The sequence below is a fragment of the Gadus chalcogrammus genome, chromosome 16 (assembly GCF_026213295.1).
Source record: "Gadus chalcogrammus isolate NIFS_2021 chromosome 16, NIFS_Gcha_1.0, whole genome shotgun sequence".
NCBI lineage: Eukaryota > Metazoa > Chordata > Actinopteri > Gadiformes > Gadidae > Gadus > Gadus chalcogrammus.
In genome coordinates, this window is record NC_079427.1 from 25,911,922 (window position 1) to 25,984,010 (window position 72,089).

A 72,089-nucleotide genomic window follows, 5' to 3' on the forward strand; every position below is an offset into this window, starting at 1 on the left:
ACAATAAGGAGAGTCCAGGCATCCAGTCGCAGTCACCGCAACACAGAATAACCATACTGGAATGTAGACTGCTGCCAATTTAGTAACACCCGAACAAGGACGAACAACCACGCATCGTTACAATCAGAAACGTTATCATGATCAGACAGACATCATCCACATCAAAACCGGTGTGTCATTGCGGTGCTTCTGTCAAACTGTGCGCCTATGGTTGGGTTTTTTAAAGTGTTTTTTGAGACAAGTCCAACTTTATTATTTATATTTCAAGGCTATCCTATTAAAGTCTACTGGTAACGTAATTAGAAATTACAAATTTATTATCATGATTTGTATGCCAGTCAGCAAAATCTCTGGTTTGCATCAAGACAATTCTTGGATTATTATAACAAAAAAAACCTTGCTAAACCCAATTCGCAAAGCAAGCATTTTGTAATCAACCGCTGGGTGACGAAGCGGAGGCTGGGTCATGGAGGAGGCTGGTTGATGGAGGAGGCTGGATAATGGAGGTGGTGGTGGTGGTGACCGCAAGGTATAAGCGCGCCTCTGTCTGAAGGCTCTTCTCGTGTGGTGGTGGAAAAACGACATAAGTTTCTGTATTAGATGAAGTCATTTGTTACGGCTCCCGGTTGTCATGGTTACAACCCAGAGAGGGCGCTGCGGAGGCGCGTTCCACGTACGATGACGCAGGGCGGGGGCGTGCCCGCGATCGGCGCTGCGCAAGGCGGCTGGTTGTTGTTCCCGCAGCAGAGAGGCGAGAAGATGGCGGCCGTGTCAAGCGGAGCAGTCGGGTCCGCTGCGGCCGGGATCACGCATTCTACCCGTCCGGCCAACGCGAATATGGGCTCCCAGAACCGAGCACAGCCGTCCTCTGGGATCAACAACGCCAATCGAGGAGCCACTCCAGCGGCCGGGTGCGTCACCAATCCCGGCCACCCTTCGGCCACCAGGCCACCCCCGGCCCGGGTGGGCTACTACGAGATAGAGCGGACCATCGGCAAGGGGAATTTCGCGGTTGTTAAACTAGCCACACACATCATTACCAAAGCGAAGGTAAGACGGAAATGGCAAACGATTAATATCAAGCTGTCATGGTTTTGACTCCAGCCTCTCGACTGGTGCAGCGGTCCTATGGCTGTCTACCCGGGGATGACGCTGGGCCTTCGGCTCTAGAAGAGACACACAACGGGGTAGCCTGCTCTTGATTACACCGCTCCTCAGTGCGGGGGAGTCAAGTCGAGTCAGGGTGTCGGTGCCTTACCAGCTATTCCTCTCCAATACACATTTCTTAACATGAGGGCTAGGATGGCTGAATGGTCATCTATATGCAAGGAAAACACATTAAGGCCTGCGGTTGATGTGTGGCAAAGCGCGGCAGAGGACGGGGAGAAGGGTACTGACGGAAATGAAAAAGAGCAGAGGAGAGGGGGATCCGATTGGGAGACTAGGCTAATAGAAGCTAGCATAGCTTATTTGCTAACAAGTTGCATAGCTGGCTAGTTTTAGTTATAATTTAACAGTTAAGTGTGGAGGTAAACACCAGGTTTGGAGTTTGAGGGTTAACTGAGGAATCAAGTCAACGGTGCCAAACCGAGTTTAAGGGGAGCACCGATGAGGACACCCAGCAGGACTGTTCATGAGTTGGGAATGGGAATGCATGAAAACAAGGGTCGACTGGGAATAGGACACATTCCAGGTTATACTTGCATTTAGGAAAATTACATTGTTTACTGTGGGAAATATGTTTTTTTCTTAACTGTATGTCCTGACATGGGTACCATTTTATACTCATTTTCTGCTGTGCCAAGGTAAATACATTTTTCATGACGTATTAATGACAATATTGGTGGTATTTTTCGAGCAGATTTTTCTTCATGCAAACAATACTTCTATAGATGAACATCTATTGATGGTTGTCACTGTGCAATCTGATTTTGCCACAACTAATTCAACCGGGGCAACCAATGTGTTATTTGTCAACTCAGGTCTTTATTTATTGTTCAGAGATTAGACCCATTTGGTGTTGGAGGTCTATATTACACAATATCAATAGCCAACATGAAGATTTTCCCATAAAATTAGGTGATGTTTTGGTAGCCTGATTGTTATTCATGGTATATAAATTGTCCCTCCGCCAACAGTGGGTTAGATAACATGTCTTACTGTATGATGGCCCTTTCAAAGCCACCATGAGTTTGATAGCTGCACCACTACTGGCATGTTTTTGAATACAAGTCTACTTGCTGTTTCAAGATCACTGCTGTGATATCATGCAGCTATTACAATAATGAGCCCTCTGTTGACAACTTCTCTGGTCACTGTGGACATCACTTGTGATAGTTGTTGAGCTAAAACATGCATAATTAACAGCCGTACATCGAGCCCACAGACACACTGCCCGTGCAAAACATTACATTTTGTCCTCACAAAGACTCACAACCAGCACAGATTATGGTGTGTCATCGCAGCGGAGCACTTGGGCTCTGTGTGTCTTCCCTTGTTGACATATACACAGAGGAATTGTTTTTCACAGCCTAGACCCCCGAGCAAACCTTTCATTTTACTTCTGTGGTAGTTTATGAAGCTGAAACAAATTTGGGCCAACCATAGGGCTGCTTGATTATGGGAAAAATCATAATCACGATTATTTTGGTAAACATTGAAATCACGATTATTCAAACGATTATTTTTGAGTTTGAAAACATGTATTTATTCAACATGTCTCTCCCAAAAAAGAAAATGGTCAAAAAGAAAATGTTCCAATCTAAAAGGATCTAAAGATGTGTGTCCAGCTGTTCTGCCCTTTCTATAAATCATTAAAAAAAATTGTTTAATTGTTTTTTGAAAAACTAATTTAATTTTGTGATCGTTTGATGCTAAAATCGAAATTGCTAGCCAGCCATCGCCACCAAGTCACCGTTCACCTGGGCTGGAACAGTTAATATCATTATGCTTATGTTTGTGAGGATGTTGTGGTGTTGCCTAAGCTGTTTTGACCTATGCAAATACAGCCCACGAGTGCAACGTTTCGCCAAAGTATAATGTCAATGGAAACTTGGTGACATTGGGAATGTGTTTGCTATTAAAGCTTCACTAATTCCCGTTTCCCTTCTCCGATGAATTTAATTGTCTTGAAGTGTCTTGAATATTTCCTTCTTCTTGTCAGAGCTATCCAATGTATGAATGTGTAAACAAAAGCACATTCAGGCATTTAGGCAGTCCATTGACAGTCAATCGCTGGAGCCACCCAGTGACGTTTAAACTCTGGCTGCTAAAGGCGGCGTGATGGCAAAAGGGCAGAAAAGAAAAGCGGGAGAAGAGAGGCAGGCAGGGAGAATGAAAGACAGCCCTTGTCGTCTGTCGGCGGTCACCAGCAGCACACCAGTCAGCTCATGATTCAGCTCATGATTGCCCGTGAATCTCAGAAAGAAAAGGAGTCTGCTTTCACATGAAGCAGGCGTGGATGTTTATTAAGGCTTCTCCAAATCAACCTTGTTTGCCTGGCTCTTAACGGCATATCATTCATAATGACATGATGTAGGTGTTGACCAATGAACAAAACCAAAAATTGCCAAGCGCATCTCCCTTCTCTCCCTTGTGGGATTGAAGATCGTGACCTCCTGTCTTTCAGCAACACATGGCATCTACATGTCTATCAAGACATAGAGATCCCTGAAACTAAAAAGCAACGTTCTACATTTGCTCCTCATTGACTCCCTTTGCTACTCAACAGATAATTTCATTTTATGTGATCTATTCAAAGGACAAGGCTGGCGTAATCCTACATTTTTATTCTAATTATCCTGTGTTGATGTCCCTTGATTCTCACCAACGCTCATTCTCTCAGACATCCAGTGGCAGACTTGGCTGGCATGTGGGCCATTATTGATGTCGCAATAGTGAAAGTCTGTCTTCTTAAGACAAAGGTCAACTAGTGTAGGTCACAGTGTCGGTATAGAGGCACGAAGTGTAAGCCTATTTAAGGGCTTACTGGCTGCCTGGGTAATGCATATTACAGTCTCCTTGGATCTTAACACACACACGCACGCACGCACGCACGCACGCGTCATGATTAGGATAAAGCCCATTGCTTGATGTGTCAGGAGTTAATACAAGGCTGGCAATGGCATATCGTCATCTGGGAATATCACCAATGCAAATGTGAAGCCATACAACCCACATGTCGGATATGTGTCACGTCAAAGGGACAAAAAGGGTCTGTGTATTCTAATAACCTGAGAGTGAGATAACCTGCACGGGGAACATAATGGATTTGATCATCCTATTTATGAACTTGTATCAGGGGTTGTATGAAAACCAAATCTACTACCAGATACTAGTACTGACATTGTCATGCCAGTGCCTGCCTGGTAGATGGCTTGTAAATCTGTGAACATTGAGCGTCTTAAGATACCAAAAAAGCAAATTCCGAAAGGGCACCATGATAAGTTAATTGTTCTCATCAGTGTACACTAAAAACCAACTCTGACTTATGTGTACAACTTGGTCAATGGCCCAAATTTGACTACAATATTAAAACAGCAGTTTAAATTGCTCCGGTTTAATGGGTGATCTCATTCTGTCTTGATAAACATATCTTTTATACGTTTGTAAATGTCATATGAAATTCATTATCCTGAGTCGTGTTTTTTTTGGTCCAACCTCTACTACCATCCCTAGACGACGTGATTTGCAGTCAAACCTTTAACAGATAAACGTTGATGCAAAGCAATACATTGGGCTTTTGCGTTTGCTATTCTTGTAGTTTTATCAAAGTGGTTTGTGGCTGTTAACGCTCACCCGTCAACTCCATTCACCTAAGTATTGGTTAATAAACACTGTATGGATCGTGAGAGGATTCGGCTGCATCTGTGGGGCCATATTTAAATGGTCCAAAACATGGTCATTTGAATAGGGCTGCACGGTATTCGGAATGCATGAGTATTTAATGCAGTTGTCGGGTGATGTGGTGAGATCACCAGAGCAGACAATCTGCTAGCATTTTACTGCCAGTATTTCCTTTTTTAGTTTTTGCCTATTCCTTTTCCTTATGAGTCATCCTGCCAATTGGCCAGATGAGGTTTTCTGATGCATGTGATTCAAGGTAGTGGCAATGTAGATTTCTATATTCTGACTAGCAAAAATTGTGACTCAATCCTGACTAATATACATTTGTCAGAAAAATCGACGTGTCAGAAATAAGGATAACTCATAGAAAAAAACGGTGTTTGTGTGTGTGTGTGTGTGTGGACTATAACTCTTATGTATATATATGTATGTATGTGTATACATTTTTATATGCATATATTTACGTATGTGTATACATCAGTGGCGATTTTGGTTTGGAAACTCTGGTGGGGCCCATGCAGGAAAATATTATAACGCAATCCAGAAATACCACATATTACTACCATCACAAAAAAAACAGTAGCAAGTGACAGAGGGGACCAAAATTGCAGCTGAATAATGCCATCACTCAAACGCGAATCTGACGACATATATTAGGCTATTATAGCAATAGCACCACCAAATGGCAGCGTTCAAGATCTCACAATATCAAAACTCAAGAAAACAACAACGTGGCAACAATAAAAACACAACGGCGCACACCCTTTACACAGCAATCAATATACAAAGCCACCACTCACAATATACCAAAAAAAGAAGAAGTATGGTTTAAGTTGCATTAAGTTTGCAGGCCACCATACTGTACAATTAACAATGAATCTAGCCTGATAGAGTGGTTGCCTATTCAGACCTGGATAATCCTGGGTGAAAATTTAAGTAAGTTTGGGCTAAAATTACCTGTGCTTTAAGGACAGTGCTGTCTGGTCTCCTTTGTGTGGCTGAGGTGAAACACAAGCATTTTTTTCCGCTTGAACTACTCCTGGTTGAACGATCTATTCTTGTCCTTTCCCTCTTGAATAATGATTAAATCCGTCGGGCGATGTGGTCCCAAACGTTTTATCTCCAACTTCTGTTCAAGTGCTAAATCTCACATGAGACAGATACTCAACACGATTCATAATTTAATGAATGAAACGTCCATTTGTTGTTATTTACTGTAACAGTAACTGTAACAGTAACTACGTTAGCCAGCTAGCAAGATCTGATCGGCTCCCGCCGTAAACCCCGCCCTTTCTACAAATCAGCCAATGAGAAGAGCTTTGGGGCACTAAACTTCTGGCCCCACCGCCGAAACAGAAGCGGGCGCTGCGCACGCGCTTGCTCGCGCAACAGCACCAATTTTCTACACTGCAGCAGACGGGGCCATCTCGGCTGTGCCCCACCGAGCGGAACTGACGAGACGGAGCAACGAACTATTTCACACACAACTACTACACTACAACAATTGCGTTCATCAAATTAAAACTGCGGACATGTAATTTATTATTAACAATTAATGTATTATTAACTTATGCTCAATGACATTTTTGAAAAAAAAAAGAAAAGTATAATCGTGCCCTGCACGGCAGCGTTCTCTGGTGGGGCCGTGCCCCACTGGCCCCTAATGCAAAGACGCCACTGGTATACATTTATATATATATATATATATATGTGTGTATAAATATATGTATGAATATATATATAAATATTAGAGCTGTCAGTTAAACGCGTTATTAACGGCGTTAACGCAAACCAATTTTAACGGCGTTAATTTTTTTAACGCGCGATTAACGCAAATTATTATTTAAAAAAAAATAACTTTTTTTTTTTTTGGGCTCAAAACAAAGAAGCAGTAGCCTGACTGCTATGTTCAAGGCGTATCTTTGTATGTTCATTGTTTAATTGCATTATAGGCTTTTTTTTTGTACCGTCCTGTTTTGATCAGTATATGCCAATGTTGTTATCAATCAAAAAACATTTGCACAAGGCAAGCCGATGCACTTCTCCATGTTGATAAGAGCATTAAAATTAGAAAAATTAATGGGACAAAGAAATCAAGGGATATTTAGCATAGAAAAATAATTTGCGATTAAGCGCGATTAATCGTGAGTTAACTATGACATGAATGCGATTAATCATGATTAAATATTTTAATCGCTTGACGGCTCTAATAAATATATGTATGTATAAATATATATATGTATGTGTATACATTTATATACATATATCCTTAATGTAATGTATTATATAATTTGCAATCTATAATGTTATAAAACACTTCTCTATGGACTTCACAGTCCATAGAGAAGAATGAAACATATTTTTAGAAATACGCCAGACAGATAAGGTTGGTTTATAGCTCGTCACGTTTGACATTGTGTGTGCTGATCAAACAACAATGTCTGACTATGGGTTTGAAACAAAAGGCGCCAAAATCATATTTTCACTAGAGTGCTTTCCACAGGAGTAACTGACTTTATAATCGTAATTTGTAGAATTATTTGTTTGCTTACCTTCGGCCATTAAAAGTAGATCCTACGAGTGAACATTGCATAAATGTTAACAGTTAAGCGATTAAATCCAATTGCTCATTCTAGGATGTGTGCTCTTTAATGGCTGGAGGAAGACTGTGGGCTCGTTCAGTTGAATTATCTAGCAAACAGACATTAGAACCAGCCAGGTTTAGGTGTATTAGGCTTTTATTGAGTCAGGTTCTACAATTGGGCTGTCACCAGCTGTGTTATTGAAACTTCAATCATGACTAATGTAATGGCAATACTGCAATATGTGACGATTCATATTTAAGTATGTTATTATTTTTCTGATTTTTGTGTTCAATAAATTTAGCCATTCAAATATTCTAACGGTGTCCTTCTCATAACCACATTACTAGTCATCACATTATTAGTAATCACATTTAGATTTGACTTAGTTTTCCCATTATCGTTCTCAACATGAATATACAATGTAAGATTTATGATAATGATAGTGTAGAGTAAGTTTGCAGCAATAAAGTTGTCCTGGAAAGCAAATACCCTAGTTTTAACACGGTAGTGTTCAAATGTAATGGCCGAATTGGTTGGTTCTGGTGATGGTGTGAACAGTTTGAATGAGCAGGTTTGCTCCTTTAGATTGCCTTTTTCTGATACACATTGCCACAACAGTAGATGATTAGCAAGAAGCTACATGCTTTTCAAAATAACATCAGGCACTGAACTACTTCACTCAATATTGCTTTACTCAGCAGTAGATTGGCAAGATTAATTATTTTAAATGGTTTTCAACACATTTTCTCCGCAGGGAAAAAACAACAAATGAAATTACCTTTGTGAACTAATGTATTAATAATCTAATGACCCGTTCCAACTATATATATTTTGAATATTCTATACATTATGACACACACACACACACACACAAACACACACACACACACACACACACACACACACACACACACACACACACACACACACACACACACACACACACACACACACACACACACACACACACACACAACCCTCCATAATGCCATGCCCACAGGGGGGTGAGCATATTTGGTGAAACATGGCGCAGGGTGGCATGCGCTGACCTGTCTGAGCGGAAGCAGGACTCTCTTGTCTGTCTGTGTCAATGTCTCTTATTTCTCCAATGCTGTAGGCAAGAGATGGAGGAGGAGGGCTGGCAGGTTGACTGGGGTTAGATTAACAGACGTATTGTATTTGTGTGTGTAGAATTGTGCAGCTCTGTGCCTGCCTATGCCTACAGTAGACTTGCACACAAACGCGCGCACACACAAGCGCGTGGTGATTTCTTGTAGGGAATATATTATGACTCAAGCTTTGTGTGTGTGTGTGTGTGTGTGTGTGTGTGTGTGTGTGTGTGTGATCGTCACCAGGCCAGCTCAGCTGCTGTGCTGGGGCTCTTGTGAAGGGAAAACACCAAGCACTGATTACTGCCCAGTAGGCTGTCCCCAGCGATTTGATACGTTTAAGATTCAGAGCCCAGATTATATTCAGAATGGAGTGTAAAGTAGGAGTAGTGACGGATCATCTGCAGGTCTGTAGAAAAACAGACTACGGTCCCAAACTACTGGGAGCAATGCAGCATAGCCAATTTCTGTATTTTGTCTGTAGCCTTGCCTATCTGTGCATGTGCTCTCAGTTTGTGTGTTCTGCCCCTATAACCCCTTTTTAATGTCCTTAGGCAATTCCAGTTGCGTCATTCGCACACATGCACACACACGCATGTATATGTTTATCATCAGGACAAAGCCAGCGGCTGCATGTTTCTTCTTGGGTGCGTGTGTGACGTCAATATCAACGGCACTGGCTGTTGTTAGCAGCAACGGTGTGTGTTGTCAAGGAAAAGCCGCTTCATTGAAATCACACTCATTTCCATGGTGATAGTGGGGGGGGGGGGGGGGGGTTTAGACCCTCTCCTCCTCGGTCCCTGTGTTGGATGGTGCTGGTTCATCATTGTCAGTTGTTTATGGAACCAAATGATCCAAAATGGCTTGCCTTAACACGTCAGTAAAACTATTTTGCATAGCTGTAAGGGTAATATTTTCAACACTCACTATTTAACTAATCATCACACATTTCCACTTTTCCCGACAATCTTCAGATGTTTTGCATAAGGCACACCTTATTATTTTTATGGGTTCTCATATTTTAAGTAGATTAGACACCATCACCAGTTTTCACATTGTGGACTCTCCTTCATGGGCAAGTCAGAACCTCATCCCACTTGTAAAAGCCACAATAAGGTGTGAATAATTGGAAAAGTGTTTGGATGCATGGTTGGTTTCACAGGTTAAAATATGTTCATATGCCCTCTGTTACAACAATAATTTACCACACTGTAGGGCGAACTCCTCATAGTCTACTTGATTAGTCGGGGGACTCTTGGCCGACCAAGGTTTGTTTGTAAGTCGAGTCGTCCCGTTTGCTGTTAAAAGCACGTGCTGTCATCGTTATCATAGTTTCAAGGGTTCATTGTTGTTGAAAGTGAAACGGGTTTGTTGGCCAACCTTTACCGGCTGACTAATAGGTGGAGTTCCCCTGCATGTGTAAAGGTTTTACAATAACGCCCACCCGCCAGGGAAGCCCCGACATCACAGTGTATTTACTGTACTTACTGTACTGCTGTGTATTTAAAGAATCACACATCTCAATAGGAGTTTGAAAGTATTTTTTAAAGAAAGATATTGGCAATTCAACAGATAATCACGCTCTGAATGACAGCGATCTGACGGTCTTGTCTGTCTAGCCGTGTAAACCTGCTAATAGAGCCATCGTTGGGTCAATTTCTTGACAATATCGGCGAATTGCAAAGTACCCTGCCATAGACTGCAGCCTAACCAAAATACAATATTTAATTTGATACAAAATTTCCTCAGAGAATATAATATAAATATTACAGGGTGGAAATGTATCCTGCGATAACTGCAACAGTAAGAAGCAGATATTAAAAAACAACACTTGTGTGTGTGTGAGGCAGATAGACTTCCTACAGTACACTGCCTTTCGTTACATTGATTCGCCCATAAAAAAAACTTGCATACTTGTAGGGCTGCTCGATTATTGAAAAAATCATAATCACGATTATTATGGTCAATATTGAAATCACGATTATTTTTGAGTTTGAAAGCATGCTGTTTAGTCAGCTTATCTCTCTGATTGCTCATTTAACAATATAAAAATAATAAAAATAATTGTGTCAAATTTTAGCAGAGTGAGACGAGGGGGGGGGATTTCGCGATTGCTCATTTAACAATATAAAAATAATAATATAAATAATAATAGTCCTTCAAACTATCAGACCAACGATTGCAGCTATCGCTTCCCTGTCGTCATTGTTAAACCAGCCATTAGCGCGCATGGGGGGAAAGGTGATTGGTGACTGGCTCCAGTAAAAGGGGATCGGAAACAGAAAGAAACGTATTGCTCCTCTCCAGCCCCTGCTGCAGAGCAATTTCAAATTGCCGGCAGAACGGGCTGGGGGTACCCAGTCTAATACCGTAATCTATCTAAACTATAACCGCATTTAATCAAATCTTTTGCTGCGTTACTAACGTTGTCTATGCTGATTTAGGGTGCGGGATGTTCAATATCAATAAGGTTGAGTTCATAAGACTAACATTATCTTTTCTGAGTCAACAATAATTTTGGGCAGGTGTGTTTGAGCACAGTATATCGTACTAAACATTGGTAAACTCCAGATGTCGCTGACCGTCTTCACTGTGCCAAATATCCTGCTGCTTCGGGTTTTCCTTTGTATGCACATTGAGAGGAGGAGCGGGCGAATCCGCTGTCAGTGCGTGTGCATGTATCAGTGATACGCGGGTTGATCCAAAAAGTGGTAGTGTACCCGCGCACCATCGGCATGTATGCGCACTTGTCTCTGCGTGTGCGAGCGAGAGAGAATGACGGGGAGAAAGAGTGCTATGCAGAGTTGAATGAACGGAACAATGTGTTATTGCAAATAAAATAAAAGTCAATTTGTGGCGCCACACATTGGTCTATGTATGGGAAACACTGTACAGATATGTATCAAGCTTTTCTGTAAAAAAAATTGTTTAAAGCAATGAAATCAGATTCAGGATTCTTTGCTATCAAAAAACGTGGACTGCAAATCATCTTTCGTTCTTAATTATTGGATTACCACACCACACATAACACTCAACGCCTTTATTTGCATAAATGCTGAGGCCATAGGGTGGGGACATTTGAAGAAGTGCATGTTTACCATCTCCCACGTTTTTTGGAAATTGCCTGTGAAGTTGAGAATGTTGAGTCTTTGTTGATATTGATATGATTCTTTCAATAGCGGATTGAATTGGGTTACTTTTTTGAGGTGGTGTTGGTGTTATAAATGCTTTCCAGCATTGATTCCACTGCAGCAGGAGACTGCTCCACAGGTGACGCTACAAAACCACTGTCCTCATGGAGGGAAGCCGCGAAGACACACATACACACACACACTCTCACTCGCACACTCATTCCTGAGTCATCAACACAACGCGCACAAACAGAAAATGGGTCCAGCGGCATGCTGACTCACGCTGGTGGTTGGGTATTCATGTGCGCTCCTGTATGTGTCTTGTTTTACATTTAGGCGTATGTACGGTACACATGGCGTCTCACAATCGCTCTGCTTGTGCTGCCCTGCGCCTTATCTTTTGGATGATGCCCTGTGATGTCTTTAATGACTTAGTGTCTGAAGCAGACCTAGCACACCCCAGCACTGCCTTTTGAAAAGGCCTGTAAAGTTTGCTTGGACGCCATTTTGGATTTTTATAGAAAGAGGTTAAAGTCAGCTCTTGTGTGTCATATTATTTAATATTATTATGGTCATTTGGATCCTTCATTCTAAAAATTAATCAGTCATCTACTGTATATGTTTCCGCTCCACAGAATGATTCTCTTGGAGAGCGTTCTGCCTATGCTCACGATGCCTTCCTCCGGTCCTCATTGAGTCTACTCATTCATTAGTTCATATTTCATTTTCTGGCTTCTTCAATTGCTCAGTGTGCTAAATTAAGTTCCCCGGCTCAAGCTCTTGGAGTACTATGTCCAGCAACGGTCGGTACATTTGTCTGCAAGGCTCGGGTACCCCTGGCAAATTCCCAATTTAACAAGAATGGCATCTGTTTTAATTGCCAGCAGGTTTTTTTCGACGTATAAAATGCCAAACTTTAAGCCATCTACATTCTTTATTCAAGAGTTGAATATTTCCGTGCCTCTCCCAGTATGCACGCCACTGTGACAAACACTTGATTGTCAAGTGTCAAACCTAGCATCGTGTGAATGGCGCTGCGGAAATTCCACTTGGCTCAGCTGGTCGGGGCTCTTCAATGACCAGACGGGCGGTTTGCTTGGTGACTTCCTATAAGCCAAGGGAGCAAATGAGAACCACGGCTCAGGGTTCCCCCCAGAAAAGCCTTTGGGCCCGGTGTCTTGATGTGTGTTTGGCGTGGGCCAGTGACAGACTGATGACAGCAAAGGCTGGGTCCTATGGTTTCTGAGATAACAGAATTGCAGACGGAATTGTGAATGTATAGAGGCTGACACCGATGCCATAGTGGACTACTTCATTAAAGGTTGGGTACTGGATTTGCGAAACGCCAGCAGATTTTGAAAATACACAACTCAAATGGTCCTACCCACTCTCCTTCAACGCTGACTCTGACTCCACCCATTCCAAGTACATGGACGCGCAATCATGCACGAGCGAACACAGATGCACGAGAGCGAGCCATTAGCTAGTTAGCTAGCTCCAGTAGCTACCGCAGGATAACAAGAAACAGAAGCTTGCTCTGAGTCACAAGCTTTGAGTATGTGCATGAAGGGGTCACGCGCGGGGAGCGGGGGAGGGGGAGTGCAGTACGACCGTTTGATTGACGTATTTACTGTCAAATGCCACTCGGTTGTTCTGGAAATCATTGGCTGGAGTTTTTCGAGCCCCGCCCGTTCCACAGATGATTGACTTGTTTAATTTTCATGTCAGTACTACTAACTCAGTGGCTGTAAGTGGGTTATGATAAGGATTTCATTTTGCAAAGATGGCCAAAAAAGAGAATTCCATATCCAACCTTTAAGTCAGTGTTGAGAGCTAACGGGAGTTGTAAAAAAGTGTGACTACGTCATATTGTTGTGCATGAGTAATTAATAAAAAAGAACTTTAGAAGTCTTACAAATAATCAGAATTCTTTTTTTTCAAAAACAACTAAATAAATACAATTAATTGATATCCGATTGAACAGAATAACAATAATATTATTTCACTCCACAAAAATATACACATTTACAGTTATTTAATCTTTGAAATATTCCATAATACGAATTTAAATCGCCTTGCCTACCCGCATGTGAAATCAAAATGCCGCTGTCAACCTTAGAGGTTGTTTCCCTGCTCAATAACTGTAATAAGGTTTCGTAGAGAGTTTGGATTCCAAAATTAAACTCTTGCAATGTGACTGCACACCGTCATCAAAAAGCACCTATAATCCCTCAGCGAGGTGAAATTAAACATCCCCTTCTCACGCCGACTGCTATCGAGATGAATGATCAGCACATAACGGATAATTATAGGTCTACGATGGTGGGTTACCACTATGGATGATCAATACATATAACCGATAGAGATAGTTATTGGTCTATGTAGTATTTCACTATGGATGCAGTAACACAGTGTTGAGGAACGTCTATAGGCTGTGACCTCCGACATGTCCTAGAACTTGTACAGTGTCCATGTGACGTTGTCAAAGATGTGCATTTGATTGGTTTAACAGATCTATTCGCTGGCTAGAGCGGTAAAAAATCGATCTTGATGCGAGTAAAATTAATGCTTTTTTCGCAGAACAGAAATTGTGTTGTATGTGTCCCCCATTCAACCCAATGATTTATTATAATTATATTGTCGTGTGAAAACATGGCAACGAACCATTGCGTTCAATGTAATAGTGGTGCTTAACAAGATAAGTCACGTGTCATTGCTCTCCATCACTATGGACAACGTGATAGGAGGCGGCGTTAAGATGATATCATGTTGGCCTCGGCTTAAGGCCTAAGGCTGACAGTCCACTTGGGGTGTTACCCTGCAGGGAGAGAAGGGAGCGTTTCCTGTTGAAGCCAGTGGATCTGGCAGCCCATAGCATTTTTGCATGTGGACGGCCCTAACCCTGGCCTTTAAGCTCCTAATAGGCTCCCGATAGGCCGCTCACCTCCATGTCACTGGGCTAATCAGGGTGGCCAAGACGCTCACCTCAGACCCCACTTTGACCTAGGCTCAGAGCAGGCCTGGTTTTAATTAATGAGTCAATTACCCTCTCACCGTTTGCTTTTCACTTGCCCCTAAAGAGGGAGAAATTCTTTCAGAGAAATATCTTCCAATAATCGTCAACGGACACAGGGTATATTAATATGCACCTTAAGGTCATAGCTGGAATGACGGGCGTAGCGCTGTGTGTTTGTTCAGTGCTGTGTTCGCCAGCTGCCTCCCGTCCACTGTGGGAAACCATCATCTGATCGGGCATGGTACATTGCTGCGGTTACCATCTTGTGATCGGAAGAGGTGTGTGTGTGTGTGTGTGTGTGTGTGTGTGTGTGTGTGTGTGTGTGTGTGTGTGTGTGTGTGTGTGTGTGTGTGTGTGTGTGTGTGTGTGTGTGTGTGTGTGTGTGTGTGTGTGTGTGTGTGTGTGTGTGTGTGTGTGTGTGTGTGTGTGTGTGTGTGTGCGTGCGTGCGTGCGTGCGTGCGTGCGTGCGTGCGTGCGTGCGTGCGTGCGTGCGTGCGTGCGTGCGTGCGTGCGTGCGTGCGTGCGTGCGTGCGTGCGTGCGTGCGTGCGTGCGTGCGTGCGTGCGTGCGTGCGTGCGTGCGTGCGTGCGTGCGTGCGTGCGTGCGTGCGTGCGTGCGTGCGTGCGTGCGTGCGTGCGTGCGTGCGTGCGTGCGTGCGTGCGTGCGTGCGTGCGTGCGTGCGTGCGTGCGTGCGTGCGTGCGTGCGTGCGTGCGTGCGTGCGTGCGTGCGTGCGTGCGTGCGTGCGTGCGTGCGTGCGCGCGCGCGCGCGCGCGCGCAACCCAGATCCCTCCCTGGAACATTTTAGGGTCATTGAAGCCAGCTTAGGACAGGACAGTTGTGCCACATATACTGTTGCATAGCAAACGACAAAGAGCCCACCCCTGGGCGGCCACTGGCATAAGTTGACACTGATAAGTTCCACTTCGAGCCTGTTCAAAGTCGTTATTCTGATATCGGTATCGGTGTATTACATCGGCCTTCATGGCGTTGTATGGACGGGGCTCTTTGGGACCAACCAGTTCGCTGTTTTTTTAAGTAAAGATTTGAAAGAATAATTCTATGTAATACTATTGTATTGAATAGTATTTGGCCTACAGTAAGAACCCGAAAATACCCCGTCATGATATTTTTTGACTGAAATCGTAATAATCTATTTATCGGCTCGTATGAAAAAGTATATCGTAGTATAGATTTTTCTGCAACTGCTGCCCGGCGCCGCGTGTCCTCGTCAGTGCCGATCGACTCCCTCACCTCACCATGATGCCCATCGCTCCCCATTGTGCCATATGGAGAAGTATCTGTCGAAACAAACCCATGTTTGTTCACCAGGAACCCAATCAGGAAGCAGGCTCAATGCTCCTTTCATGTGGGCCTCCTGTGGGTCCTGACCAATGACGCTCCTCTCACCCAGCGAGGAGACCGGAGCGCATCACCACGTTCCCACCATGTAGTCTGTTTGCTTTTTACATCATGGCATTTGTCATATAGCTTTTATTTAATTCAACAATGTGCAATATAATGTATGCGTGTGTGTGTGTGCATCATTTTTGAAAGGGAATAGTGTTGAACCTCTTCTTAAAAGAACAAATGGAGACTCAATGCCACTCTGTTTTGTAGTTTTGCACACGCCAGGCCTCGGTGCCTCTGCCATTTCCTATAAATGTCCCTGATTTGAAGTTGTATGTTTAGAAGCAAGACTCAAGAGTAGATTTCCCTAATGTGTGTGTTTGTGTGTTGTCCCCTGATACCTGCCGAGTTTAACAGATGTAACCCAACAAAGGGCAGTGATTGGGAAATAATAACAAATCACTCCCCGATAAGTGCCAGTACCGGAAATAGATTTCAGGAGCTTAAAATACAGGTATGAATGATGGGAACAAATATGTGTGCGTTCATTGTTGTCTGTACTAAACAAGCCGGCAACCAACTCATGCACACATCTATGCAGATTGCAGACTGTATCCACACACTCCCCCTTATAAGCCAGTAGAGGTAAGAAAACATATGCAAAGAACACACCATTGCTAAGCCAGGTATGTGTGGCGGTCCCGGCCTCTGTGGCCCAATCTTCCCTGTTCCCCTTCACTTTTCACTTCCTGTCTGCAACAGGAAGCCACATCCACCCTCCCTTGACCTCGGTGTGTGTGTGTGTGTGTGTGTGTGTGTGTGTGTGTGTGTGTGTGTGTGTGTGTGTGTGTGTGTGTGTGTGTGTGTGTGTGTGTGTGTGTGTGTGTGTGTGTGTGTGTGTGTGTGTGTGTGTGTGTGTGTGTGCGCGGCGTGCGCGCATGAGTTCAACACACACGCACACAAACAGTAGGACAACTGTGTGTATGTGTGTGTGTGTTGAGCGAGGCACTGTCCCATGACTGCGTCTCCCGGGTTCCTCCCTCTCATACCCTTGCTGGCGGTCTTACTCGGCGCCCTGCCAGAGCAGACCATTAGCGTCACTTGATTGAGTCAATAACGACGTCAGCGGCTCGCTAAGTGGCCGAGCAGAGGCGTCCTGTCACACATCATCAACGTCCGCCACTCCGGCCCTGTTGTCCGGGCTCCCGCAGAGTTACGTAAGGGTCACCGGGGGGTGAGGGCGTTCGGGCCGCATGGTCAGCCAAGGACGAAAAATGATGGGATGCCGTTCAGCAAATCAACACGTCGCTTTTAGTACTCGCTCTCTGACCGTAGAAACAAGACAGTGTGTGCATCATTGTGAATGGATGTTTGTCGATTTGAACGTTCACATGCTTGACGCTCAATCTGTGTGCGAAATTCAGTTGTGTGGTTAGGGCTGGGCGATTTGGCCTAAAAATAAAATCTCGATTTTTTCTAACTAATGGACGATTTTCGATTTAAACCTCGATTTTTTTTTTCTGTTTTTCTCTAAACAAATTCCATTGAAACCCATGTACGTGTGCTTATGGGGTGTCGCACTTCACTCACCAACGCAGGGGTCTACAACCCGCTGATTTAAGAGTATAACGATTATCAACAATCATGGAAAGCTGAGTAGGTTTATCAGTTTTAATAACAGTATGAACAAATAGAACACAAAAATGACAAGTTGTCCTTTGTATATCTATAGTAGCAATAGCAAATGCTAAACAAGGACAAAATCTACTCAGAATAATTGAATGAACTGTTTACATCCATGGCTAACCAGTGCATGAGAAGGAGATGACAGGAGACTAATGTTTCACTCTTTCAATTGCTCTAATTTGAGCTCTTACTGTTGTTATCTAACATACCAGTAATTTAATTGTGTAAAAGTGTGAAATTACTGCACCTTAAAAATGACCATGAATTAGCTATACTCTCATTTGCATAGTGATTAACATTATGAATTTCAATTGTGTATACCAACTGTATGTTGGCTGACATTTACCTATAACTTTTTTTCCCTCCACTCTAACCAAGGATGCCTGTTTTTAAATTCCCTAGCCTGACACCCAGTCTGAAAGGCTGGCCAGGGGTTCTCATCTAAAAGTAACAAGGAGATATAAAGTGGGATTAAAACATTGTCTTCTGTTGACTACTTATTATGTGGTTTACACATTAATATGGGAGGACTGGACACACACACACACACGCACGCACGCACGCACGCACACACACGCGAGAAGGAGGGGCTCGGCCCGCCAACTAACGTGCAGAGATGCAGGGGCAGCTTCGCGCTTCATAACAGAGACAGGGCAGAGCGCGAGTGCGCAGCGGGAATTTTATGAATGGTGAATGTAGGAGATAACTTCCCCTGCTTAAAGTATTTTATTGCAGTTATACCCAACCGATATTTCCCAAAAATAAACACAGAAGTGAAAGATCTGTCACAAGACGATTGATTCAACCACACTGGTGCACATTTTTAAGTGGGTATACGCAAATCCTGGTGCGTTCCTAGTGGGTATACGGCGTATACCTGCGTATCACGTAGACTACACCACTGCTTGTAACTAAGAGAACACACATGTGAGTTGTTGATCACAAATTATTTGTATACATAACGTCATCTTTGCAAAAGACGTTTAACTGAAAAGTGTTTCAATCGACCCGGCTCTCCCCCAAGTCTGTCGGGGGCGAGGTGAATGTGATTGCAGTAGGCTGAGTTTTGCGCGCGTTCTGGAAAGTGAGAGAGGAGGCTACTACGGAGTCTATTCAGCAAAACAAATCGGAAGAGTCTAGAACTGTTATCGCGATTTTTCGGTTCAGCCATTTCACAAACCGTAGGAAAGAAAAAATGCAAATTAATCGATTAAACCGAAAAAATCGCCCAGCCCTACGTGTGGTGTATGACAAGGCCCTGATGTGTGTTATTCTTTTTGTCTTCCTTTCCCCTCATCTCTTTCTACCCTTTTTCACATCCACCATTCTTTTGCTCTTGTGTATTTTTCATCCCTCTGTTTCCTTCCCGCATGTCACTCCGTCTCTCAACATCTCTCTTTCTCACTCTGTCTCTCCCTCTGTCTCTGCCTGCAGGTGGCTATAAAGATAGTGGATAAGACTCAGCTGGACGATGAGAACCTCAAGAAGATTTTCAGGGAGGTGCAGATCATGAAGATGTTGAGGCATCCCCACATCATTCGCCTCTACCAGGTTTGTACCCCCAGTGCACGCACACCCACAGTGCTCTCCCTCCGTGCCCCTGAGCCCGGTGGTCCGGGATGGGGTACGGGTACACCTGTGTTGCCTGAGACTTTTTGTTGAGGCATTTTGTTCCTGGGCTGGTTGTTTGTGTTCTGCCTGTAAGGCTGGTTTCGAGTGGCTGTGTGGTATGTGGACGATAAGTTTAAAAGGTGGAAAGACCTTGGCCTCTTTTGCTGCTGGCCGTGTACAGTGTTTACTGTTAAATGAACCCCTTCACGTCATTAATCACAGCTCATTCTCAAATGAGGTAATTTCTCAAAGGAGCAGTAAGCAATTTGTATCCGTAAACGGCACAATAAGTGGTGGACTAGTTTCATAAAAATGTAACTACGTAGGAAAAAGCTATGATCTCTGTTGTTATAAGGCTAACCCAGTTTAAGGTTTACCCCAATAACCCATTAACAAATTGAATCAGGTCTGCGTGACACGGTCTAAAGGCAAACAGCTTGTCAATCTCAGGACCTTAGTTCATAAGCTTCCCTGTGTGCCATACCGGTAAACGTCAGGTCCACACCAGTTCATAAGCCACTTATGCTCCTTATTCCCGGTTCAAAGCTGTTTCCGCCCAAGGTGTGTCAGGGGGGGATCACTCATCTGATATGTGGAAACTCTTTATTGTCCCTGGACCACTGTACTCTCCCCTGTTTGGGATGTTACATGAAAAAGAAGGTTTCTTCAGTCGGTGTTCATACTCCGGAACACCTATTTAACTTGTGTCTTGTTTTGTCAAATGTTTTTTGATAAAACTGAACCCAAATAGAACGGCCTGATTAATGTCTCTACAATGCGTTTGTATGAGGATAGTGTGTGAGTCAATGCACAATGCATGCTCTCACTTTGGAGTTGGCTCCTCGCTGACCTCCCCGCCGAGCGGAGGGGACCTGAGGTGAGGTGGGAGCCGTTGCGACACACGTCCAGTGTAACAGGAGCCCTCTGTCTGAAACCCTGGCTTTACCGCTGAGCACGGGGCTGGACATGGGGAGGCTTTGGACCACGATGGGGACCCCGTTAGGACAAGCCTTTTCTGTTTAGCTCAGGCGTGTCAATAGTCTCTCGGGAAAATGCACCTACTATTTACTGTTTAAAATATTTGTCAATATAAAGCATAATTTAGCCTGGATCCCTGCTGGTTATTTGGCCTTGCTTGATAGCCCTGCGATGTTTCATGCCCATCCAAACAACAAACATCAACCACTGTATATCCAAGCCACTTCTGTGTAAAATGTTTGATTGGGACTTTGATTGTTCACTGGGACTATTGAAGTTGCTATGAAACTATGGCTGGACGAAATGTACAAAATCTATATTACAATATACTTTTTTTATATCAGCCGATACGATGATTATTACGATATCGGTGGATCAATGACTTGACAGGGTATGTTTTGGTTCTTATGCCGCTTTTCCATCGCACATGTAGCTCGACTCGACACGACACGACTCGACACGACTCCACACGGTAGCAGCGCGGGTGCTTTTCCACCGCAAATAGTACCTCCGGGACGTGGGCGGGGTCGTCTGCGCGAAAGGGCCGTGACGTATATTTGTACGCGACGCAAACAACACCTACGTAACCCACACATGGACAGAACCCACATAACAACAATGGAGAACATCGATGCGATGGTATTCGTGTTCGTATTATTAGCTGGCATGTTGAAGAAGTGGAATATGTTGGCTGCGGCGCTACTATGGCTGTTCTATCGTTACCAGCATGGTTGCCATGTCGCTCTCGTGACTTCGTCACACTCTCTGGCCAATCAGTGGCCGGCCGTCTGCCGACGTCACCTTTTAGCATCGGCTCAGCCGCTTAGAACCTAGAGCGAGGCGGTACTAGAAAAAGCAGCCACTTGAGGTACTAGATCGCGGTGGAAACGCAAAAAAGGCGAGCTGAGTCGAGTCGAGTCGTGTCGAGCTGGTACCATGCAGTGGAAAAGCGGCATTACTGTAACCCGAATACAATGCAATTACATCAATTGTCAATAATCATTCTTTCAAACTTTTCTACCAGAGAAAAATACAAACCTGTTTTATCGAAAAAAAATAATGGTTCATGCCTTGCTTCATTACTTGCGCCCCCCTGACAAACTTTAGTCCCCCCCCCCCCCCTTCCCTCTCTGAGTCTTTAAAAATAAGCATGACGTCATCGGCAAACAAACAACACAGCCGTGTCTCTGGGCAGGGACATATATGAGGGGTGATTACACCCTATGACTCCCGAAACATGAACTTCACATCTCTGTTGGTATCCATCTCTTTCAAAACAAGGCTGATCTTATGTACACAGAGTTGAACAGTGCTGCAGGACACAGAAAATGAACAGTGCTCAGAGCTGCCTAGGATACAAAAAGAGGGAGGAGTGAGGCCAATTAGCGATGTAAACCATTGGCATTGAGCTCATCTTCATCCACAGACAAACACAGACATACACATACATCCTTCCGTTATACTGTAAGTGTGCGAGAAGCTTAACACTCTCTCGGACACGGGCATCAACATCAACCGCTGCGCAGTCGGTAAAATAATGTAGCGAATAGCAATTCGCACACGAAGGGGATCATGTGGGTGTGCATTCTTTCAGACATCCATGATTTGGAAACGTTAGTATTTACGGTAGTTTACCTGTGATATCACTAAAAGTTCGTATCCAGACTTTAACAGTAACGATACAACTGCTCACACACCATCATGTTATCCCGGAAATTAAATAACCATTGATGACCATGAATAAAGACTGAAATCCACAGTTAACTTTTTCAGTCATTTTGTATTCATCGTTAGACATATCGTGATGTATCGTTATACGAATGTCTAACAATATATATATTATTGCAGAATCGCTGTGTCGCGATATCATCTGTATTGCGTATCGTATCGTAAGGTACCCTGTGATTCCCACCCCTGTTCTTCAGTCAAAGTTGCGTTGCAGTCAGGGGCACTCGTTTAGCTGAACGGCAATAGGAGTACTGGGATTTCCATCCATGTACGGCACTCTGCGTATTGTGTTCTGCTCGACCGCACTGCTCTGACTCAGAGCGCTGGGCAGTCAGTTATTGATGCTGCATAATGTATCTTAAATATCGGAAATGTATTTAAAAAAACATCAACGTGGCAGATTTGAATGTGTTTAGTATTAATGTAAATATAAAATGATGGCTTTGCATAATACTATTGAATTACATAATTTTTCCAGTTATATGGCTTATTCGTTTTGTATCTTTTAAGCTGGAGATTTTCATTGCTTCAGACCACAAAAACATAACGATATTTGAATTGGGATTAACACCATTATCCCTGTAGTTGCTGGCATATCATTATGTACCTTCGAGATACACAGGCCCCCTGTGCATGCCCTTGTTTTGGTAGCATAGGCGCTCCCAGACAGATTCTTGCTTAGCATGCAGAAAGCGTTGATAGTACCCTGGGATTGCCAATGGGTGGCGGTAATTTGGCAAATCCTCCCGATATCTTTTATAGCACCTTTTGGACTGTGCCACGGCAATTCTATTTTTCTTATCGTCTCTCTGGCCGTAGGTGATGGAGACAGAGAGAATGATCTACCTAGTCACAGAGTACGCCAGTGGAGGGGAGATCTTCGGTAAGGCAACACTTTATCCCTTTGTGTATTTTTTTTCTTCATAATTGTCCACATCAGGGCTCCCCCCAAATCATGTCATAGTTTCACTCCGCTACCATGCCCCACCCTCCCCAGCGCCATGATCTAATATTTCCAAATAGCTCTGTCAGGATGCAGAAAAGTAAAAAGTACACCTTTGGTGTAACTTGGAAAAGTATTCAATGTCCATGTCACTGATGTGTCTCAAGCATGGCACACCAGTGTGGTTGAATCTGTCAAGGTTTTTTTTCTGAGCAAGGTTTTTTTTTTTTTTTTTTTTCGCTGTAGACCACCTGGTGGCCCACGGACGCATGGCGGAGAAGGACGCCAGGAAGAAGTTCAAGCAGATCGTTGCGGCGGTGCACTTCTGCCACTGCCGCAACATCGTCCACCGAGACCTGAAGGCCGAGAACCTCCTGCTGGACCACAACCTTGACATCAAGATAGCAGGTGTGTGCGTGTGCGTGAACCCAATCCCAGATCCCTCCCTGGAGCATTCTAGGGTCCTTGAAGCCAGCTTAGGACAGGACAGTTGTGCGTGTCGAATGCGGCATATGTATGTTTCTTAAGATGCATGCTTAACTTGGCGTTGGCGGTGCAGCGTGAGGACGTTCAGCAGTGTTGCCAGATTGGGTGGTTTTTTTCAGCCGGATTTGGCTACTTTTGGAGGACGTTCAGGCAGTGTTACCAGATTAGCCGGTTTTTCCTTCTCTATTGGGCTACTTTTAATCAGGCACTAACTCTTGACTTTATTTGTTTCCAACCATTTTAACATTTTTAAATGATGTGCAAGTTTACATTGTTTACTCAATTTAGATTCTCCCATTTAAAAATCGCTTTATCATGCTCTGGATCAAACCCGCTGCACAATGACTAACAGCCTGATTGTTGGTGACGATGCATAGATGTATGCCTACAATGGGCATAAATAGACTTAACCTGATCAAATAAATCTGAATACAAATTAAATACAATTTGAAGCGTGGCCAGCCATACCTTTCAACACTCTTTTGTTTGTTATGGAAACGTTCACCCTGGTTTTGCAACTTGAAGTCCCCTTAAAAAGGGGAAGCCGCCGAAAAATACATTCAAGATACAAATCAAAATTTATTTGAACATTCGTGGTCTACTGTGCCTAATAGATGCGTCTCTCTCTCTCCCTCTCAGACTTTGGATTCAGTAACCTGTTCTCTCGCGGCCAGCTGCTGAAGACCTGGTGTGGCAGCCCCCCCTATGCTGCTCCAGAACTCTTCGAGGGCAAAGAGTACGACGGGCCCAAAGTGGACATCTGGGTGTGTTGACGTTCTGCAGATAAATGCTAATGGACGGCATTTAGACAGCGCTTTTCTAACCAGTGGCCACTCAAAGCGCTTTACCGTATTGCTCAACATTCACCAATTCATGCACGCATTCACACACTGACGGCGGTGTCCCACCATGCAAGGCGACCGCCAGCTCGTCGGGAGGGTCTTGCTCAGGGACACCTCGACACTCCGCTAGGAGGAGCCGGGGATCGAACTAGCAACTCTCCTGTTGCCAGCCAACCCGCTCTACCTCCTGAGCCACATGCAGCCCCAAAAGATGGCAACTTTGCCTGTGTGTTCCCCGTCTCTACTGTTTTGTGTGATTTGACCGTCAGTTGGTCAGCTTATAGGTCGGAATGAAGCGGCCACCGATTATTGACAGGTTGGGTACTTTATTCTACCGGAATCGTCGCTTCTTTACTAGACACACACGCTACCGCTCGCTCTCCTCGCTCGTCCACTCACTCGCTGATGTCACTCACACACAAACACACAATCGCTACTCGTAACACTAAGCCTCGTTATTGCGATGTTCATGTTAGATGTTCATGTTTTTTCCCATCTATTGAAAGTTAGGCTATTAAACATGTTGCATTCTATACGGCCTGATTATGTCATTATTTAAGCTACATAGCCTAATAAGAAGCGCTAATAGGATATTTGACTAAACCACGAAACTAGTTGAGGGTTCTTGCCTACCTGCAAGCATCCTCCAACTGCAATCTTTCGTTATTTATTTATTAATTTAGCTTTACTTTAATAGTATTCTTTCTGTTCAAATCTGTTCAGTGTTCCAAATTATTTGTTATTAAATGTTACATTAAGTTAATTGTTATACAAGTGTTGTTTAAATAAAATGCTTTTTCAATTTAAAAAGATCGTGGGATGTATTGAACCGTGGGTCAAAAATCGTGATACAAACCGAATCGTGAGTTGGTGTGTCGTTACAGCCCTACTTTTAACAAGTGTGTGCTAAGCCTCGGTAGGACAATTGGAATGGAAGTATGGGAGTTGGCTGGGGTTGGCTTTGGGATGCTTGGCTTGACGTTTCCTTGTGTGTCTGTGTCCCAGAGCCTGGGAGTGGTGCTGTACGTTCTGGTCTGCGGCGCGCTGCCCTTCGACGGCAGCACCCTGCAGAACCTGAGGGCCCGCGTGCTCAGTGGCAAGTTCCGCATCCCCTTCTTCATGTCCACAGGTGGGTAACATCCCCTTCTTCATGTCCACAGGTGGGTACCATCCCCTTCTTCATGTCCACAGGTGTGCTTCAGTCAGGCTCCTCAGGACCAGAGTATTAAAAAGGGGGTTCATACAATTGGAAAAAAAGCAATTGAAGACATTCTAACACGATTACACAATTTTAAATGTTAGTGGAAGTTTGTTTTTAGACGCTTGGCTAATTTTAACTTGGGTTCCGTAGCAATGACCTCTATGGTTATCGAGCTATTGTCTAAAGGTGTTTGCTCACGGTCGGTGAAGGTTGTTGTTCAACGTGTCTAATCTTTGTTGGCTTAGGCCAACATTCTGAAGTTGGGTGTTGGTATTTGCCTGGGAATAGTGCAAGCACCTTTAGTCACAGTTTATTCAAGTTCAATTTGGGATTCAGCACAGAATGCATCATGCTACTGCTTTTATTAGACGCTAATAAGATGCCAGCCAAAAGGTATATTCACTGTTACAAAGTACCAATACCAACTATTACAGAACGGCCTATATCTGTGTCTTAAGATAAATCTAACTTGGCCATGCGTTTCGCAACATCGTCAAAATAAAATGTTGAACTCGAAAATTGTGCCTGTCAAGTCTCCAACATGCGTCCATGTGTTGTTTGTGCCAGACTGTGAGTACCTGATCAGACACATGCTGGTGCTGGAGCCCAGCCGGCGCCTGTCCATGGAGCAGATCAACAAGAACAAGTGGATGAGGCAGGGAGACCCCGACCCCGAGTTTGACAGGGTGGGTGTGTGTGTGTGTGTGTGTGTCTTCCGTACCCTCCCCCACACAACCAGACAGGGGCATTCTGGACTCTTCACCTTGTCCCGTCTAAATCATTCCCTGTGCCCCCACCCCCGTCCCGCCCCAGCTCATAGCGGAGTGCGAGCAGGTGAAGACGGAGAGGGAGACGGAGCTGATCAACGAGCAGGTGCTGATCGAGATGTCTGAGATGGGGCTGGACCGAGAGCGCACCCTGCAGGTGGGTGGCGAAACATACACACGTCTCAAAGGTCGCTGGCAAGAACGTCCTGTCCGCTTTGGTTTCCTTATTCGACTTACATTTAAGACACACGGCATGTTGCATGCCGTGTGTCTTAAATGCAGTTACTTTGCGTGGCAAATCGATTTTTGCACAGAAACAGACATTAAAAGTCAGAACAAACCGTCCCATTATGCCTCACGGACGGCACTGAGGTTGTGCTTCTGTGTTTGTGATCACAGTTTGCAGACGGATGAGCCTCCAGTTGTTATTACCCTGTTGAACCAGAGGAAAAACAAAGCTGGTTTTTGAACATGGCCAGCCCCTGTGGCCTTTCCTTAGCAATGACCCATTGAGGGCAAAATCTCTTTATTTGTGGACTCCCAAAGAGAAATATCCATCAGAAGTGTGTCAATAAACGCTGAGTGTCTGAGGAGTGGCCTGCCACCGAACCTTCTTCCGTGGTCTTTCTCCACTATGGAGGTTGCTGCTATTGCGGCATACCAAGCTGTTGTTGGAGATTCATCATGTTTACAACTTCTCAACCAATCGCGAGTGAGCATGCTGACCAATCACGGCAGAGTGGGCTACTCGGGAGGGGGTCCTCCTGAGAAGCAACGTTTTTAAAGACACTTAAATTGCTTTTGCAGAAATGAACAGTGTGTGTATAATAAGGGGTATCTCTAACATATATGCATGTCACACTATTTTAGTAGTACCCCCAAATGAAATTATTAACTCTAAAAAAGCATGATATGGGTTCTTTAACGCGTGCCCTGTCCTCTCTCTCTAGTCCCTGCAAACGGATGCGTACGATCACTACAGCGCCATCTACAGCCTGCTGGCCGACCGACTCAAGAAGAACAAGACCCTCCGGGTGACCCCGACCACGCCCCGTCCCATCGGCTACCCCCTCGGCGGCGTGCAGGTAGGCGCCTCGCTGCCATGGAGGTCTGGAGACGTGTTTGTGTTGTTTTGTATCAAGCAAACTACTGTAGGCTTGCATAGGGGTATGCATACAGTTGATGAGAAAACGATGGGGGACTTGGGTTTAGATATCTCACCACCACCATATTGACATTGGAATGGTATTTTATAAACATTGTGATTAAGAATACAGCCAACTAAATGCGTCCTATTAAGGTTGTCTCTGTGTGGATTTGCGTTTGTAAAACTACAGTCTAAAGGATCCTGGGTGTGGGGGGTGTATTCCAGTGAGCCACCAGCCATCGCTTTGAGGAGACTGTTTGCCACTTCATCTTTGCCATCCTGTGTGTGTGTGTGTGTGTGTGTGTGTGTGTGTGTGTGTGTGTGTGTGTGTGTGTGTGTGTGTGTGTGTGTGTGTGTGTGTGTGTGTGTGTGTGTGTGTGTGTGTGTGTGTGTGTCCTGCTTGCCCTGCAGACGGATCAGCAGGGTAATCCAGTTAGCATGACGGTGCCCCATGTGCAGCTTATCAACCCGGAGAACCAGATCGTGGAGGTGAGTCCGTCCGCGGTGCTGTAGGGGACACCTTCGAGCCGGTCGTCATTCGGACGCCCGCTAGCAGGCAGCCCTCACAGAGCGCCAGCAGCCTTCGCTGCTGTTGCCGTCAGTCAGTTGCCATGGCGACTGCAATCCCAGAGACCATATTGTAGATGAGCGTTACACACAAGCTCCCAGTAGCGCGCCATCTGGTCTGGCAGTGTTAGTTTACTACTGTTGTATAGTGTGTGTGTGTGTGTGTGTGTATACAATCTTGCACGCACGCACACACACTCTCACACACAACACTTCAGAGCTGACTCACATGTGTTATGAAGTGACGACATGCATGAGCTCTCTCTGCATTGCGGACGGAGTCGTACTAGCACACCGGGACACTGACTCCAACACATAGCAGCGTCAGCAGAAATGACATTTGGGCAGCAACCCGACTCCCACTCGGATGTGTCCGCACTCTCGTACCCATCGCCCCTGTCAGAAGCTCCAGTGTTTGAATTGTGCATGTTTCAGACGGACGGCAGCATGGCGCTGGACAGCGACGAGGGAGAGGAGCCGTCCCCTGAGGCCATGGCGCGCTATCTGTCCATGAGACGGCACACAGTGGGCGTGCCAGACCCCAGGTAACACACACACTTATGCGCGCGCACACACACGTTCAGGGCGGGCACATAATGGTGGCCACACGGAGCGCTTTACAATATTGCCTCACATTCACCAATTCCTGCGCACATTCACACACTGACGGCGGATTCAACCATGAAGCCAGCTCGTCATCGCAGTCCGGTTGAGGCTCAGGGACACCTCGACACAGCGAGGGAACGGACTAGCAACCTTCCGGTTATCAGCCCTCCCGCTAGGGCTGGGCGATTAATCGATTTTTTATCGTAATTCGAATGAATGGTTTAGGATATTTTTTTTAAAAGAAAATCGATTATGAGATAAAAAGAAGAATTGCATATTTTTTTTCCTTCTTTTTTTTAAGGTTAAATATCAACATGGCAGCATGCACTGAAAATAGTGAGTGTGTAGAATTTGCTCAAAGTCTATGGCAACCAAAAGCAGCAGCACATCAAATTTATTACAACATCTTAAACTGAGGCAGGCAGCAGAGTAGGAGATGTGTGTTATTTATTTAACTTTTGTTAATCATTGTTGTTCTTCAAATATTTTTTGTTTTTTTCACTTATAGAAAAAAAAAATAGATTAATATCGATAATCGGGTTTGGTTTGAAGAAATCAGAGATTTTATTTTTAGGCGATATCGCCCAGCCCCACCTCCCGCTCTACCTCCTGAGGCACATGTTGCCCCTCATGGTTCCATGGCTGCTGCTGCTGCTGCTGCTGCTTCCTCCCCCCCAGTGTTAACCTCCTCTATGGCCTCCTGTCTCAGGGCGGAAATGCAGGATGAGCTCCAGAAGCTGCCGCCAGGCTTCCCCCGAGGGGTGGTTCCCCAGCCGCCCTTCCCCTCACTGACCCCCAATACGGGCCACATGCACGCCCTCATGCCCACACAGAGCCTGCAGCCCACGCAGCAGCTGGAGTACAAGGTAAACCCTGTGTGTGTGTGTATGTGTGTGTGTGTGTTTAATAGTTTGTGTGTGTGGATGTGGAATCGTGTGTGTGTGTGTGGATGTGTAAATGTGTTTAACCGTTTCTGTGTGTGTGCGAACTTCAGAGAGATACAATATTTGGTATGTTTTAAAGACTACACTTTTTTTAGACATTATGACCATCTAGGTTTCAACATCGATCACAAAAATAGTTCTCAGAGGTCATAAACGTAGACATGCGGGCCGAGACCCTGGTCACCTGGAGGTGTTCAGACCTTTCCTCTGAGTGTATGACGTCCTCACCTCCGCTCCCACCTCCGTCCTGAACCCCCAGGAGCAGTCACTGCTGCAGCCCCCCACGCTGCAGCTGCTCAACGGCATGGGGCCGCTGGGCCGGAGGGCCTCCGACGGAGGGGCCAACATCCAGCTCCACGCACAGCTCCTCAAGAGGCCCCGGGGCCCCTCGCCGCTCGTCACCAGCCCGGTGAGTGCTCTCCACTAACCCTAAAATGTTACACTTATTTTACTAAATATGAACGCATCGTCTGGACATGCATACACTCAGGAATACAAACATGCATTGCAACTGAACTCCAAGGCTTTAACGAGTGAGGGCGATGTGAAGCTCGTCGTCAGGAGTTCTCTCCTGCCCCTGAATCAGTGGGGTTGAATCTAAACCTCTCCCTCCCTTCACCACCCCTTTCTCGTGGACTCAGCACCCCATCCCCGCCGTAGCCCCTGTGGATGAGGAGGGTTCGGACGGAGAGCCAGACCAGGACGCAGTGCAAAGGTAACCGGCGGCAACCGGCCAGTGGGGCATGGCTTCTGTGTTGCGTGAAGGGGTGTGGCTTCTGTGTTTTGGGTGAAGGGGCGTGACTTCTGTGTTTGGTTGGTGACGGGGCGTGGCTTCTGCTTTTGGGTGGTGAAGGGGCATTCTTTTGAGTGTGGTCAAAGCTGGACACTTAGGAACGCCCAGAACTTCCGATATCACAGATTACAAAGAAGTTTAGGTTGAGAATGAGTTGGGTTGGTTTGATCTAAAACGGAAGCAGACACATTTGAGTTATGAAGTAATTAATTTCTATCATGTTTGACAGTGCACTAATTATTTCAACTTGTACACAGCAGCAGATCAGAAGAGATGTGTAGTCTATAGTTACTCTTCAATCCGTACCTGTTAAACTGTGAACACATTTCATCTGTCAGTTTGTTTTGGATATCATGGTTCTCAGGCACACGCTGTTAAACAACACAACATACCGGGGAGCCGTCGGGACTCCAGGGACCAGGCCAACATTTCTCATTGTGTAGTGTTTGTCCAGGCTTAGGCTCAGGGCGCTACAGCAGCCAACAGGGTTGGAGCGGCAGGTTGAGGTCAGGGCATTCCCAGGTGGTCCTCTTGAGACAGCACCTCACTTCAGCTCGCCGGGGGCCCACGTTGCTGGGTGTAGGCGGCTATAAGCCGCAGCGCTGCTACCTTTTTTTGCTGGGGGAGGCCAGCATTTTTTTCTTGGGCGCTCACCCTCCCCCCTCTCCCTTTCTTCTACCTCTACTGGCTTCTTTCACCTTATCTTTTTTTCTTCTTTTATTTTCTTCTTTTACAATCCCAATCTGAATCCGCAGATTAATCTAGTCGTCCTTTCTCTCCGATTCTGGCTGAAGACCTTTTTGATCCTCTATCAAACCAAACGGTGCCGAGTTGCGGCCTGTGCGCGTTCTCTTCCTTTCTCGCGTGGCTTTGCTAACCCTTAAGCTTGCACAAACAATCCATTCAACAACAACTCGATTTAAATACTCACACACTCTACATCTGGGTTCTAGGTGGGCGTTTTGGGTGGGGGTGGGGGGGGGGGCGGGGCTGGGGGTCTTCACCCATAACAAACCTCTCCATTTGTGTGATTCTCATATTACCTGATTGGCAAAACACTGTATTAACTATAATGACACCATTGGCAAAATTGGAATAGGGGGGGGGGGGGGGGGGGGGGGGGGGCATTTCCTGTTTTCCCCGACTCTTGTCAGCCAATGAGGACAGAGAGCTGACCAGCGCTGCTTCCTGTCTCCAAACCCCGCCCTCCTCCTCCCTCCCTGCGGCCCAGGTACCTGGCGAACCGCTCCAAGCGGCACACGACGCACGCGCTCATGAGCACGGCGCACGGGGAGCCCTCGGCCGAGCCCCAGCGGCCCATGGGCCCCCGCCAGAGGGTGGTCTGGGCCTCCGACATACACACCCGGTGAGGGGACTATGGCCAGCTGTACTCGCACACCGGCTCCTCTGAGGGCAGGGACACCCCACCCACTCCACAGGTTCACTAGACGCCCGCTTTAGGATGTTCACACATAACCACGCAAACACACACAACACTCACTCACGGACACGACTTTATACAGAACACACAGCCGACGTCTGGTCATCTGCCGGGGGGGCACGCACACATAAACTACACGGGGGATTGTGTTCGAGTTTGTGTAACGAAAGGAGGTGTGGGACATCACTCCCTTCCCTCATCAGGCTTTAGCTTCAGGGACACCCCCCTACCCATCGGATCAGCTCTCTTTTTGAAGCACAATGCTAGTTCCCGGCTATTCCTGCAGCGTCCTAAATCCCTCCGTCTGTGCAGCCGTAGCCACGCTGAGCTCTGCCCTGACCGGTTTCCCTGTGTCCGAGCCGTGTCAACAAGACCTTTTCCAATGTATTGTTGTGTTCCACAATGATGGGCACTCGCCACTCATTACCCTTTTGTTGATGGTAAGTATTTTCCACACAGGGCTTTGCCAACAGACGCAGTAGGTGCTTTTGTTGGTTCTTAGTGTTTAAACAAAGCTTTTGTTGGGGCGTGGTTGAGTTGTGACGACATGGTTTCATCCCAGGGCTTCGAGTTCCTGCTATACATCACCGGCCCTTTGTCTGGTCGACATTCCAGCCTAGCTCAAGGACAGTTAGGAAAATCACCCTCATTTTGTAGATGCAAAATACACCGGAGAGAAAGTGGCTGCCACCGACGGCGGTGGGTTTAGTTCGGCAAGTCCCCACATGAGTCAAAGTCAATATTGTGGGTTTGCATATCTGTGATATTTAAAGCATTGTGTGTCATCTCTCCGATCCAATTGGGTTAATTTGGTATTATGCTGACATTATGCACGACAGCGACGATGGTTAAAAAGGGAAAGCGAGGGGATTTGAGTCTCTTGGCTACATAATCGCATGCAGTGAATCTGATGTTTCTATTCCAGCACAGGATTCATTAAGAGTCATTGTCACACACTTGATTTATCGACCAGGATGCTCACTGAACTGCAAAGTACTGTTGTGTTGTTTCTCTTTGGAGCCGTGGAGCGGTATGATATTCAATAGAGCAGGCAGTTATGATCTGCAATGGGTCCGTAGATATGGAATTGTGTCAAGAGTAAAGAGATAAGACAATATTCTTAAAATATTTTAGACACAAATAGTCGGATTGTCTTGCGTTTCCCTGGTGAGTGTGAGAAACACGGCCCAGGAAATATAGCTGTTTCTGGGCTCTCATGACATCCAACGGGAAGCGGATGAGAAAGGCCCGTGTTGTTTAAGTCTGGGATATGGACTCATTGATATTCACCTGGTGGACCGGTTGGGTAGGGCTGCTCTAAAGTAATGTTTTTCTTTTGTGTTTTGTCTGTCCTCTGTGTTCGTGTATGGCTGAACACATCTGTCAACGTGGACACCTACCTGTGTGTGTGTGTGTGTGTGTGTGTGTGTGTGTGTGGTCCGCCGTGTGGTGGGTGTTTGGTGTGTGTGGATGCATATGTCTGTACCCCCGCCCGTCTCCCCCCTAGGTCCAGCTACAAGGACTGCAACACGCTGCACCTCCCCATGGAACGCTTCTCCCCCGTCAGGCGCTTCTCGGACGGCGCCGCGACCATCCAGGCCTTCAAGGCCCACCTGGAGAACAGCAGCCTCATCCGCCAACTCAAGCAGGTCGGTTCTGACACTAGGCCCGTTCCAGAGACATAGACTCGGGATCCCTGAGGACCTCCAGGGGCCAGAGCTGGTGGCTGCGCCAATGTCCACAGTTGTGCCGTACCATGTAAAGAACGATGCCAAATGACACCAAGAAAGTGTAAACTAAGTCAAACGTGTCGGATGTGAAAGAAGATGTGACTTTTTTTTTTTTGCCACAAAATGTAGAGGCATGTGATATTGCGGAAAACGGATGGCTGGTGCTTTGGTTTGACAGCGAGGAGCCAGACTGATGAGTGGTTTAACTGAACTGTTGACTGACCATTTACGTTAACACAGGCTGATCGGCCTGCATGAAGGAGCTCGGAAAGTCGGTCACTCAAGATTTGTGTATTCATAATTGGACGGTTAAAAGAGGATTACAAATAATTCTTGAGGTGTAGCCCAAAGTTGCCCTACTACTAGTCTGTGGACTAGGCTATATATTTGCTTTAACGAAGAGACAGAGGCCAATTTAAACGTGGGTCCTAGTCTTAGATTTCAGCGTCTCAACACCTAAAGATCAGCAATATTTCTTGTATTTGCATGATGAGATGTGGTCTGCGATTGATTCGCGTTGGTTCTGCTCTAAGCTCTGGGTTGGCGTGGCGGCTGCGTGTTTGTTCAGACAGCAGTGAGACTAGTGAGCAGGGTCAGCAGAGGCCACGTCTGAGCTCCTGTATCAACGACCAATCAGTCAATCTGCCGTCTTATTCTGCTTGGGTTTTCTTTGCCAATCCGAGGTCATGATCTCAATTTTCAGAGAAAGCCTTAGTGATGGAGCCAGCCAACTGTGTTGGAAAGAGCAAGGAATGGCAGCGAAACTGCATTTTTGCCAGTGAACGTCTCTATATGTGGTCACATCATGAACTGTGGTCAACTACATTTTAAAATGTATCGTGACCTCATCTTTGCCAGACCTGTAGCCTCCCTGTAAACGAGACATATATGTTTCCTCTAGGTCTGTAGGTCTTTTCCACTGCTGGGCCTTACCAGACTGGAAGGATATGTACAGTTTTCCAATGTCCACTGAACAGTTTACTGCCGATGTGCCAGTGGTGATTCCAGCTCCTGGGCTTTCCATAGTACAAGGTGTACCACCCTTGCAACATTGGTGGAGCAATGGTTGATTGGTTGAAGTTGATATTAGGGCCCGACCGATTCATCGCCTGCCGATTTAATCGGCCGATTATAGCCTTTTTGAAAATAATCAACATCTGCTAAAAAGACGCCGATTTTTTTTAATTTTTTTTTTATAAATGTTATTGCGCTTAGTATCCTGCAGATTGCGCTCCTACCCGCCTGGCTAACTAACAACTTTAGCTGGAGTAAAAAAGAGGAGATTGAACTTTACCGTACAACATGAAAGCACGCTCGCTCAGGCATCTGCGCGCTCACCTCACCAATGTACACAAGACGCGTTGTTTGAGCATGTTGTGCCTGTTTTGAGCATGTTGTGCCTGTTCTGTGCCAAGGCCATGTTAATTTGTTATACTGTAGACTCTAACGGTGAGACCATACTGCTCAGCACGCACGTGTTAGTCACTGCTCACGAGCGCAGCACATTGGGAGTTAGTTATTTATTTTACATTTTACATTACACTCATTTTCGACTGTAAATGTATTCTAAAACACTCAAAGGTTCTGCATTCAATTCACATATTCGTCAAAAGTGTTTAAAGTATATTTAAGGTATCAAAAACTACGTTTTATATGCTTTTTTTTGTTCGGTTTTTAATCGGCCGATTAAATCGTAATCGTAATTTTTCTCTGAAAATAATCGGCATCGGCACTCAAAAATCAATATCGGTCAGGCCCTAGTTGATATTTTCTTGTGCCCCAAACAGCAAAACAAACTGCATTGCTTCAGTTTGTACATGTAGCATGTTTTGGCCTTCTTTCCCCAAGAAAAGTACAGACATTTGTCTACATGCTGAAAAACCAAGTTATTTTGGTCTGGCAGCCTGTAAATAGGATTTTACCTTGACTTCCATTGTTAAATTAATTTGACTAGTCATATAAATATCTCGTTGCTTTGGGAAGTTAAAACCATCCATTCTGTAACCCCTCAACACATGAATTCTTCGCGACTCTTTGAGCAGACACGGTGGCTCTGTAACCGGTTGGAATTGGACAGAAATTAGGCTGGTGGTTAAATGTCGACCCCCAACGCTCCCGACATGGGGAATCCAACAGAATGTACTAATTTTGTTGGAAGCGTCTGAGAGGCACGGCGTGATTAAAGACCTGTTTCAGCACACGCCTGCATTCTGAATGCCCTCACCCCTACGCCGGGGGGCTTCGAGCCTCCACACTGTTCTGATTCCTCATTTGAAAAGCCAGTCTTCTGGTGGTGGCTGTCGGTTCGTGAGAGAACAAAAAGAGAACAAAAGCGATGGAGCCGTTTATTAACAGTGAATATCAATGGGTCAATTAGAAGCAACAGTCAAGGCCCTGTGTTGCGCCAGACCACTCCTATTGGCACTAGGGCTGGGATAAACGATTATTTTTTTAAACGATTAATCTAGCGATTATTTTTTCGATGCATCGATTCATCTAATGATTCATTTTTTCAGTCCGATTCGATTTCGATTCGATTATCTCCTCATGAATTGACTAATAGCAATTTATACATGTTGATTTACATATCTGAATGAAAAAATATGAATTCCTTAACTTTTCAATACATGTTTATTGCCTTTAAATTCCAAAATAAAAGTGCAAAGTAATAAATTCTTAGAATTCTACGGTGCTCGGTCATCTGCAGCTGCTATCGAGTGGCGCCTCTTCAGGTGCTGGTGAATTGCCGTGGTGCTAGAATGGAAAGTCATCTCCATTTTGCAAAGACGACATATCACGGAATCGTTTCCTTTCACATTAAAGAATTCCCATACTTTAGAGGAACGAGTGCGTGGCGCCTTGCACTTATGAAAGTCTGAGGAGCCACTCGCGTTGCAACTACGCTCCGGCGCCGCCCATCTTTTTTTAATCCACGCACATTTTTCACGACGTCGACGTCAACGATTACGTCGACGCGTCGTCCCAGCCCTAATTGGCACGGGTGTGCTGTCACACAGTGTCCTCTCTATCGGTCAGATGACTGCGTGCCAGCTGTGTAAAGGCACCATGCTTTCACTAGTGAAATACCCTGCTTAGAGCTTAGTGTGCCTAGACTTCCAATCCAGGTTTCAATCGGAGCAAGACACGCAGCAAACGACAGGAGCGTTAAGCTGAGGATAATTGCTTTGGGTCATCCCTGGTCAATGACGTAGAGCGAGGTACTCCAGGGTCTGCTATTACGTGGTCAGAGCAGTGTGTTGGTCGCGTCAGTCCGACCGCCAGGGCGATGTCATGAGGTGACGCATTCACCCGTAGAGCGTCACGCACGGTCTGAGTGTCACCTGACCTTGACACATCTATAATGCAGGGAACATTCACTAGTCTGTGCCAATCACGTTGGAATCAAATTGAAAGGTTTATTGAGGTTTAGCGTCTGGATTTAAAGAGCATGCATGTGTTTTCAGTTCCAATATGTTGAAACGCATGAAAGACCTCTATTTTCTGTACTGCTGTCATCTGGTTCTCACTGCAGGCCTCACTGATGAGAACTGAAATAAAGAAAACTGAACTGAAACAGAGGGGGTTGGAATGCTGATTAAGAATGTGTATCCATTGCAAGTTGTCTTGACTAAAATTGTTGTCACATAAAGGCAAACGATGACCAGGTGCACATCTCGACAGTCCGCAACCAGGATCCAATTAGGAATTGAAGTCCGTCTGTGATGAGGCTCACAGACGACCTGGGCCCAGGAATCCATCACAAAGGATGACCACGGACACATGTGGAATAACCTAAACAAAAAGCCGAGAGCTGAGATCTAAACGTGTGACAGTTCTTGTCCATCTTTAACTACGGAACTCGGAAACGGCATAGGAATCAATGAACCTTGTCCAACGTTTCTATTGAGAAGTGGCCGGTGGCATAGGGCAGGAAACACTATGATCCTAAGCACGCTGCAACGTGTGGATCAAGACCCACTAAGATACAGTAGGTCTCAGTTCTTGTGTATTTTAGATGAATATTTATCAAGTTCCCCAATGACAACACTGCCAAGTTGACTGAGAAACATGTGTGACCTGGGAACCGTCTCAGGGGTCTGGGGGGCCTGCGTGCCTCATGTAAGAGAGTTAGATCTCTCTTCTGCTAGGCTGCTGTGTGCAGATTGCACACAGAAGCGAGGAAACCTGCCACTACTAAACTTATCGGAAGTTAGCAAGGGCCAGCTTGTGGACAAAGGCAACTCATGGACATCGGGGATTCAGCATACCGAAGGCCCAGGGCTTGTACCTTCCACCTGCAGTACTGGGCAGGACGGCGTTCCTGGCCCCCATTCCAGGGAGACTTCTGGCTTCTGGTGAAACGCACAGCCTACTGTGATCTGCAAGTATTTTGTGTGTCAGGCTTGGTGGTAAGATTCTCTCAATTAGTGGTTATCTCTGAACCGTAGTTCACTATTCCTGACTGTTTCTAGGCCCCATAGAGATGAGCGCTTTTCCACAGCTCTGAGTAGTGGAACCAGTGCCCACGCTTTTGTGCTTTTTTTCTCTGTCAACTAAACAGCTGTGTCGCCCTGCCTGTGCTCAGCTCGCAAATCGAGCTGCATGAGGCCGGTCGAGCGGTCCAAGAAACCATTGATCGTTGCGGAACGCATGTGCCGCACTACTTTGTTCAGTGGAAAAGCGGCATTTTGTAGCTAGCATTGTTACACAACTATGATGTCAACCCCTGGTCCAACTTCAGTGCCATTTTCCTTGTAAAATCCCCTTTGTACTGTTTATTATGAAGGAGGGTTAATGGTTTATTAACATATTGTGTGTGCATTTATAGAATTGCTTCAAATGTGTTGTGTGTGGCTTTGTGCATGAGAACAAACTCATCCTCAAGACACTTTAGGCACTGGTAATGTTGAGCCTGTTGATGGGAATTTGCCATTATTTAAACCATTAATCATCAAATTGAAAAAAAATAAAATAAAAAGGCATAAACAATTTGTAATCTGATTAGTAATGATGATGCATTTTCTTTCCCAAAATAACCCTGACAACAATAACACACACTCATTGTATGTTTTGGGGTTCAAAATGGGATATGAGTTTTAGACTCTTAAAGTAGAAGTAAGGCGAAGGGATAGTTTGAGACTTCATATCTCCTCATACATGTCTCTAAACCCAGAGAGTCATCTTCCTGGGGCAGGGCAGGTTCCAGTATTACCGGTACGGTGTGCCAGCTTGTACCGGGAAATTGTATAGAAACATACTGTACCGGGATATGTCTGTAAAGAATGTACAGAATGAAACCCAACTTGTATTGCATTAGAAATATGCAAATTATATTATGTAAAATAAGTAGTATTATAGTAATATGTTTGTTTCGAAACTGAGCAAACATGTGGGAAAAACGACAGCCAATAGGGAGCCACGCTGACTGGTTACCACAACAGAAGATATGGGGGGCCAAGTGGAAGTAGGATGGATTTCAAATCCAGAGTCCCAACTCACGCCGCAACATGTACGGTCGACTTTCACACCGTCTCCGTTGCTTCGTCCTTAGCTCTTTAGACGTTTTTGAAAAACTGGCATAGCATTGCCCCCTCTCGCAATGTTTGCCTGAGCTAAAGTCTTTTTACGTTTTTTTGGGATCGGGAGATGCATCCGGATAGCGCTGTAGGGGGATGGAATGGGTTAGTGTGTGGTGTGCTGTGATGGTAAAATCACTGCCTTCCATACGCTTACTGACCATAACAGTTACATTTATCTCTATTGGTATTTATTTTTATTTTTGAAATGTGTCTAGCGTGGGCCAGCAAGGCATTCCTCAGGTTCCACCTTTCAGCAGCTGGTTGAGTCGCGCGGGCGCCATCTGCTGGTACTGGTCAAAATACCACTTTGGTATTTTTTTAGTATACCAAACCAGTGGGGAAAATGTTCCCCCGGCCCAGCCCGACTTCTTACTCTCTGTAGGATAATGACAGAAGCGCCGTATTCAGGAACCTGTAGATCTTATTACCCAGAAGCATGCAGTACGAGGCGCCCCAACAGTCGGTTTAACACCAGTTGGCGGGCGGAGACCAGGGCAGATGTGTTGTGGCTGCAGCCCAGAGCAGGGTTCATCAGGTCAGGGAGATGTGTTTTTGACGTGCACCCTTGGAAGGCCTTGAAGCTTGGCGGGTCCAAAACATTTCTCACCTTGGCTCATGTCCTAATGGCCTAATGGCGGTTTAAGGCTAAGCTCTTTCAATCACTTATCGATTCACAACTCAGCTGAATACCTCAGCTGAGTGGCTGAGGTATTCCTTGTGGGAACTTCGTTTTGGGAAATTTTGCTCACAGTGATCATAGGACCATACTGGTGTTTATCCTGTCAGACACCGACAGTGTTATGTCTGGCTTTGTGGAGTCATGTAGGGTAGACAAAGTACAGGTTGATTAGAAGTGTTTGGTAAGATATGGTCAAGGTCGAAATTGGTTAAATGCTCAACATTCCTGTTTGGTTTCTCACGTGGATGGGTCAAAAAATATAATGTTATGAGTATAATGTTGAATGTATATTCAACATTTCTTTACTTTTTCTACCTTTTGACTGATCGGGAGATCCTTCCTTTTCTCTGGACAAAAGTCTTAAGTTTCAATATTGTCAATATCCAGGAGGAGGTGATCCCAAAACCCTATTGTAGGTTTAAGTCTAATCGTTGTTCTTGGTTATATGATATTCAACATAGTAATCAATGGCATTTTGTCACTGTCACCATAGTTTAAGGGCAACAAGTGTTAAACCCTTTGCTTTGCCAGTCTCCGCCAACAAGTTTATGACTGTTCTATTCTGCTCTGACATCCAGTCGTGTGGTTTTCGAACAAGAACAGGACTTGAGTTTATAAAAGTCTAAACACTGACGGCGAGAGGGTACGCCAAGCCACGGCGTGTAGACGTGTGGAACTCAATCTTGATGTTGCTCGCCACGTCCGGGAGAGGTTCAGCTTATCTGCCACTTATAGTATAAGGACACGTTGTGTGGGGCAATACAAACACTGGCAATATCACTCATCACTACAACGCTCATACATAACGTCGGTACTCGCTTAAAAGCAAAAAATTGCCGTGGATTCCAACAACAGTGATGGCACTTCCTCCTCCTTCCCCATGATGCATTCTCCTTCATCTCCTAGTGTTCACAGGGGAGCTGTAACAGGGGGTTCACTTACACTCTAAACAAATCTGTGTGTTGGTGAATGTGTATGCAGGAGTGTGAGCAGCTCCAGAAGATGTATGCGGGCCCGCAGGACGAGCGTTACCTAGAGCACACCCAGCACCAGCATGCGCTTTACCAGCAAGAGCAGCAGATCCTCCACCAGCAGATCCAGGTACCAGCGGGCCGCTGTGGAGCCTGGCAGTGGGCACAGGGGGGGTGGGACTCGATGGCAATACGGCGATAGATCGTCACCCTTTGACGTGCGTGCGAGAATCGATACACTTGCACAAAATATCAATGTAATATTTTTAGATTAAAAGATATCTATATTATTTCATTTTTATTTATTTTGCATTTTAATGCTTTATTCCTGAAGAGTTAAGGCAGGAAATATCGCCCCAAATATCGATATTTTAATTAATAAAAGAATGTGATCTAAACAGATTTCCCTGCTCCTCAAGGTGGGACTCAACACATGAATGAAGGAAACTTAAACAGAAGTTAACTAACTAAAGACGAGCAACTGAAATACTCAGGTCGGACCTTTAATAAAGACCGAAATCCAGCATTTTACCGTTTCAGTTATTTTGCGTTCATCGTTAGACATTTATCGTGATGTATCTTTAGAGGATTGTCTAACTGTTAGACAATACAGCGATTCTGCAATAATTTATATATTGTTAGACTATAACAATATATAAATTATTGCAGAATCGCTGTATTTCGCGATATTATCAGTATCACGGGCCATGTATTGCGCATCATGAGGTACCCGGTGATTCCCACCCCTAAGGCACAGTCGGGTTACTCGAAACCTGCGATCCTCACTTTCACTCAATGTTAATGTTTTATTGTTGTGCACATTTCTTTTCAGTCGCATGTCAACCTAAGTCATGTTGGATTGTCCGGTGGATTTGCTAACGTGACATTTCTCACAATCTTACAGGCTTTGTCGTTAGGTCACGGAGAGAGCCAGCCAATCCACCTCACCCACCAGCTTCAGAGGTGACAGAACCTGCTTTTGAAACCTGCTAGCCTTTAGTTAGGTGTTTGCTATTGGAGACCTGCTAGGATTAACTTACCTGTTAGCCTTTAATTACTAGTTACTGCTTGCATTTTGTCAGCTGCTAGCCTTCAGTTAGCTATTAGCATTTATTAAGATGGAAACATGATGATGTGCTGAGACGTTCTCCGTTACCCCTCAGGTTGCGCATTCAGCCCCCCTCCAGCCCCCCGCCCTCACATCCCAGCAACCACCTGTTCAGACAGCCCAATCAGAGCCCCCCGTCTGGCTCGGCGGCCATGATGCAGGGCCACGGGCCGTCCCCAGTGCAGTACCAGCATGCCACTCCCGCTCTCTACCAGGGCCAGAGCGGCAGCCCCCCGCCCACGGGCCTCAACAGGGTCCCCCTACCCACCAATCAGCAGGCGGGGTCAGGCCGCGCAGGGGGCCCGCTTCCCCCGGGGGTCTCCCAGCAACAGCAGGTTGGACCAAAGGGAGCGCTGTTGACACTCTTGTTATGTTTTGCACCATCATATAAGACTTAAGTTTTCTCTTTTATCTCTTTTAAATTAAGCTTGATATAATCGTGCAAATAAGGCAATGTTTGCAAATGTTTGTGTCTGCTGTGTTTGTGTGTCGGTGTCTGATGTGTTTGTGTTGGTGTGTGATGGGTTGGTGGCTGCTGTGTTTGTGTGTTGTGTGATGAGTTGGTGTGTGATATATCTGTGTGTTGGTTTGTGATATGTTTGTGTGTTGGTTTGTGACGTGTTTGTGTGTTGGTGTCTCACGTGTGTGTCTCCGCCCCTGAAGGTGACCATCCAGGTCCAGGACGTGGAGCTGGCGGGGGCCCAGAGGCAGGGGGCCTACCTCTCCACGCCCTGCGGCCACCGGGTGCTCGGGAAGCAGCTGAGCGCCGACAACGCCGAGATGCACAGGTGACCCAGACCGCCTGCTCCGGAGCCCCCCGACGTCTGCCGGGCACACTCTGATGTCTGGCTCATTGTTGTTTACTCTTTCACCTTTTTCATGTTTTTCGTTTCATACTCACTTTGCCCTGTCACTTTTTTATAGATTCTACCTCCTTTTAGGCCGTAGATGATTGTTTTCATGGACTTTGCCCTCTGTGCTGTATTCTTCGCTCTGAACTGCAACATTTTCCTGCCAAATCACATATATAACTTGAGCTAAACACAAATACTATGGAAAAATCCTATTGCATACATCATCACTGCAATACATCACAATATCCTACCCCCGGCGACGGCCACATCAGCAGCTCTCAGGGGTGAGTGGTTGGATGTTAGCGGCGTTAGTAGGTGAAGCTTGACGTCCCCCCCCTCTCCCCGAGTCCCTCTAGCCACTATACCCAGGAACACCTTCACATAGAGACTGGGGGCTCAAGGCTTCAGCCCAAGCTTACTGCTCTTTACGTGAATTTCTTGAACCCTGGACTAGACCCTGGCGTTGTCTTTGACGTGCGGTCAGTGCCCCGTTTGTAAGGGGTCGACCGAGAACTAGTGTAGACCAAAACCCTCCCCTGGTCCTAGATGGGATCTGAACATGTGCCGTGGTACTTGACGTTGTTCAGCCGGTACGATGATGGCTGACGGCGTGTTTCCTCCCTGCAGCCGCAGCCTCGGCCGCTTCTCCACGGGCTACGACCAGGCCCAGTTCAACCCCCACCTCTTCTCCGGGGACGCGGCCTCGCGGGGGGCCTCGGGCGTGGTGGGCTCCTACAGCCCCTACCTGCAGGGCACCCTAAACGTGCCCGGCCTGGAGGGCTACCAGGGCGGGGGGGTCGGGGGTGGCTACGGCAGCCCCTCTGCGCTGCAGCAGGCACTGCTCTCGCCCACCCCGCTGGACTACCGCCCGCCCCAGCACCACGTCACGCCCACCCTGCAGGGCCTGCTGTCGCCCCGCCACTCCCTGAGCGGGCACACCGACCCCCGGCTGCCCCCCCAGGACCTGGCCGCGCTGCTGAAGCGGCAGAGCCCGCGGCGCGGCTCGGCGTGCGCCTCCATCTCGTGCGGCCCCGGGCCCCAGGAGTACGAAGAGATGCTGCTCCGCCAGCTCGGCCAGGGAGAGAGCCTGGAGGCCCCGGCCCAGCAGGCTGCCCCGGGGGGCCCGCACTTCCACCACCTGCTGCAGATCCGCTCCCCGGAGGTCCAGCAGCAGCAGCAGCAGCCCCCCCAGCAGCAGCCTGGCCTGCCCCACTCTGAGAGCATGGAGGAGGACGAGGCCGAGGCGCCGGCCAGCTTCTCCCCCGCACGCGAAGGCCTTCTGGCCAAGACGGGGGAGGGCCACGAGCTGCTGGGCCCACCGCGGGGCGGCACCCCGCCCTACACCTCCCCCACACACAGGCAGGGCTTCATGAGGAGGGGCTCGACCGCCAGAGGTAAGGCCCCTGGGAACGGGGAGGCGGGGGAGACCTCCCGGGGCCACGTCAGTCTGATCCCAATGGGTTAAAGGTGACATATTATACCACCAGGTGTGTTGCAACGTCTGCTACAGTCCACTGGGTAGGCTGGTAGACTGATCTATCCGTCATACATTTCGGTGGACACACCCACATGTGATGTCAGAAGAGGCGGATTTTCAAAACGGCTTTTAACGGCTGATCACGCTCACACCTGGGGGTATAATATGTCACCTTTAACAGAAGCAGACCGGTCCCTCAGCGGTTCATCTGACTCATTGAAATTAAAGGTCCTTCAGGAGTTAGATGATCAACGTGTTTAAACTCAGTTGAGAATGAAGCGGTCACCGAGCGCACATACAGAAGATAAATGATATCAGTGGTGGAAGGTTATTCAAGGTTTCTTTCTCTTTTCTTCCTCTCTCACTTCTCTTTCTTTGTGTCTTTGTTCTCCCGCTCCGCAGAGCCTGAGCCTGAGTGCCGGCCCCAGGGACAGGCCATGGAGGTGCCCGACCATAACGGCGTGGGATACTCCAGAGGACCCCAGGCCGAGACCTACAGGTCCCGCGGGCACCTGCAGCGCCACCACACCATCCAGACCTGTGACGACGCCTACGTAAGCTCTCTCTCGCTCTGGCTCTGGCTCTGGCTCTCGCGCTCTCTCGCTCTCGCTCTCGCTCTCGCTCTCGCTCTCTCTCCTTCCCCCCCCCCCCCCACACACTGTTGCGTGTGGCGTCGATGATCCCCTAAGACACACACAGGAGTGGGGTCAAGTCAGAACACCACAAGCAAGAGCCTTAAGCTTAGACTGGACTTTTCGCTGTGTACTTGTATGTTGTTGTTGTCACGGTGCTTCAAAGCTCTATAACCTGCCATGTGAGGGACGTTCCTTTTAATTTGGAGTTGAGTTGGCAATGTGTGAAAAGCAGATCTGGGATTGAGCCAGGACTGGACACACGCGGTGAACCGGGGTTCTTGGCAGCCACAGACATCCATACTGTATTTGGTCCTAGAAGATTTGCTCACGGTATTATTTCCTCTCTCTCACGCTCTCGCTCTCGCTCTCTCTCCCTCTCTAGGACCAGACAGACCCCATGTCCGGGATGAGCCTATTGGCCGGCAAGGCACTGAGCTCCGCCCGCATGTCGGACATCCTGAGTCAGACGTCGCTGTCGGGCAGCCAGCAGCTCCACCAGAGGGAGGGTTCTGGTCAGTGGCACCAACACACACGTCTGGGCACGGGTTCATTTGAAAAGGGTTGTTCTCGTTGTCGTGTTATGCCAAATAAATAAATGTTTTTTTCTAATGCAAAAACCAGCAGCCATTGGTTGCGTATGTGTTGCCTGGTCATGGCAGTTTCCAGCCTGTCACTTTTGAATAAACTTGAAACGATGCCGTCACTGAGGGCTGAACAGAAGGGAATTTGGAAGAGTTGGAAAAAGAAGCGCATGTTTCGATTAGAAAAACTGAGCAATGTTAAGAAAATTCAATATTCCGACAATCCCAAATATGTTCCTGCGAGGAGGTTGGCAGTCCTTGGAGGGGGTGCATCGCTGCCCCCTACAGTTGACACTGGGTATTATTTTAGAAGGAACTGAGCATTGCGGTATGAAAATGCAACAATTAAGTGTGTGTGTGTGTGTGTGTGTGTGTGTGTGTGTGTGTGTGTGTGTGTGTGTGTGTGTGTGTGTGTGTGTGTGTGTGTGTGTGTGTGTGTGTGTGTGTGTGTGTGTGTGTGTGTGTGTGTGTGTGTGTGTGTGTGTGTGTGTCCGTCCCCCCCACAGTGTGTGATGTGGAAGAGGAGCTCCATGCGGCGGCCTGCTTCCCCTCCTCCTGTACCAGTGATCTGCTGAGCTATAAGCCCCCCGACCTGCAGTACAGTATGGAGCAGGCAGGGGTCTAGCACAGGTGCACATCCACCGCACACACACACACCCTTCAGAGAGGGGGATGCAAAGAGTTTACGAGCAGAATAACTATTAGACGCATTTCACATTTTGCTTGGCATTAAATTAGTCTCTATAAATGAACCCATAGCTATATCTTTATAGATGCAGTTAAAGATATGGATATAGGTAAATATGTACAAATAATATATAAATATTAATATAGATATATATCCATATCTATGTAGAAAGATGGACGACAGATATCAACATGCATTCCCAGCTGCCTGCTTGGGTTGGTTCCTGCTCCCAGTAACCCCTGTCCCGTGTGTCTGCCTCTGCTAGGGGAGGGTCCACCGCCATGTGAATAGAGGTCCATATCAGCCACCCAGAGTTGTGTTGACTTGAGTTGAGCAGCATCATGCCAAACCGCTATCGTCTGCCCAGAGGGGGCGCTCTCCGTCGGTCCGTCTTGTCTGTCTTTGTCCCCCACCCCACCTCTCTCTCCTGCAGTCGGCTCAAGGGGAGGAGAGCTGGGGTCGGCCCGGGCTGGGCCAGTCAGGGTTCGGTTTGTTTTTTGTTTACTTAGTATTTTTTGGGGGGGTGGGGGCGGGAAAAGCTGGGTCAGGTTTTAGGGTTCAACGGTCTCGGGGCCAGCCTCTTCTCCTGGCAGGTGGGCAGACGTTCTGTTTAGCTCCTACATTTCACACCTCCGCCAGACGTAGATCCATCGGGCGTCCCCCCCCCAACCCCAACCCAACCAACCGGCCATCGCCCCCTTACCTGCCGATAGCCGTCTGCCTGACTGTAACGCCCACAGCCGCCCCCCCCGCACACACACCCCCTCTGCACGCTCGCTTGACATCATGGCACACCTTGACGGCCCAAGGCCTCCCGCCGCGCCGACCAGGCCGAAACACGTTCAACAATAGACAGAGCAACGCCGCAGTCACCCCACTAGACGAGCAGGGGAGCCGGCCGGCGGTACCTCAAGACGGCCCAAAGTATTCAGTCGGTCTGTGCGGGGGCGTAGCGTGTTGTGGCGGGAAGAACCGTGGGGAAAGGTAACCAGGGTCTCTGGGAGGTTCTGTCTTATGCCTACACCCCCCCCCCCGGCTACAGTGGACCATTCCAGAGCAGACTGCATAGCCGACGAGAGCCTGCCTCGGAGTGGAATGCCCCACTCCACTGCGCAGGGTGGGGGGTGTAGTTGGTTTTGTTGGTTGATCTGAGGGAGGAGCTGTGTAGATGGGGGAGGGGGGGAGGGGGGGAGGGGTACAGCCATCTCCTAACGTTGAGTTCAGTGACATCGCACAGGACAAACCAGCGCTCTCATCAGATTTTTTTTTTGTGTTTTGTCTTTTTGTTTATTTTTTTATTTTTAATGTTCATTTTTATGGCTATGCCCATGTAGACAATATGGTCATCTATTGTTACTCTTATCTTATTACTGTTTTCTGTAAAACAAATTTTATTGTTATTATAATGAATATTATTATTATTATTATCATTATTATTATTAAAGGAAAAAAACAGTTCTGTGTTGCAAGCAAGACAACATCATTTTTTTCTTTGACTTGTATAATTCTGCACTTTTGGTTCAAGCGATCATCTATCGCTCCCTTTTTCAAACCTTTTCCCACTCCTGCCTCCCCACTCCCTCTCTCCTTGGCATTCCTCTCCATTCCATCCCTGTTTTCTACCCCCCACACGCCCTTCAACCCTGTCCCCCCTTACCACATGTCATGTGACATTGTATTGCATTGTGGGTAGTTTGACCAGACATTTGCCTTTTTCCTTGAACAGTGATGCCATGTATAGAACGCTACTGCAATTTCTGTATCAAATCCTTTCTTTATTGTATCTTTTTTTCTTCAGACGTTGATGAAGGGGCTTTTGTATTGGTATTGTTTAATTTTTTTGTCGTTTTTTTGCTTTTTTTCTTAATATTGAGATTTCTAGCCAAAACGGGACAGAGAGAAGAGGAGACCGCGCTCTCTCTCTTGGTCTTCAATAAACCATCGCTCCCATTTGTTTTAATATTATATCGAGACACTTGAATAAGAGGAGAGTCATTTTTTTGTGTTGCTTACTTTTAAAAGGATCATTTCAACCATCGTTGTTGACTCTTTCTTTGTCGACATTCTGTTGGCTCCGTGGGGGCCAGGGTGCGGGTTTAGTTGTCATGGGGACAGGGTCAGTTTGGATGCTACAAAGACTTGAGACGTATAAAACGAAATAAAAGAAAAAATATATTAATAAAGGACAACTTGTAAAATAGCTGACATATCATAAACATTAACAATGGAGGCACAACATCACCCTCCCTTTTCTTTGATCTTCACTCCTCTGCCAACCGTGATTGGCTGACCCATCAAGAGAGCGTCCTCAGCACATCAGCCAACCGGTGGAGACACTATCACAACCCCCACAACTCTACCCTGTGTTGTCTTCCCCTTATCTCTGCCCGGGGTTTACGTCTGCCATGCACCCCGAAAGTACTCTTGACACGTCCCCCGCCACGTAAAACATCTCAATATGGCTTCAGCTTCCGGTCAGCACTTCCCAGCACTTATCCACAGGAAACGCCATAGGTTGACGAAGGAGAAACCACCGACGGGGGGACGGGGGGGAGGAGGCGGTGGTGGTGGTGGTGAACAAGCATTAGAGAAAATATGTATGTTTTTTTCCTCCGGTGTTTACTGAGGCTGGAGGGTGAAAGAGCAACCAGACCTGAGACATTCTGCCAAGGCACAGTGCCACCTCTGTTTATTGCTTTCACTGCTGTCTTTATCCTCTGTCCCCTCTCTCACCTCTCGGATGGTTCTGCGGTTATACCTCTTTTCCTCTCCATTTTCCGTCTGTTTTACGGTTACCCTCTCCGCCACAGAGATGGAGTTATCATTGCACACGTTGACAGTAGCCTGCTTGACGTGAAACAACCCATCTGGAGAGTGATCTGCCCCCCATGAGTTGGTGACTGGCCGTGTCGGTGCTGTGATTCACACTTGTGTTGTGCTCTCCATTGACTTCACATGCTTCCCGACTGCTGTTTATGTTTTTCCACTCGAGGACAGAGCTATGGCAAATGATTGAGATGCTCTTGTTTTCAAAAGATGAATAGCAGAGTGGGTCCGTCGGTGTCCCACATTGCTACGGTTGAGAGAGGATGACCACCTTAACAGTGAGACAGGCGTTTGTGTGAAAGGTCCCTTATTTAAAACATATTTTCTGTTTGGAAAAAACAATATAAAAAAGGCAGAACTTGAAGAGTACTGAACACAGAATATTTTATTATTTTGATCAATTGATGACGAGGCATATGAAATCCAAACCAAGCACGCTCACGTGAAACTCCTCGGACACCTCTACACATGTTTTCTTGCAGTTTCGGTTTTGTTCAAAGGACAAATTGGTGCAGTAGGCCAACATAAAACCCACCGCCGGAGTTGAACCAATCAGAGAGCAACAATTACCAGGTGTCCACAGCGGAGACGGTTTCTGTTGTAAGTTGTGGTTGATAATGACCCTGTTTGTGTGTCTGTGTTTACTCTAAGGAAATGGAAAGTTGGTCAAATTATGCACAACCTCACAGGGAAGATCACGGCTCCGTTTTAGGCACGCAAGTGCACGCACACACACACACACATAAACACAACCTCTGGCTGATCCCAGCTAAATGCCCCCTCACCCCTGTCCATAGGTCTTAACTGCGTTGACCCCCCCCCAGTTTATTCTCTTCTGTCCTGCTCCGCTCTGCTCCTGTATGCCTATCCTAGTTTTATTTTATTTTTTCTAACTTCATTTGTCTTTTTTGTTTTTCTTTGTTTCGAGTACAAAAATACTAAATGCAACAATGATTTAAAAGAATACCAACCAAACTGAGATGAATAAATGAATATATATAAATAAATAAATAAATAAATCATTAAAAAAGTTATTGTGTGTGTGGCTGTTCTAACTCTATACAGGATACAGATCTGTATCTAGTCAAATGGATGCATGGACATTCCTACAGATTAAGATAAATATAAATCATTTGGGATGTGTATAGGTTGTGTTGTGTGTAGGAACCCTTGAGTTAGTAATTGTCCCATAGCTGAAGATATTTAGTGTGCTGAGGGCCAGATAAGGGCTAAATGTTAATGGTAAAATAGACTGCATTTATACAGTGCTTTTCTAACCAGTGGCCACTCAAAGCGCTTTACAATATTGCCTAACATCCATCCTTTCGTGCATACATTCACAAACTTTGACGGCGATGTCATCCACACAAGGCGACAGCAACCAGTCCGTCACGAGCAGTCAGGGTAAGGTGTCTTGCTCAGTGACATCTCGACACTCAGCTAGGAGGAGACGGGGAAAGAACCAGCAACCTTCCGGTTACCAGTCAATCTACTCTACCACCTGAGCCACATGACGCCAGGGCATGGCTAGACCGTCAGGGCTGAACTCTCCATCCCCGTTAAACAGAGTTCCCCACCAGGGCCTTAGAGTGTATGTTGAGGCGAACACTCATAGATTTCCTTGCGTAGCCTGGTTTGGAGAAATCTGAGACATGCTGGATCCTCTCAGAAAAATGTGCTGCTGAGGAGGTTTATTGGATCCTATGAACCACTTTAATGCCAGCAGTGGATTGGAACCGATTTCAAGGTGGTACGTGGCGGCTGTTTTTTGGGAGAATTTTATTAGTATTGAACTCTGAGGACAAATAAAAGTGGTTATTACATGTTTCTAGAAAGTGTCAAATTGTTTGAAATCAGCAGAAAATGTAAATGTCAATAATATTAATTTATATATATATATATATATATATATATATATATATATATATATATATATATATATATATATAGAGAGAGAGATGAAGATATATATATATATATATATATATATATATAATTTTATATAATTGTAGTTCTACAAGATATATTCTTCCCAAAAAAGCATTCTTAAGTTATTTCTCTTCATCTCTTGTACACTAACATTCCCTCTTGTATCAGTGCTCTCCTCTGCAGTGTTCTGGATGCCACTGCTTCTGTCTGTCTGCACAGCTGCACTGCAGAGAGAGACCCTGGTTAACAGATCAGTCAGTCCAAACCAATGGAGCTTAGACACCGCAAGCAGGCTGAGAGTAATGACAAGGCAGTGACCAGAAATTTGCTGAAATTGAAGGGAACACTGAAAGAGTTGAAAGTGTTCAAATATAAAATATATAAGAATTTGCGACTATAACAGTATAAATTGACACTGTCAAGTGATGTTTGTCAATGTAGTGAGAGGGGAAAGAACACAAGAGAACGCTTTATTCACCGTGAAAAAGTAATGAAATGCCTTTGTACGTCTTCTTTGCTGCGTAGCTTAGCTCCACCACCAAGAGCAAAGTGCACCAGTATAGGGCTTCCACTGATCAGGGGTAATTATTGTGTAGACCTGTTATCTGTTCATTTCCCAATCCCTTTCTCTCTAGCACAGAGAGAAAGGGTCATGTTCATTTGTGCTCTTGAGTACCCGCTCTACTCTCTTCCTTCCCTCCCTCCCTCACCCCCCTCCTCCTCTCCATCCCTCAACCCCTCTTCCTCTCCCTCCCTCCCCCCTCTCTCCCTCCCGCATCCCCTCCATCTCTCCCTCCCTCCTTCCCACCCCTCCAAACATGCTCATGACTCTGCACCCGACAACTGCTCTCTCTCTCTCTCTCTCTCTCTCTCTCTCTCTCTCTCTCTCTCTCTCTCTCTCTCTCTCTGTCTCTCTCTTAATATATATTATTCTCACCCTGCACTCTTGTATCTTCCCATCCGTGGTGTTTATTGTCCCTGTTTTCCCGGGATTTCACCTTTCTTCCCTTCCTCCCCTTCCTCCTCTCCCCCCTCCCTCCCTCCTACAGCTGAAGGGATCCAGGCCAGTGATTGGTTGCGGCTGCAGCCTTCACACGGCTCCCATATGCATGTCTATTTCTACGTGGGTTGTTGTGCCCATGTGCCTGCGCGTGTATAAATGTGTGTCTGTGCGCGTGTGTTTCTTTTAAGGTCGGAGCGTGGGCTGAGTAAAAGCGGGGGGCGGGGGGGGGATGCCTCTCATCGCTGCGTAGTCGTCCCCTTCTCTGTGTTTCCTCTCCTCTCCTATCTCCTCCTCCTCCTCCGCTGCCATGGAGCCATTGCAGGCTGAACAGCCACAACAACATCTGCACACTGGGCCCAGGTAATGCTCGCAGACCCACTGACGCCTTGAAGAGTGTGTATCAGGAGGCTTTGCCGCTTCCGTTTGGTGCATGTGTCTGGATGAAATCGCCTGCATGCAGTGCTGCAAGGACATGTGTGTGCGTGTGTGTGTGTGTGTGTGTGTGTGTGTGTGTGTGTGTGTGTGTGTGTGTGTGTGTGTGTGTGTGTGTGTGTGTGTGTGTGTGTGTGTGTGTGTGTGTGTGTGTGTGTAATGCAGTATCTGTTAATGTCTTTCCGAGCATTATAGGTTATTACTCCATTACGCTCATGCCTGTGCAGGCTATTTCAATCCCCCACAAATTGTGAGCAATCCTGTGTCCATTTCATCTGTGCCCGTGTGGATGTTCGAGTCAGCCGGGGGGGGCGGTGGGGGGGTAGTGATGGTGTGCGTTGAAGAGTTTGTTGGGGAAGGTTTGTTATATTGCATTATGCATGATGATGCATTTCCTGCTTTCGTTCGGACGTGCTGACACATTGACGATGTGACCTGGTTGTCAGAAATTATTGTTTTGTGTGTGTGTGTGTGTGTGTGTGTGTGTGTGTGTGTGTGTGTGTGTGTGTGTGTGTGTGTGTGTGTGTGTGTGTGTGTGTGTGCGCGCGCGTGTGTGTTTTCCTGTGTGTACTTTGTGAGTGTAAATGAACTGCTGATACAAACAGGTCTGTTGCCTTTTGGAATGTAGTCAGAGGAATGAATAACTGCCAAGTTACTTGGTTTCGAAGATTTTGTTAATGTCTCCTGTGTTTTCCATCCTCGTATCCTCCTCTGTTGACATTCAAGTTTTGATATGATTGTATCTCTAGATCCAGAAATTACTTTAATATGTATTATCTCTGCAATAATGTAGTTACCGGCGCCGCATCAGCATGTCAAATATACGTTTTTGCATTCACATTTTCTCAGTTTCAAAACTATGTGTCAATACAATGTCGAATTATGTAGTGAAAATGTTATTAACATTAAATGTTAATAAGAACATCCTCTTCATATTCATTTTGCAGCAGATAGGTGTTTGCGTGCTGGTATGGAGTGTGTGAGTCCTCACTGGTGGGGTCCAGTGACGGCGGTCCTGCTGTTTCACACACTCTCCTGGTCCAGAACAGGTGAGCCGTCTCTGTTGCGTTGTCTCTTAGTCCGAGTATCATCAGAAACCTCCCCTCCTGCTTCTACGGCTGACAGGAAACACTCAGCTTTCACAGCAGCCCTCTGTTATCACAGCCATGAATATGCGACTCTGATGTTCCACTCAATGCTCTAATGCAAAATAGATGACCAGATCTGGTTTATTTAACCAATACCATAACTAGACAGAGTGATATGACTTATCTAACTGAGGGAGGAGATGGCAGATGGGAAATGTTCTAGAATAAGAGGTAGAAGAAGAAGAAGGAGATATCTTCTGGTGATTCCCATTGGGGAAATTCAGCCTCTGCCTTCAACCCAACATAACGGGCTGGGAGCAGTGGGCTGGAACACAGTGTAGTGCCGGGAAGGGAACCAGGAACTATTAATCAAATAACACAGTTCAAAGATGCTCATCACGACGTACCTGTACCATCAAAAGGCGCCATCGAACCCGCCCCAAAAATCGACGGACGGCACCGGTCGACCATCACGCTGCAGGAGAACATCACGCACCGGTTCAAATGCCACTCCGACGGCTGGGACCCCCACGCGCCCCCCCTGCTGACCTGGTACCTCAACGGCCGACAGCAGAACGACCCGGGCCAAGAGCACGGGCACGGCCGCCCAGCGCTGACCCCGCCCCTGCAGGAGGGGTCGCGCGTGGTCCTGAGGCCCGTCTCGCGCTCGTATCACAACAGCACCTTCGTCCTGCGCGCCAGGAAGTGGGACCGCGAGCTGGTGTGTACGGCGGCCAACCCGCACACAGGGGAGAGCTACAACGCCACGGTCACGCTCAACGTGCAGTGTGAGTTCGCCGGGGAGCAGAGTGGGCAGCATGTGGACACCGCCTCATGCATCAAAGCACAGGAATCACCCACAGGACTGTTATGTTATATATGGTTCCAGTGACTGAAGAATTACTAAAATTAGAAATTGAGGCATGATTTTGTTTATCTGGATTAGTGTTAGTATGTAGTGTTCTATCGTTTTATTTTAGTTGCCAGGAATCATACTTGGTTTTCCATTTCACTCTCTCGCTCACACGTAACGCCACGCCCTCCATCAATCTCCATTATCTTAGTATTTTCCACAGCGCCTCTCCATTGATTTCTCTCTCCCTCCTTCTCCTTCTCCCTCTCCCTCTATCTCTCTTTCCCTCTCTTTCAATCGCCCTTTCTCCCTCTCCCTCTCTCTTTCTCTCTCTCTCTCTCTCTCTCTCTCTCTCTCTCTCTCTCTCTCTCTCTCTCTCTCTCTCTCTCACTCTCTCTCTCTCTCTCTCTCTCTCTCTCTCTCACTCTCTCACTCTCTCACTCTCTCACCCTCTCACTCTCTCCCTCTCTCACTCTCTCCCTCTCTCCCTCTCCCTCTCTCCCCCAGTCCAGCCAGAGATCCTAAGAGTCAAAGCTCACTACAGTGAGACCTCCGACCCTTCGGACCTCTCCCTGGTCCTCTTCGCCCTGGTACGATCCAACCCCCCCGCCACCCTCACCTTCGTGGACCAGTCAGGCCAGATGGTGGCCAACACCTCCGACCTCCTCGTCCTGGACGCTCGCAGCTACCCCTGGCTGGCCAATCACACGCTGAAGGTCACACTCAGCAGCCTGTCGGGGAACGTCTCGATGAACGCAAGCAACAGCGTGGGCACGGCCCAGAGCAACCTCACCCTAGCAGGTCAGAGTGCGTGTCCACTCTGCGGTGGTCGCCAAATCAAAGGCAGTTTCAGTCTATCGTAATGTGAGACCGAGATGGGCTGGTTGTATCGCCAAGTGCATCGAGTGCATTTGGAGCGTCAACTTCAAAAATGTTAATTTCCAAGTCATTTACTTTATTTTATATTTATCCGTTCTGATATTTTTTATTATTGGCATATACTTTCCTTCTATCTCTTCGGCCATCTCCCTCTGACAAATTCAGTTGAACATATTTGAAAATGCTCTCCCGCTCTGTCTCTCTCTCACTCTCTCTCTGTCTCTTTCTCCCTCTCTCTCTCTCTCTCTCTCTCTCTCTCTCTCTCTCTCTCTCTCTCTCTCTCTCTGTCTCTAGAGTTCCTGCAGTCCCGTGTGGAGGTGCCCATGCTGGGTATAGTCACAGGTGGGGCTATGGCCTTCATGGCTCTCCTCATACTGAGCCTCATAGTGCTTTGTCTCATGCAAAAGAACAGCAAGGCCATTGGTAAGACTGGGGCATTATATTGCGAGAGTTTCTATGTGTTTGTTTGTGTGCATGTGTGTGTGTGTACGTGTATGTGGGTCCACGTAAGCGTGTTCCTCTTTTGTAATTTTGAGCCACTTCATGATATTGATTATACAAAATATTGTGTTGTTGTGCTATTGCATAATGTTCATGTTTCAGACGAGCCAGTGGAGATCCTCATGACCAAAAAGAGGTAAAGGACTCTCCAACTCTGATTAAGTGGTGCTCATAACAATTGTGTATTTTCGGTGTGTTACTATGCTTTAGCACTCTTGGTTCCATCGTTTTAAAGGTCCCATGGCATGAAAATCTCACTTTATGAGGTTTTCTAACAGAAATATGAGTTCCCCTAGGGCCTAGCCTGCCTATGGTCTCAGTGGCTAAAACTTGCGCTTGGTGTAGAACGAGCACTCGGTGGTCTGCTCGCCTTTGAATAAACGGAGGGTCATGCGCGCTGATTTGGAATGTGGTCCCATATTTCGTCATAAAGGATCTAAGCTCCTCCCCTCTCCCTGCCTTGCCCGCCCAGAAAATGTTGCCCGCTCAATGTGTGACTGGCTCGTAGTGGCTGTAATTTTGCACCACGGCCGAAATTCGGGATCGTCTTCAAATACTGTGTTTGGGGCCTACTAATATCTATACTAAAGCATCCATAAAGTAGCATGCCATGGGACCTTTAATGTAACTCCAATTGTGGGATATTTTGTATTCTTCAAGGTGCATTGTGTAACACATTGACAAATCCTAGAAACACCATGATATGTCATCAGAGATTAAGGAAACATGCTAGGTCTAAATACTGGATTCCCTGACTATGATGCTACAGTATGTTCGAAATTTCCATTCCGGGTCAAAAAGTTTGTTTTGGATTTTGCCTGTGTGTTAAGGTTCACTAGTCTCACCATGACCAGAGCTGTCTAGAACAGGGTTTCATCTTGGAGTTGTGTTGGAAAGATGGAGACAGTTATAATTTTCAAATTATAAACACATATACATTCGCTGATTAACTTACATTAAAGGACTCTTCCTCACTATAAAAAATAATAATTGTGTTTGTCTCCAAATATAATGTTGTGCTTAGTTCGTCTTGCGCATGTTTTCTGTCCTCCTCAACCTCGCAACCCACGTGAGCTTCGAGTCCCTTTGGTTATCAATGGATTATCTCTCTTAGGTTTAAACCTCTGGAACCCCGGTCTAACCTCTATACCCCACGTCTATCTTTAGACCCCCAGTCTAACCTCTAGACCCCTCTAGACCTCCAGTCTAACCTCTAGATCCCAGTTTAACCTCCTGACCTCCAGTCTAACCTCTAGACCTCCAGTCTAAGCCTCTAGACCCCTCTAGACCCCCGGTCTAACCTCTTGACCTCCAGTCTAACCTCTAGACCCTCAGTCTAACCTCTAGACCCCAAGTCTACCTCTAGACCTCCAGCCTAACCTCTAGACCCTCAGTCTAACCTCTTGTCCCCCCAGTCTACCTCGAGACCCCCACTGTTACCTCTTGATCCCCAGTCTAACCTCTAGACTTCCAGTCTAACACCTAGACCCCTCTAGAGCCCCAGTCTAACCTCTAGACCCTCAGTCTAACCTCTAGACCGCCAGTATAACCTCTAGACCCTCAGTCTAACCTCTTGACTGCCAGTCTAACCTCTAGACCCTCAGTCTAACCTCTAGACCGCCAGTATAACCTCTAGACCCCCAGTTTGAACCTCGATGGTGAAAAAATCAATGTGATTACGTAGCACCTACCCGGCCCGTGCACTCATTGTGCTGACCAGAATCTTGCACAAGGCCAGGCAGACTTATTGCTGAAGCTAGTGAGTGAATCATGTGTTTAAGGGATTTGGAGGAAGGTCTGAAGGGAGGGCTGGCATTTTTTCGGTCGGAGTCTTTCAAAATCGTGCTTACTCTGGCGGTTTTCTCCAAAAGGCCTACCCTAGCTCTAAAGACAAGCTGCCACCCCAAACCACTCTAAACCATCAATAGTGCACTTACTCGTGCTATAATCGGCTATACTAGGACTAACACCGTCCATTAAGCCCTGTCGGGGGACAGCTCACATTGACTTCTAGTCCTGCTCTTTTCACCCGCAGCACCTCAGCCATACTGAAGACGGAGAAGGTGGACAAGGCCCATCTTCCCAGGGAGAACATGTCCCTACCCTCCAACATGCAGCTCAACGACCTCTGCACGCTGCGTCGTGGTGAGCCTCCCCTCACACACTCACACACTCACACACTCACGCCCACCGCATCACATCAAATCCCCCCGTCATCTCACAGACCACCACCACACGCCTCACCTCCTGCTCCCTCTTTGGACCCCCTCCTGCTCCCCCTGCAGCCCGGGAGGCGGCGCGCGAGGCCGCCAAGCGGAGGAGCCTGGGGGAGGAGAGGAGGTGGCCGGTCGGGGGGGAGGACGACGACCTGACCGCAGCCTACGCCGCTCGAGGTCAGAGCGGAGCACTGTTCAATACACCGTCACGCCTTCACCTTGAACCAGCCGAGGGTCCTGTGTGACCCAGGAGGGAGGCCGCCGGTGTTTGACCCCCTGTTGTGCATCGCAGTGCGTAGCGTCTCGTCTCCTCCTGGGGTTCACGCTGTGCTCTTTTGCCTTTCTCCGCAGGTTTCTCCAGGTACCCGATGGTGGGCTACATCTATAAGGTCAACAGCACAAGCAGTGAGGAGATCTGGCTCTGACATACGCACACCTGTAGACGCACACACATACACGCATACATACACACACACATACGCGTGCGCACACACAAACACGCATGCGCACACACAGGCACAAGTGCATTCACACACACACACACACACACACACACACACACACACACACACACACACACACACACACACACACACACACACACACACACAAACACACATATAACCACACTTGTGCACACGCACACATGCACCGTTCCGTACAAATGCACACACACACACACACACACACACACACACACACACACACACACACACACACACACACACACACACACACACACACACACACACACACAGACAACCACACATTTGTGTGCACATATCCCAACCCATACTCAAACACAAACACACACACACACACACAGACACACACACACACACATATCAGGACAATAATAACTTTGAAATAGCCAACAGCAATACGCATTGACAGTGCAGCCGTCCAATGAGAGCAGCTCAGACAAACTGCCAGTCAACTGTTCAACCAGTCTTCTGTCATCAACGTGCTGGACCCCAAGTGACCAGAGGGAGACGATGGGATATTTCCATCCTTCCTCAAGAGAACAATTTTAGTCCAATCTGAAACCTCTCGGACACATGCATGTAATGTTAACATATAAATAGTGTGGTTTAAATTTAGGATACTTTCATTGTCGTTCAATATCAGGTGGGAAACTAAACCCCTGTAATCCAATAATAAACCAAACCCGGTCAGCCTGTAACGTATGTCAAGATACTGCTGTCACACTCATCATTCTTTGGAATGCCTCCATGTTGTTTTCTATGATCTGAATGCTCTGCTTTGTTTGTTGTTCATGAGATAGATTAGAGATTTTAAAGTTCAACCAAAATGAATGTTACCCCTTAAAATGGTACTAAGATGAGTCTAGTATCTATTTAAATGTATGGACATGTAGCATTACAAGTACTGTATATTTGTATCTATATGTATATCTGTAAAAAAAAAGATTATATATTGGATCAATATATGTCAATAGTGAATAATTGCTTCCGTTGTGTTCTTAATGACGGTCACCAGAGGGCGCTCACGTGCATATATTTTCTAAAACAGCCATGATATTAACGGACAGAGAAATAATGGAGGCTGACACGTTTCACAACTTGCCTACTGAAGACGACATGGTGTAGGTTTAGTGTGTGTGTGTGTGTGTGTGTGTGTGTGTGTGTGTGTGTGTGTGTGTGTGTGTGTGTGTGTGTGTGTGTGTGTGTGTGTGTGTGTGTGTGTGTGTGTGTGTGTGTGTGTGTGTGTGTGTGTGTGTGTGTGTGTGTGTTCTAGCGAGAGGGTCGTGGTGGCAGGCGGCATTGTTCTCGCTGTGTTGAGCACCGCGCGTGACGGTCTCTAGGTCGATTGACAGGGGTGACGTTGAATAAGAGTGGCATTTTTATACTGCTAGCTGGAGGGGAGGGAGAGAATGAATGACACATGAAGCATTGAGATGTACAAATTAACGTGTGTGTGTGTGTGTGTGTGTGTGTGTGTGTGTGTGTGTGTGTGTGTGTGTGTGTGTGTGTGTGTGTGTGTGTGTGTGTGTGTGTGTGTGTGTGTGTATTAGTTTCCGCGTATATGTGTATCTGCATGGACTTTTTGTAGATAAATGTCTGCATTAAGGCCTACATTTTTTATGATTGTGCATGTGGGCTCGCACATAAAATTGTTTGTGTGTGTGTTAGTGTGTGCATGCTTGTGTGTGTACTGTGCATGCACACATTTGTATGTATATGTATGTGTGTGAGAGTTAGTAAATTAAGCACTGTTTGTGTGTGAGTGACACTGGTGTGCATGTGTGTGTGTGGTGAGTGAGTGAGACACTGTTAGTGGTGTGTGAGTGAGACACTGAGTGGTGTAGTGAGTGAGACTGTGTGTGTGTGTGTGTGTGTGTGTGTGAGAGAGAGAGAGAGACACGGTGTGTGTATGTTTGGTTTGTGGGAGTGAGACACTGTGTGTGTGTGTGTGTGTGTGTGTGTGTGTGTGTGTGTGTGTGTGTGTGTGTGTGTGTGTGTGTGTGTGTGTGTGTGTGATGTGGCAGGTGTTTGCTGTAGGTCACCGCCTGCTGTGGATTGGGTTGCTGTCGGCAGGATGCGGTGTGTGTCTCGTCTCAGTGCGCTGCAGGGGTCTCTGATGAAGCCTCTCGCTGGGAACACTCACTGCTAGAGGAGTGCTGTGTGTTTTACCAGCTTTACATCCTAGAACACGTGTGTGTGTTCATCTGTTGTTAATCATATGCCGGCTCACTGCAACTGGCTTCTCGAAGGATCCGTCAATCAACAGTCCACCCATCCCGAATGGTTTTAGTTTTAAATGTTTTGCATCTAATAAACTCCAACTGCTGTTTTGTGATGTTGAAGACAGCAATTTACAGATGTTCTGTAATGTTGAATCATTATTAAAGGGCTTATATTAACTATCTAAAATATCTTTATAAAGTCGCTGAAGGTTGAAATAATGCGTCAAGAGATATAAGAGATTGTGGTGTTTCTGATGTCATGATTTACGCTCTTTAAAGAACACACTGCTCCCTACTCATTCAACTCTAAACCCTGCTTCATGCTATAAAGGCCGTCTTGATTGTACTAAACGTAAATAGACTCTATACATTGTGTTGTGTCGTAGTGCATTGTGGGCTCACACACGTCCCCCACACGTATTGCGTTGTGGGCTCACACAACGACACACACACCACCACGCCTCCTTAAGGCAGAGAGACGCAGAGGCTGAGAGTGCGGAAGAGCGAGGGAGTTATTCACAACAAGAACGCCACTAGGAAGTTGTCTTTTCAGGTCAGCCATTGTTATTTTCCTTTTGTCTTACCCATTTGTTTCTTGTTTTTAAATCATGATGCTATAAAGCACAGCATGCTAAATAATACTTAATATATACTTAATACTCAATATTTATTTTGACCCCAGAGGGCCAAACAGAAAGTCCTCACGCAATCATTGTCATTGTTTTAATATCAGAGGATCAGGATCTATTGGTTCTACAAATACAAGTAATTTCAAAAAAGACTTCAAAGATGTCCAAAGCCTGTTCGTATCTTCATGATAAATCCTAAAACATAATGCTCCATTCTAACTGATTACTATTCTATGGTTGATTGACAGAATAAAATGGCAGCCTGTGTAATGTTCGTACCGGGTGTGTGTGTGTGTGTGTGTGTGTGTTTACAGAGGGACTTCCTCTCTGTCCACTAGACCGATGCTCACCATGCGACTGCTCATATGTCTGCTGCTGTTCTGGATCACTGAAGGTAATGTTCGCTGTCTTATTTTAATTGGGCTTAACACATTGGCAAATGCCTTGTAGCGAACCAGGTCTCAATGTGACCTGCCTGCAGCCCTATGCTACTGGTCAACGAAGGCAGTTGGAAGGCCATAAAAATGTATTAAAAGTTAAACACTGACTGTTTTCCTTCTACCATCACAATCTCACAATTGGCTTGTGAGATGGTGAATATATTTGATTCATGCATCTGCAGTCTCTATGGTATCATTGGTCTGTGTTTGTATAGGGCAGCCTACTTCTCTGTAGCCTATCACTTAGATAGGCCATAGAGGGATATTATTGAAAATGTGAACAAACTATGTAGCTTGGTTATCTCTAACAATAAACATACTGACATACATATTTCATTTACATAGAGTGAAAACCGTAATAAAATTACAGATGATTTTAATCATTTCATTTGATATCCTCCTTCCTCTTTTCCAGCCGAAGTTGTGATTGACAGTTCAGGCCAGCTGAAATGCAATGAATCAATGCAGGATTTATTGTACGAGGATAGAGCAGAGGAGCTAAACTGCGGCGAGAAAATCTTTATCAAAATTCGGAGTAAGTTCTGAGTTCTACTTATATATTGTTATGTAGATAATGTCAAATACATATGTTTGATTAAACAATGGAGGCAGCGAAGTTTGCATGTGTCTATATCTGTGAGTGTGTGTGTGTGTGTGTGTGTGTGTGTGTGTGTGTGTGTGTGTGTGTGTGTGTGTGTGTGTGTGTGTGTGTGTGTGTGTGTGTGTGTGTGTGTGTTGTGCTTGCAGCCTGTGATAACTGCATAGAGATGGACTTGTGGTCGATAGCTGGCCTCGCTGTGGGGAACCTCGTGTCCACCGCCCTGATCGGAGTGGCCGTCTATCTGGTCGCCTCTCATGCCCAGATGCCGTCGCGTACCGCTGACAGTCAAAGTACCACCCACCAGTTCCTTCTCTCTACCTGTTCTGGTTCCCTGTGTTGTTTCTGTTACTGTTAAGGTCTCAGTAGTCTTGGAGGAAGGGCGTCGCTGTGGCTCGACGTCGTTATTTCCCAAATGTCCCTGCTATTGTATATTGGTGTTAAATAATGATCAAGTTTTGGGTCGCCCAGATAATTTCATGTTTTCGATGAAAACTCACACTTTTATTCAAGTTTTCAGCTGTGCTAACATAATTGCACAAGGGTTTTCTAATTATCAATTTAAAACCCTGAAGCTAAGCAATGTAACATCAGAACACAGGAGTGATGGTTTCTGGAAATGGGCATCTGCACACCTATTTAGATATTTCGTAAAAAATCTGCCGTTTCGTGGTAGAATAGTCATTTACCACAATAACAATGCAGAAACTGTTTCTATTTCTATTTAATGCTATAGTCATTTAAAAAAAACTGTGCTTTTCTTTAAAAAATAAGGACATTCCTAAGTGACCCCAAACTTTTGAACAGTAGTGTAAATATATAATTTATTTTAAAAGCTAGGGTCAAGCTAAAATATCATTTTGTTATTGATCTCTAGAATTTATTATTGCAGGACATTTGAGAGACTCTCTTTTTCATCTGATCTCTTTGGCTCTTGCTTGAGCCACTACCTGGTTGTGTCTCCGTAGGCTCTGATCGACAGCACCTCTTCCCAGCCAACCCGCGGCCCAGGGTCGACAACGGCATTTATCAGGTTGGTCACTGAGTGTGTAATGGCCCCCATTAGTCCGTCACACAACGCACACGTCGACGCCCGAGCCTCAGAGATAACTCACCATCACTCCTTTCTTCTTCTTACTTTTTCTCTGTCATTATCTTTTCATATTTTCCCTCCTTCCTTCTCTCTTTATTCCCATTCTGTCTTTCCTTCCTCCTCCTCCAGGATCTCAACACGAGGCGGTCCAAAGACACGTATGATGTGCTCGCCGCTCGGAGATGAGAGCGTACCAGGGGAACACCGTGTCCCCCGGTGAGGCTGAAGAGGAGTCGGCCTGCTGGGGGCCCGGGGCCCGGCACGCAGCCGCACGGGCCGGGCACCAAGAACCTGGAGGAGCACTTTGGGGTCCCTCTGCTCTCTTAATGCTTTCACACTCTCATCTGGGCAGCTTGGATCCAGAGTCCGCCTGCACCTGTTTTTTGAAAGTCTGCCCCCTACACAGCACAATACCCCTGGCACGGCCACGATTTTAGGAATCCTCCTCACAAACGTAATCTGCACTTCGCTGTGTCTCCCTGTCAGTCCATCGGGTGTGGGTCAAATCTACACTACCGTTCGAAAGTTTGGAGTCACCCAGAAAATGTCATGTTTTCCATGAAAACACAGCTGTTTTAACATAATTGCACAAGGGTTTCCTTATCATCAATTAGCCTTTTAAAACGATTAGCTAAAAAATTAACCAATAGAACACAGGAGTGATGGTTGTTGGAAATGTGCCTCTGTACACCTATGTAGATATTAAATTATAAATCAGCCGATTCCAGCTAGAATATTGATTTACCACATTGTCTAGAGTGTATTTCTGATTAATTTAATGTTATCTTCATTGAAAAAAACAGTGCTTTCCTTTAAAAAATAAGGACATTTGTGAGTGAACCCAGACTTTTGAACGGTAGTGTATGTCGTTTATGCTCTGTGGATGCTCTGTCATGGCCTTTGATGTCAAATGTATGCCTTTGCCCGTAGATTTGTGTTGCAATGCAAACATGACATGAAGACAATTTTTAAGAATTAAAATGTATACCAAACACCCATAACGTTGTATTGTGAAACCTCAGTATAGCTGTGTTTCGCCTTGTGTCTGATTGTTGTAATTTTTAACGCCGGTCATTGTTTTTCTCCTCTTGCGACATTGTCTTCTTCGTTGTGTTACATCGAAGACCTTGAACAGAGTTGAGGGAGTCAGTGAGGAGTATAGAATAAGGGAGGCAGGTAGGAGAGAGGAGAACCAAGACATTACTGGGGGGGGGGGGGGGTACAAAATAGAGTATAGAATAAAGTGTCTTTTGCTTGTCAGATAGTCTGTTAGATATGAGAATATGATCAAGGCGGGTGTAATCTCACAGCCATTTTCTACTCGCTCGCTGCCGCAACAGATGCAGGCTGCGGTTTCCTAAAGGAGCCGAGATCAAACAGCAGCGCTCACACACAAGCACACACACATGCATGCAGACACACAAACACACACATGCACGCACACACACACACGCACACACACACATGAATACGCACAGATACACCCACACAGACGCAAAATCATAAAGCACAAAGGAGACCTCTATGTGTGGGGGTATTCTTACTTAACTACTGCTGAGATACAAGTCAGACTGTCTCGGTCTCCTACTCTCATACAACCTATGATGAATCTCCCTCTTACACACACGTGCAGACCCGCATACACTTGGAAGACGCACATTAACCACACACACAGACACATGCAAATGCATGGGAAGAACATACATGGATCTATATACCGGTCACTCTGGGTTGGGACTGAGTTATGCCCCCCAGCTCATTTTATTTGATGAGTTTAAAGCTTTTCCTTCAGACTAAGTAGAGTCTGAAGGAGAGTATCGCTGCTCTATCGTCATTTAACCCTTTTTCACCGTCCCATTTTTCATACATTGTCTATTTTCTCTGCAGTCCCACAAAAAAACACGGACATGATGAGGAACATTTGCGTTCTGCTGTGTTGTCTGTGTGTTTTTCTATATGTGCCTAGAAATGCCAAATGTTTCCATAATGATCGTGGCAGAGTGATGATACAAAGGGACCTGTAGAATGTCACTGCCACATTTATGAGGCGTGCCACGTAGATACTCAAAGTGGAGTCCTTAATGGTTGACTGCGGATGTACTCTGCGGTTTGTGGCTTCAGTCCCCTCGGCTCATATCTGTATCAGTAACCTTACTGTTGGCGGTTCATTTCCACGTCCTATGCCTTAGAAATGAGTTATCTAGCCCTCATCTAGTTTGCGTTAGGCTTCTCTTTTGGCATTGGGTGCTACACACATACAGTACTTACACAGTTACACAGAATCAAAGAAGACTTTATATAGTTCATGTTTTAAAGGTGAAGTGTGTCGAATTGTGTGGCATCTACGGAACACACTTGGCAGAAATGGAATATATTATTCATATTATTCTGTTTTAATTAGTGATTAATACCATAAACATATGACGTTGAGTTTTCGTTAGCTTAGCATAATCCTTTTATATCCTCATAGAGAGCGGGTCCTCGTCCCCGGAGGTGGCCATTTTGCACCGCCATGTTTGTACCATGGCCAAGAAAGGAAAAACAGCAGAGAGAATGCTCTTTCGAGTCAATCTATCTTAATTAAAGTATCAGTGAGCCCCTGCTTCAGCATGGAAACTATACGATTTAAAAGATTTGTTTTGGGCACCGATTTCTAGGAGGGAGGGCCTGTTATCCCGATGGCTACAAGTCATTTTGTGATACATTTTGAGTAACGTCGTCTTGTATGAGAGTTATAAAGAGCACTGTTGTGTATGTAATGTACCACACACTGTGTTGTTAAATGATACACGTGTCCGAGATGCAAATGTCCGTGACGTTTAACCCTCTCTCGGACACGCCTATCAAAATCAACTGGTGTTTAGACCGAGCTCCACACATTCACACACACACCGTGTTGTTATGTTTCAGGTGTCCCAAAAGCTTAAAACTCTCAAACGCGCCTCATGCAGCCAGTGCTTTGACCAAAATATCCTATTTCAGGAGGATTAAATTATAATGGAGATCACTTTTAATCCAATTGTAGAATCGTTTTGTGAATGGCAGTTTGCAGATGAAGGTGATAACGACAAAATCAGTCTGTCTCGGTGTTCATATACAGAGTTCTTTAAACATCCATTTTTAAGAGACATTCGATTTTTAGGACGATTCCCAGTTCAATAACTTGAAATAGGCTGTTAGTGTTTTGGAGAATGTTTGTATCCAAAAACCTGTTGAAATACATCTGCACACCGTCATGTTATCAAAAGCAACCTATATACCAAGCATATATTACGATTTTTTTGGAGTTATTAACCTATATACCCATGCCGCATTGAAAGTAAACATTAGCTTGTATCGCCTTATATACTAATCAATACACATAACAGGATTGGTCTATGTAGTTTACCACAATGGATGCTATAAGGGGGGCTGTGTTTGAGAAACGTAAAAAGGCTGTTAACTTCCTCCAACATGAACAGCGATCATGGTGACAACAGAGATAGTTGATTGTGATTGTTTAAACTGATGTAAAAATACCCTCTGGCACATAGAAACAGCCACCTTAATTTTTTGAAATAGGGAAAAGTTGAGCCGACCGTTTTTTCAACAAAAAATAAAGCTGGCAGCGTTTTTTGGCCTATAAGCGCCGAGAGCGTTTTTTCTATCGCCTAGCAACGAACCCAATCTAGACCCGACGTTACTCGCCTACTACATAGCTAGAGCCCATTAGACATGTCGTAGATCTCGACATGTTCTGTAATTAAAACTATTAATCGCTCCAACGGCACTTTCCCGAGTGATTTGTCTGCTATTGTTTCTTGTTTTGACAGTTGAGAGTTTCCTTCGTGACGAAGTGTCACTGTTCCGCTTGTGATTGTTCAGTTGCCCAAAGGACGCCTGACGTTGGCCGTTTTCTTCCTGGAAGTTGAACCTTTTTCAACGCTCTGTGTGGCAGAAAAAAACGCTTGGAGAGGCGTTTAAAAAAACGGCTGCATCTTTTTCCAGAAACGCTCTGCTCCATAGGAATATAATGTAAAACAAGCGCTGGCAGATTAAAAAAAAACAAAAAACCTTCCCCTTCGTTGGAAGGGGAGGGGTGAGGAGGAGGGACAGTTAGGGCGCACTCACACTAGGCCATTGTCACCATAGATATATGTTAACTAGATGCCTCGTCCGCGGTGCTGGCCAATGGAGTCAAACGTCATCACTGGCGGCCATCTTACCGCAACCCTGTCTCGTCAAAATTACGTTCCCATAGAACTATTCGGCATTCTCAATTACGTTTGTCATAAAACGTATTTTGTCCGTGATTACGTTTTATTGAACGTATTGCAAATACGTTCGTCCTCAGCCTATTTTTTGCCATTCATTAACCTCTAGGATTATGTTTGGTTGAAACGTATCCCAGATAGGTTAAATGTCAACGTATAGCACATTATTGTCATTAAGGCATATCTTCCTTTCAGGGAACGTTTCATTTAACGTATTTTGTCTGAAAAATGTATCTTGGCCGTGAATACGTTTTATTGAACATATCGCAAATACGTTCGTTGTCAGCCTATTGTTTTGCCATTTATTAACCTCTAGGATTAGTATCCCAGATAGGTTAAATGTCAACGTATAGCACATTATTGTCATTAAGGCATATCTCCCTTTCAGGGAACGTTTCATTTAACGTATTTTGTCTGAAGAACGTATCTTGGCTGTGGATACGTGTTATTGAACATATCGCAAATACGTTCGTTGTCAACCTATTTTTTGCCATTCATTTACCTCTAGGATTATGTTTGGTTGAAACGTATTCCAAATATGTTAAATGTCAACGTATAGCACATTATTGTCATTAAGGCATATTTCCCTTTCGGGAAACGTTTCATTTAACGTTATTTTGTCCCAGATTACGTCTTATTGAACATATTGCAAATAGGTTCGTTCTCAACATTTTTGTTGTTATTTATTTAAGCTACCTCTTGGATTACAGGCTACATTTAATTGAAACGTATCCTTAATAGGCTACGTTAAATTTCGATAACACATTATTGTCAGCATATAGGCATAGGTCTACCTCTCGGGGAAGCGTACGTTTGATTGTAATGTTAATAGTCCAACGTTATATCAACATGTCACAAGAGGAGAAATTAGCTGCTGACGGGGTAACTGTAGGAGCGGGGGTTGCTTTGTCGATTTCTTTATCTAGGGCTATAGCTGTGGTCAAAGCGGGAAGTGTGCGTTGTCTGGGCGGCTGCCTGAACTGAGCTGCAGGAAATTATGTTCACACGTTTCTTCATTCATTCATGAAGGCTATACCGGTGAACGGTGACGTCAGACTCACGCCCACCTACAAACCAATCAATGTCCAGTATCAGCCTGTCCTCTCGGAAAATACGACCACGTTGGTTTGTTCCGCCAAAGATTACGACCCATTGGAATTTATCCAAAACGAGCGAACGAGGCCCTCTACATGTGCGGGGAACCCTTTCTCATCAAAATTACGTTCCCAGAGAACTATTCGGCATTCTCAATTACATTTGTCTAAAAAACGTTTTTTGTCCGTGATTACGTTTTATTGAACATATTGTAATGACCTCGCCGGTGACATAACGATGTCGAGTCATTAGTAATTGAAGGAACTTTTAATGGACCAAAACCAGGTCACTGAAACCCGTAACCAACGGCAGAAATCCCACCCAAAACAAACCCCGGTTACCCCGGCAACCCCCAACACGGTCTCACTCACGTGCAGGCCCCCACCCTCGTGTTCTTCCAAGGCCCTCCCCCAGCTGACCTAATGATTCGCCCCCACACACACACACACAAGCACACACAAGCACACACACGCACGCACAGACACACAGACACAGACACACACACACGCACACACGCACACGGTGCATTTCGCTGCTAAAACAACAACAAAAAAATATTCCCTCAAATAGTATTACTTTCAAAACGTTGGCCAAAATGGCCAATAATATCATTTTTTATTTGGGATGCTTCTAGGACATTTTGGGTGGATTTTGAACGGTATGTGGGGGGCACGTTTTTTGCAGGACCTGGCAACCCTGCGCTGTTGCCCGAGATCTGGATCCACCCCGGCGTGACCTTTTGACCCCAGACTTCTGGGGGAATAGCTGAATCAATTCATTAGTCAATCAGAAGCATGTAAATATCTTCACGGTGGCGTAAGAGGACGAACAAGGTGTCCTTCAACATCTACGCTTCCAGGCGATTGCAACGGTGCCACACATGAGCATATTCGAACATGTTTAATGGTAGTAATTAGCTGTCGAAATTGGAGGCCTTAATCAATACTGAGCAGCTATTGATTTGCTTCCCGATAAAGATTAGTCACAAATGACATGTTATTTAGCATCTACACGTTGAGCTGAGTCCAATGACACCAAGAACGACACTCTAGCTAATGGTAACATGTATTTTACATGGTTACACCTAGGTCTAGGACATGATCTCGGTGTAGCAAGAGGCCGAGCTTGATCTCATTGGACTCAGCTTAACGTGTAGATGCTAATTAACATGTAATTTGTCAAAAATCTCCATCGGGAAGCAAATCTATAGCTGGTCATTATTGATAAAGGCCTCCAAAATCGACAGCTAATTACTACCCCGAAACATATTCAAATATGATCATGTGTGGCACTGTTGCAATCGTCTCGAAACGTAGATGTCAAAGGACACCTTGTTTGTTCTGTTGCACCACCGGGAAGATATTTTCATACTTCTAATGGATTGATTCATATTTTAAGGTTCTCAGAGTGAGACTTTAAGTTGCTGCAGCAGAAGTGTTGAGACGAAAGATGATATCAAGAGATTTATAGAATATTCCCATTCACATTATGATTCTTCGTCGTAACATCCGACCAAACATCCTTTACATTCACAGAGCGAAGATTATGAAAGTCCAGGCTCAGCAAGTGCTCCATCTCGTTGCACCTGCACCCAGCGGCTCGCTTGCAAGATTTTGGCCTGAAGTTCTTCCCAGACCTATACCCTAACAGTCCAATATGCATATCTGAGAATCAGGCCTCTCTTCAATAATGACAAAATGTAATGAGAGAAATACAGATTCACTTTTTGTTATCTCATAAGCGGCGTGGTGCCGGCTCCTTTTGACCTTTTGACCCCAGACTTCAAAGAGGTGGCCACAGGCCAGCACTGTCTACACACATTAAGCCACAAATGTACACCTCCATCCCGCAAAAAATGGGGACTAGAAACTAACCTCTGTCTTATGTACATTGACTGTACTGTTGGAGGTCACGCCCCTTTTCCAGCCTTTTCGAGATAGCTAGGGATGCTAAAATGTTTACACACATTTCCCGGGGCCCCGTGAACGACATATCCGAGATTTGGAGTTCTAGCCCTTAGAGAAAAAAAGTTTTCCCAAATGGAGTGTCATTTGGACAAAGCCCCTCAGAAGTGTAGCCTGCAAGACCTAATGGTTCAGAATGTGGTGGAAAAACAGTTTTTGAGATAGGAAGGTCCTACCGCCCTGAAATTTTAATACCTTATTCTAGGGCCTAACTGGGACTTCCGCACCGAAACTTGGCCCGGTCGGACCCCGAGGGCAGGAAGGGGGGGCCCTTCCTGCCCGAAACTTGGCCCGGTCAGACCCCGAGGGCAGGCCCCCCCTTCCTGCCCTCGGGGTCTGACCGGGCCAAGTTTCGGTGTGGAGGTCCCAGTCAGGCCCTAGAATAAGGTATTACAATTTCAGGGCGGTAGGACCTTCCTATCTCAAAAACTGTTTTTCCACCACATTCTGAACCATTAGGTCTTGCAGGCTACACTTCTGAGGGGCTTTGTCCAAATGACACTCCATTTGGGAAAACTTTTTTTCTCTAAGGGCTAGAACTCCAAATCTCGGATATGTCGTTCACGGGCCCCCGGGAAATGTGTGTAAACATTTTAGCATCCCTAGCTATCTCGAAAAGGTCGGCAAAGGGGCGTGACCTCCAACAGTACAGTAAATGTACATAAGACAGAGGTTAGTTTCTAGTCCCCATTTTTTGTGGGATGGAGGTGTACATTCGTGGCTAAAGGTGTGTAGACACAGCTGGCCTGTGGCCACGTTTTTGAAGTCGGGGGTCAAAAGGTCAAAAGGAGCCGGCACCACGCCGCTTATGAAATAACAAAAAGTTAATGTGTGTTTCTCTCATAACTTTTTGTCATTATTAAAGAGAGGCCTGATTCTCAGATATGCATGTTGGATGGCTAGGGTGTAGGTCTGGGAAGAACTTCAGGCCAAAATCTTGCAAGCGAGCCGCTGGGTGAGTTGCAACGAGATGGAGCACTTGCTGAGTCATTTCCTGTAGTGCTGGAGCCACAGGTTGAAGCGTATGCGTCCTTTGAGACCCCCTTTGATATATAAGAGACGCTATACAGCTTACTTAAATGTTGTCGACTCAGTCACCTATTGCATCACTTCCTTTAGGGCTTCGGCCTCCTAATTGATCATTGTAGTAGGCTATAATTGAATGCCCTCTTTCATATATATACCTCCACCACTGGGACGTGGCAACAATTCTCCAAATCCATATGGGGAGGGGGGGGATGCTTGTGGACAGTAGGGGTTTACCCTAGACATAAATAGGAAGTAAAATCAGGAGAAGGAATGACCTCTCACAAATATTTATTGAATAAATTGTTTCAAATAACCCTCCCTCGTTAAATCAATGAGCTTGGTGTTTTGCTTTCAAAAAAAAGTTATAGAAGAAGTCTAAACTGCAGAAAATAAACACATCCAAGCTGCCTTTTAAGGATACCTTGGAATAACTGTCTATTTTTCAACCATCGGACCCTAGTTTACGACAAAAACAACCC

General features: G+C 45.9%; 2 protein-coding genes across 3 annotated transcripts; both read left to right on the forward strand.

Moving 5' to 3' along the window:
* The first annotated feature begins 663 nt into the window (after positions 1-663).
* Positions 664-47,242, forward strand: sik3 (SIK family kinase 3). Of its 2 annotated transcripts, XM_056611591.1 has the most exons (25): positions 664-1,050; positions 19,154-19,270; positions 22,856-22,919; positions 23,226-23,387; positions 24,105-24,229; positions 25,313-25,436; positions 26,076-26,194; positions 26,322-26,432; positions 27,226-27,360; positions 27,834-27,911; positions 28,425-28,534; positions 29,305-29,461; positions 29,799-29,948; positions 30,181-30,254; positions 31,564-31,698; positions 33,281-33,422; positions 40,743-40,862; positions 41,637-41,695; positions 41,896-42,175; positions 42,504-42,628; positions 43,322-44,088; positions 44,574-44,725; positions 45,189-45,318; positions 45,894-46,017; positions 46,341-47,242. In XM_056611591.1, exons 1-24 carry the CDS (start codon positions 679-681, stop codon positions 46,010-46,012), a joined length of 3,927 nt encoding a protein of 1,308 aa, XP_056467566.1. In that variant the 5' UTR covers positions 664-678; the 3' UTR covers positions 46,013-46,017; positions 46,341-47,242. The 2 variants fall into 2 exon arrangements, with proteins under 2 accessions (XP_056467566.1, XP_056467568.1); XM_056611593.1 differs by lacking the exon at positions 31,564-31,698.
* A 5,976-nt stretch (positions 47,243-53,218) lies between these two features.
* Positions 53,219-58,227, forward strand: LOC130406179 (transmembrane protein 25). The gene is made up of 8 exons (XM_056611613.1): positions 53,219-53,314; positions 53,776-54,141; positions 54,714-55,007; positions 55,380-55,508; positions 55,689-55,722; positions 57,622-57,731; positions 57,872-57,979; positions 58,154-58,227. Exons 1-8 carry the CDS (start codon positions 53,236-53,238, stop codon positions 58,225-58,227), a joined length of 1,194 nt encoding a protein of 397 aa, XP_056467588.1. The 5' UTR covers positions 53,219-53,235.
* The last annotated feature ends 13,862 nt before the right edge of the window (positions 58,228-72,089 follow it).

What these genes read in the sequence shown, in the direction of transcription:
- sik3 (XM_056611591.1), top strand. Translation starts at nt 679, where the DNA reads ATGACGCAGGGCGGGGGCGTGCCCGCGATCGGCGCTGCGCAAGGCGGC. An exon ending in ACATCATTACCAAAGCGAAG is followed by an intron (nt 1,051 to 19,153) that starts GTAAGACGGAAA and finishes CTCTGCCTGCAG; the next exon opens with GTGGCTATAAAGATAGTGGA. An exon ending in TCCTCCACCAGCAGATCCAG is followed by an intron (nt 40,863 to 41,636) that starts GTACCAGCGGGC and finishes ACAATCTTACAG; the next exon opens with GCTTTGTCGTTAGGTCACGG.
- LOC130406179 (XM_056611613.1), top strand. Translation starts at nt 53,236, where the DNA reads ATGGAGTGTGTGAGTCCTCACTGGTGGGGTCCAGTGACGGCGGTCCTG. An exon ending in ATCCTCATGACCAAAAAGAG is followed by an intron (nt 55,723 to 57,621) that starts GTAAAGGACTCT and finishes TTTCACCCGCAG; the next exon opens with CACCTCAGCCATACTGAAGA. An exon ending in CCTCTGCACGCTGCGTCGTG is followed by an intron (nt 57,732 to 57,871) that starts GTGAGCCTCCCC and finishes CTCCCCCTGCAG; the next exon opens with CCCGGGAGGCGGCGCGCGAG.